At 48.7% G+C, this 72,089-nt stretch overlaps 2 protein-coding genes across 3 annotated transcripts in view; both read right to left on the bottom strand.

Moving 5' to 3' along the window:
• Positions 1-11,604, bottom strand: part of ZSWIM5 (zinc finger SWIM-type containing 5) — a gene marked incomplete in the record, with an annotated part of 122,381 nt that extends 110,777 nt beyond the window's left edge. Inside the window, 1 exon segment of the mRNA XM_073594005.1 lies at positions 11,131-11,604. Within this exon segment, the coding sequence (XP_073450106.1) occupies positions 11,131-11,530 (400 nt within the window).
• Positions 11,605-39,136: 27,532 nt separating this feature from the next.
• Positions 39,137-67,049, bottom strand: LOC141103924 (selenoprotein Pb-like). Of its 2 annotated transcripts, none has more exons than XM_073594002.1 (5): positions 66,891-67,049; positions 49,103-49,307; positions 42,835-43,047; positions 41,706-41,847; positions 39,137-39,609 (listed from the first exon to the last, which is right to left on the bottom strand). In XM_073594002.1, exons 2-5 carry the CDS (start codon positions 49,303-49,305, stop codon positions 39,352-39,354), a joined length of 816 nt encoding a protein of 271 aa, XP_073450103.1. In that variant the 5' UTR covers positions 49,306-49,307; positions 66,891-67,049; the 3' UTR covers positions 39,137-39,351. The 2 variants fall into 2 exon arrangements, with proteins under 2 accessions (XP_073450103.1, XP_073450104.1); XM_073594003.1 differs by having other exon boundaries at positions 39,137-39,606.
• Positions 67,050-72,089: the final 5,040 nt, after the last annotated feature.

The following is a 72,089-nucleotide window of genomic DNA, read 5'->3' as shown; positions in this document are numbered from 1 at the left end:
AGAGGACCTGTCACGCAGGATTGATATTGCAAGGGATGTTTACATGCAATATAAGTAATAAGAAAAAAAATTAAAGGGACAGTGTAAAAAAAAAAAAAAAAAAAAAAAAAAAGTTTAATAAAATAATTAGAAAACAAAATATATATATATATATATAGCGCCCTCACCCCCCCGTGTGCTCGCATGCAGAGTCACAAAAGTAAACGGTGTTCACACCACACATGTGAGGTATCGCCGTGAACGTTATAGTGAGAGCGATAATTCTAGCCCTAGACCTCCTCTAACTCTGAACTGGTAACCTGTAAAAATGTTTAAAGCGTCGCCTATGGAGATTTTTTTAAGTATTGTGTTTTGACGCGATTCCACAAGCATGTGCAATGTTAAAGCGTGACATGTCAGGTGTTTATTTTGCTCATCTTTTATATTCTAAAAAATAAAAATGGGTTATACAGTATTTTTTTTTTTGTTTTGCATTAAAATTAATTTAGGTTTTTTTTTTTTTTTTTTTTAATTGCGTTTGAAAAACCACTGCGCAAATACCGCCATTTTATCCTCTAGGGCAGGAATAGGCAACCTCGGCCCTCCAGCTGTGGTGAAACTACAAGTCCCATGAGACATTGCAAGACCCCCGACATTCACAGGCATGACTTCTAGAAGGAGAGGCATGATGGGATTTGTAGGTTCAAAACAGCTGGAGTGCCGAGGTTGCCTACCCCTGCTCTAGGGTTTCTGCTAAAAAAAAAAAAAAAAAATTATAATTTTTGGGGGATTTAAGTAATTTTCTAGCTTAAAATGTGGATTTCAACGTGTCAGAAGGCAGCCTGGTTTTCAAGTGGTTAATGTGAGAACAATCTGACCTCATTGGGTGGTTTTGCATCTGATCTATAAGCCGAGGGTGCCAGGGAGCGTCTATTCATGCCAGTCATATGACCTATTCATTTAGGAGGTCGTGGAACTCTGGTGAGCCTCCATACATTTTTGGTGAGGATTTATTACACTGCTGGAGGATGCATCGATTGATTTCTCAGTGAAGATCGGGATCATCACATGAGCTTTGAGTTGGACATTTTTTTCAAGTGGTTGTAAAGGCAGAAAGTGCGTTCTATGCAATAAGATAAAAAGCCTTCTGTGTGCAGCTCCCCCCTCATACTTACCTGAGCCCCCTCTAGATCCAGCGATGTTGCAGCACTGTCTTGTCTGCTCGGGACTCCCTCCTCATTGGCTGAGACCGCAGCACAGTGCCATAGGCTCCCTCTGCTGTCGATCAAAGTCAGTTAGCCAATGAGGAGAGAAAGCGAACGGGGCCTGGGCACGGCTCTGTGTCTGAATGGAGACTCAGCTCGGGTGCCCCCCAATGGCAAGCTGCTTTCTGTGGGGGGCACTTGGCAGGAGGGAGGGGCCAGGAGCACCAAAGATGGACCCAAAAGAGGACTGGGGCTGCTCGGTGCAAAACCATTACAGAGAGCTGGTAAGGTTAACATGTTTGATATGTTTAATTAGAAAAAAAAAAAAAAAAAAAAGAGAATTTACCATTACTTTAATTTTAAAGTAGAACTCTAGGCAAAACGTTTTTCATTTTGGATAGTGTAAGGGAGGGTTATAACCTCTGTCAGATTTTTTTTTTTTTTCGCCATCTGTGTCCCATTGGGGAGATTTCCATTCACTTCCTGTCCAATAGCCAAACAGGAAGGGAGAGGAAATCCCTGCAAATTAAGGGGATTCTTTTGGGACCCCCCAGAACTAGTGTCCCCATTAGAAGATTTCCCCTCTATTGCTTTTCTGGGGACAACCCGAAATTTGGAATTTTCTTTTACTTTCAATGATAATGGTAAACAGGAGAAATAGAGAGGGGAACTCTACTGATCAGGGTGCACAGACAGCAATAAAAACCCAACAGGGGGTCTAATCCTTCCCCCCCTCCATTCAAAGCTAAAAAAAAAAAAAAAAAAAAAAAAAGTTTTCCCCTTCAGTTCCACTTTAAATATCTTCTTTGGTATTTGGCTCATCTTTGCACTATAATTTGTTTAGTGTAACATCAGATATTTCTGCTCCGTCTCTCTGTCCACCACAATGAAGAAAGTTCACAAAGTGGCGGGGGGGGGGGGTGGATGGATGGGGGGGGGGCTGGATGGATGGGGGGGGTGGATGGATGGGAGGGGGGGGGCGAGGTGTGGGCCGCCCCAGGGAAAGGTTCCACAAAACAATTGCACTGTGGCCACCACTTGTTTGCACCAATCATTAGTCAAATTAAGGTCCTAATTACCTCCTTAGGCCCCTTGCCCAAATCACATAAAAGCCAACCATATGCAAACATGGAGGATCCAAGCGATAAGCTCAGATCTAAAGCGAAACAAACGGAGCCAAGCCCTGGAGACACAAGACTCGTCCTGCATCCTGTTAAGGTATTAACAAGCAAGCTTGCAATCTACAGCCTGGGGGGGGGGGATCACAGCTGTTCCTCCATCGCCTTTCCCCAATGGGGACAAGATGTCAGGAAAACGGAAGAAAAAGATTGATTGATGCGTCTCTGTAGTTTAATCGACTCCCGAAATCTATGACCTGTAAACCAATAGGAACCATGCATGGGGGGGGGGGGGGGGGACGATTCGCTGTGCACAAATGAGATACACGCACGATGCTTCTTTGGAAAGATAAACTAGAAGAGCAACAGCTGGCAGATTTTTTACTATCAGCTTCTGCAAATTAACAACGAGATGTGAAGATCTCTCCCGGTTCTTCCCCAGTATGCCGCCGTGTCAACAAAGGATCGGAGATTGTTGGCATTCGCTGCCCGAGTCTGGCAACGAGCAATTTTTAATGAGCTGTTCGTCTTATAGGATCAGCTGATGATTTGTACCTCTGAAGGCGTACAATCTGTCTTCAACAAAACTGAGATCTCATTGGTTGGACTAGAAGGTCTGTTTTCATGGATACTCCAATGGAGAGACCTCAGGCCTTGGCCAGTACAAGCAGGTCCTGCTCTCCCTACTGAAATCTTAGTTAAGAGAAGTCATTCTCAACCAGGGTCCCATGAAACCCCGGGGTTCCTCCATAGGTTGTAGGGGTTCCTCCATAGGTTGTAGGGGATCCTCCATAGGTTGTAGGGGATCCTCCATAGGTTGTAGGGGTTCCTCCATAGGTTGTAGGGGTTCCTTCAGCTGTGGCTAGTGGACCTCCCATCTGATGGGTCCTTCAAAGATCCAGGTCCATCACTACTTGACAGAGCCAGCTACACGACACTAATGGTCTTTAACCTCTTCAGGTCCGCCCAATAGCAGTTTTACTGATACAGGACGGCACCTGTGTGCCAGATCATTATATTTATATATATATATATATATATATATATATATATATATATATATATATATATATATATATATATATATATATATATATATATATATGTATACACTCCCCCCATGCTCCAGTGGTATAAGGGTCCCTAGCCACGTATTAGACAAGAGGATTGCAAGGGACAGTCCACTGCCAGAGTATAGGAAGGTCCCATCTGCGAGGATAAGGTAAGTACAAGTTCCTTTTGCAGCCCCAGACTAAATCTGGCTATACATGACACTGAACCCATCCCCCACCTCCCTGCTGCACTACTGTATTCTGACAGCAGGGGGGGAAATGCACAGGCGCTGGGGTGCTTTGGAGAGAAATCATGTGGATGTCCTGATCCCAGCACATCGCACTGTTTACTTTTTTTTTTTTTCAGGAACTTTATTGAAACTTCACAAGTGAAATTCTATTAAAGTAGAACTATAGGCAAAACTTTTTGTTTTTTCATTTTGGATGGAGTAAGGGAGGGTTATAACCCCTGTAAGGTAAATTTTTGCCATCTTTGTCCTAATGGGGAGATTTCCCTTTACTTCCTGTCCCATAACCAAACAGGAAGTGAGAGGAAATCCCTGCAAATTAGGGAATCCATTGGGGACCCTCCCCCCAGGTTACCAGAACCAGTGTCCCCATTCGAAGATTTTCTATTACTTTTCTGGGGACAACCCAAAATTTGAGACTTTCTTTTACTTTCACCGATAATGGTAACCAGGACATAGAAAGGGTGTGGGAGGGGGGGGGGGGGTCTCCCTAACGGGGACATAGATAGCAATAAAAACCTGACAGGGGGTCTCATCCCTCTTCACTCCATCCAACACACAAAAAAATGCCTTTTATTACATAGTAAGATCCATTCTCACCAGTGCATTGTGGGGCACAGCGCGCATCTTGATGCACCAAAAACGAGTTTTGTCTTTCAGCCCATCCCCCCCCCCTCCCGCCAATAATTGTTTCATTTCATTGCAATGGAACAAAAACAACAAGAAAAAAAACCTGCAAACACATTAACCTCATGAAATAAATCTAGGAATCTTTTATTCCCGAAATGATGTCCCCTCTCCTTAATTCCTGAGGCACTACAAGTCCCACCTCACCAATATTTACCATCTGGAGGAACGCAAGCTTTCCAATCGCCAGTTCACAACAAACCAGAACTTGCCGGGATTGTCCCAACAAGACAAATAACATTTTCCTTATTCTCTTATTTCCAGAAAACTGGATTTATCTGAGTGCCAATCAGCTTGTTCATCATCATGTGAAATAAGAGGGGGTGTGGTGTGGGGGGCGCTGTGATACGAGGCGACCAGCAGCCGGGATCCATCACCAGAAGAATAACACGGCTGAGATGAGATTTCTGCGGCCTCCCACCCCCAGGAAGAGAAGGGAATTGCCCTCTGACACGGCGGGCAGGACGGTGTGACAGGCTGGGGATTGTCTGGCCGGGGATTTCACCCTACAAAGCCTGACTCAATCCATTACTGATAAGAGGGAGGGGGGGGGGGGGGCTAGAAGTATAATCTGCACCCCCCACCCACCGTCTGGAGAATGTCACTTATTAACAAAGCTTCCTAGGAAACAAACATAATTACAAAAAAAAAAGAAAACCGGCTCACAAGACGATCCCGGCAACAGAAGAACCTTCCACACCCAGGATCCCCCCCCCCCCCCACAACAGGGCCACAGAATACCAACATTCATCTTCCAATAATGGGGTGCTACAGAACTGGGGATCCCCCCAAATACCACCACAAAGTAACATTCATCTTCCAATAACAGGGTGATACAGAACAGGGGATCCCCTCCTCCCCACCACAAAATAACATTCATCTTCCAATAACGGGGTGCTACAGAACTGGGGACCTCCCCCCAAACACCACCACAAAGTAACATTCATCTTCCAATAACGGGGTGCTACAGAACTGGGGATCCCCCCAAACACCACCACAAAATAACATTCATCTTCCAATAATGGGGTGCTACAGAACTGGGGATCCCCTCCTCCCCACCACAAAATAACATTCATCTTCCAATAACGGGGTGCTACAGAACTGGGGATCCCCCCAAACACCACCACAAAGTAACATTCATCTTCCAATAACGGGGTGCTACAGAACTGGGGATCCCCCCCCCAATACCACCACAAAATAACATTCATCTTCCAATAAGGGGGTTCTACAGAACTGGGGATCCCCTCCTCCCCACCACAAAATAACATTCATCTTCCAATAACGGGGTGCTACAGAACTGGGGATCCCCCCAAACACCACCACAAAATAACATTCATCTTCCAATAACGGGGTGATACAGAACAGGGGATCCCCTCCTCCCCACCACAAAATAACATTCATCTTCCAATAACGGGGTGCTACAGAACTGGGGACCTCCCCCCAAACACCACCACAAAGTAACATTCATCTTCCAATAACGGGGTGCTACAGAACTGGGGATCCCCCCAAACACCACCACAAAATAACATTCATCTTCCAATAATGGGGTGCTACAGAACTGGGGATCCCCTCCTCCCCACCACAAAATAACATTCATCTTCCAATAACGGGGTGCTACAGAACTGGGGATCCCCCCAAACACCACCACAAAGTAACATTCATCTTCCAATAACGGGGTGCTACAGAACTGGGGATCCCCCCCCCAATACCACCACAAAATAACATTCATCTTCCAATAAGGGGGTTCTACAGAACTGGGGATCCCCTCCTCCCCACCACAAAATAACATTCATCTTCCAATAACGGGGTGCTACAGAACTGGGGATCCCCCCAAACACCACCACAAAATAACATTCATCTTCCAATAACGGGGTGATACAGAACAGGGGATCCCCTCCTCCCCACCACAAAATAACATTCATCTTCCAATAATGGGGTGATACAGAACAGGGGATCCAGCAATGAAAAAAAGGGGGCAGATCCAGACAGAGTTCCCCGAGCCGGCCAATCACTCTTCAGTTTGCAGGATGTTCACAGAGATCCACTGCAGGGAATTCTCAGAATTTGTTACAACGTTATAAATACTTTTATAAAATGTAACAAAAGATTCTGAAGGCAGAAGAGATGAAAGGGCTCTGAGGGGCTTTCACAAGGGTCCCCACTGCGCTTCGGACGCAGCTCCGGTGCAGCGCGGCTCTCTGGGGCCCATAGACTTCTATTACATCTTTGCGGTTTTGGTGCGATTTCTGCACGCAGGGTTACATTGCTCTGCGGCCGAAGCTCCGCGGATCCGGGTGACGCTGCTCCAGGCTTCCCGGTGGCCGCGTTTTGTGAGGACACGGCAGCTCATTCATATCTACTGAATATGCAGGGAGAAGTCCCGGTGCCTCTTCCAAAATCGCAGCCGCAGAGAAACCGCATGGAGCTACGCAGGTTCCAGTGTGGGGGGGGGGGGCGCCATGAAGAATGAATAGCAACCCCGCACCTCTGCTATGCAGGAAAGCGTGCGACTACAGGAAGCCCTGGACCCATATATGTGACCCGAGCCAGGAGGTGGATCAGGTCCTAGGTGAACGCTGAGTACCCGCAGGAGGATTAAGAACACCCCAAGATGGACGGGACGGCCTACATGGGGGACGCATCCCTACACAGGGAACACGCGGCCCTCAAATGGGGTTGCACAGGTGTCCCATGCAGGCCGTCATGTTGGGGAGTTCTTGATAGTGAGCTCTTGTGTTCGAGTTCACTTTTCTTAAAGGGCAACTTCACTCTCCTGGAAAATAAAAAAAAGCATTAATACGTCTGCAGGAATTTAGCGTTCACCTAGGATCCAAGCCGCCTCCTGCCTAGGTTCCCTCTAGTACGACTTGCGACCTTTAAATCGCATGACAAGTCAAAACCCCATTTATTTCAATGGCACCCGCTCCAATCAATGCGACTCAAGATGCAGCATCCAAAAAAAGGTTCCTGAACTACCTTGACATAGGGATGCACCGACATATCGGACGCCGGAAATTATCGGGCGAAAATACGGTTATCAGCGTTTTGCCAATTAAAAAAAAAGGGCGCCGATAACAGCCGCCGAAAAACACGGTAAAAAGGTGTTGTAGCTGCAATTTTACCACGTTTACTGTGCGTTTTTCATAGGCCTGTGCCTCAAAAATCCCAAACACTCAACACAGGTGGGTTTTTAACTGACCAAATATGCAGCAAGCGCAATGGACGCGGAATGGACCCAGGTGAAGACATACGTGGAATTTACATTTTTTTTCACAGCAACCAATGATAGAATCTGCTACACAATTTAACATTCCTTGCCCCTGAGGGGATTATTGCCTTTTTCAGAACAAAAGTGGAGTTACCCTTTAAACTTGCTGATATGACTGAAGATGACTTGAGGTCGGGGGTTGGTACCATCAGACATATTACAGGTAATTATTGAACACCCACCATAGTCCCAAACTGATCACTAAATGCTTCCAGTCCTTACATGGCATCCTGAACTGACCCAATCATTACACACACACGGTTCTGAATTAATCCCAACAACATGGCATAATCCTGAACTGTCCCATCACCCATGGTCCAAAATTAGTCCTGGTCTTTGACCAGACTCTGCCCCCTCATATACAACTGTGAACCTATATAGTCAGCCATGCTTCTAAACCAGCACCATCAGTAATTTGTGACCATGAAGTAGACGTGTCGCTTGTAGGATCAAGTCCCATTACTATTCAAAGTTCAGGCCTAGTCCCACCACCAGTCCATAGCATCCTAATACCAGGCCTAGTCCCACCACCAGTCCATAGCATAATACCAGGCCTAGTCCCACCACCAGTCCATAGCATCCTAATACCAGGCCTAGTCCCACCACCAGTCCATAGCATAATACCAGGCCTAGTCCCACCACCAGTCCATAGCATAATACCAGACCTAGTCCCACCACCAGTCCATAGCATAATACCAGGCCTAGTCCCATCACCAGTCCATAGCATAATACCAGGCCTAGTCCCACCACCAGTCCATAGCATAATACCAGGCCTAGTCCCACCACCAGTCCATAGCATAATACCAGGCCTAGTCCCACCACCAGTCCATAGCATAATACCAGGCCTAGTCCCACCACCAGTCCATAGCATAATACCAGGCCTAGTCCCACCACCAGTCCATAGCATCATAATACCAGGCCTAGTCCCACCACCAGTCCATAGCATCATAATACCAGGCCTAGTCCCACCACCAGTCCATAGCATCATAATACCAGGCCTAGTCCCACCACCAGTCCATAGCATCATAATACCAGGCCTAGTCTACCCACCAGTCCATAGGATCCTAATACCAGGCCTAGTCTACCCACCAGTCCATAGCATCATAATACCAGACCTAGTCCCACCACCAGTCCATAGCATAATACCAGGCCTAGTCCCATCACCAGTCCATAGCATAATACCAGGCCTAGTCCCACCACCAGTCCATAGCATAATACCAGGCCTAGTCCCACCACCAGTCCATAGCATAATACCAGGCCTAGTCCCACCACCAGTCCATAGCATAATACCAGGCCTAGTCCCACCACCAGTCCATAGCATCATAATACCAGGCCTAGTCCCACCACCAGTCCATAGCATCATAATACCAGGCCTAGTCCCACCACCAGTCCATAGCATCATAATACCAGGCCTAGTCCCACCACCAGTCCATAGCATCATAATACCAGGCCTAGTCTACCCACCAGTCCATAGGATCCTAATACCAGGCCTAGTCTACCCACCAGTCCATAGCATCATAATACCAGGCCTAGTCTACCCACCAGTCCTTAGCATCATAATACCAGGCCTAGTCTACCCACCAGTCCTTAGCATCATAATACCAGGCCTAGTCTACCCACCAGTCCTTAGTACCATACTCTACCCACCAGTCCATAGCACCATAATACCAGGGCTAGTCTACCCACCAGTCCATTGTACCATACTCTACCCACCAGTCCATAACACCATAATACCAGGCCTAGTCCCACCACCATAGCATCATAATACCAGGCCTAATCTACCCACCAGTCCATAGCACCATAATACCAGGCCTAGTCCCACCACCAGTCTATAGCACCATAATACCAGGGCTAGTCTACCCATCAGTCCATTGTACCATACTCTACCCACCAGTCCATAGCATCATAACACCAGGCCTAGTCCCACCACCAGTCCATAGCACTATAATATTACCATCATTGGTCCATGAACTGGCCTTTTCACTCATCGCGACTTGAACCCATCACTCATCCTAGAAGTACTGAAGATATAACTGGCCCCATATCTTCTCAGTAGACTTGAACTGGTCCCATAACTTCCCAACGGCCCTAATCTGGTCCCATAACTTCTACATGGCCCTGAACTAGTCCCATAATTTCTCAACGGCCCTGAACTGGTCCCATAACTTCTGATTGGCCCTGAGCTGGTCCAGCACTCAATCACAATCAAGAAATGATTACAGTAATAATAATAAAGGACCCTTTCACTAGTTATTTGTACCGACCTGATCCCACAATTCAGCTATTAATGTAAAAAACCACAGTCCTCATCTAGTCCTTTCACTCAGCCTTGGTCATGAACTGATTTCATCCATAATATTGAATTAGTCACAAGAATGAATCCCATCACCCCTCCATGGCACCATATCACCACCAGCACTCCTCTACAGGTCCTCGGTTAGTCCCAATAGTAATATGTGAGCCATATCTGGTCCAACTCCTCATCCACAGCTCCGGATTAGTCAAATCAATCATCACATGTCTGGAGGAACCAGGTGATCAGTCATCCCCGACTCCAGCCTGGTCCCATCACTCATCCCTAGTCCCACACTGGTTACAGCGCTCTCTCATGGTCCAAGACCCCTGACAGTTCTTCAAGAACTTCCAACTGAGTCCAGTATCATCTATCTGCTTCATCACCCCAAGGAGAACGGTTCCATGACTCCTCCATGGTCCTGAACTGGTCCCATCACCGAGATCTTGCCAGTAACTATTTCAGCTAATATCCCGAAATAAACACCCCGCAATATAATCACCCACCCCCAACCCCAAATGAATAGTCCTACCAGTCTTCAACAGTCCATATCCAACCTTCTCACCCACCAACCTCAAATCAATCCCATTACACCCTCATAGTCCCCAATCAGTCCCCACACTGCCCTATAGGATGTTCTCAGGTGACACCATCAATGCTCACCTGGTCCTGTCACTCCTCGATCGGTCCTTAGCCAGGGCTGTCACCCCTTTATTAGTCTTCGCTCAGCTCCCCCACCCCTCATATCCACCCTCATGGTGTTCTCATCCAAGGTCAGTCCTCGAGTGGCACTGGGGGGCCTTTTATCAGTCCTTGGGTGGCAATGTCGCCCCGCTATTGGTCCTCAGGTGGCACTGTAGGCTCTCCACCAGTCGTTGCACTGTCACTCCTCTATCAGTCTATGGGGGGACTCTGGCCCCTCTCGCAGATGACCCTGTGGCCCCTCTTTTGGCCTTCAGGTAACATTGTTGGACCCTCTCTCACTGCACAGGTGACCCTGGGGACCCTCTTTAAGTGACCCTGGGGCCCCTCCCCCCTGTGGCCCCCTCTCTCCCCTCTGTCCCCCCCGGTGTGGCCCCCTCTCTCCCCTCTGTCCCCCCCCGGTGTGGCCCCCTGTCCCCCCTGTCGTGCCCCCTTCTCTCCCCCCGTCCCCGGTGTGGCCCCCCCCCCTGTCTCCCCGATGTGCCCCCCTGTCCCTCCGATGTGCCCCCCTGTCCCCCCCGTCCCCCCTGTCCCCCTGGTGTGGCCCCCCTGTCTCCCCCCCCCCGGTGATCACTCACCGACTTGGAGCACATTGTCCACACATTGGGCGTCCAGCAGGCGGATCCCCCGGCGGAAGGGAAGGTTGTCGGTGGCGGTAGGGGCCCCGGGCCCCGGGATGGAGGCGGGGGGTTCCGGGCTCTGGAAGGATGAATACATACAGATCTCTCTCTCGTTCCGGGGGAAGGACCAGTAGACGATGCGGCGCTGGACGGGCTCCGGGATCCGCTCGAAGCGTTCCTCCACCCGCTCGAAGGCCCATTTCTCCGCCACCGCCTTGGCCGCGCAGTCCAGCAGAGACTCGGGCTGGTGGAGGTGCTGAGGGCCCCGGGCTGGGGGGCCCCGAGGGGGCGGGGGGAGCCGGGAACACAACCGCTTCACCGGCGGAGGAGGAGGAAGAGATCGCTCAGCCTCCGCCATGTCCGCCGACTGACTGACTGACTGACTGGGCGCCGGGGCCGCGCCGCGCGGGCACGCCGCTCCGCACCACACCACCGCTCATTGGCTGCGAGGAGCGCACTGCGCGCCGCCTGCGGGACACCATTGGCCGGCCGACGGGAGCGAGCGCGGAGGGAGGGCGATGATTGGCTGAAAACAAGAAAGGCCAGGAAGGAGGGGAGGAGCCATGTGTGAGGGGAGGCCAGCTGTCACTGTGTACATTGTATAGACATTCCATATATAGATACAATGTATACATCCCATATATATATACTGTGTACATTGTATAGACATTCCATATATAGATACAATGTATACATCCCATATATATATACTGTGTACATTGTATAGACATTCCATATATAGATACAATGTATACATCCCTTCCTATATACAATGTATACATCCCTTCCTATATACAATGTATACATCCCATATAGATACAATGTATACATCCCATATAGATACAATGTATACATCCATCCCATATATATATACTGTGTACATTGTATAGACATTCCATATATATATATATATATATATATATACAATGTATACATCACATATATACTGTATATACAATGTATACATCCCATATAGATACAATGTATACATCCCATATAAATACAATGTATACATCCAATATAGATACAATGTATACATCTCATATAGATACAATGTATACATCCCTCCCTATATACAATGTATACATCCGATATATATACAATGTATACATCCCATATAGATACAATGTATACATCCCTCCCTATATACAATGTATACATCCCTCCCTATATACAATATATACATCCGATATATATACAATGTATACATCCCTTCCTATAGACAACGTATACATTCCATTTATATATATATATACTGTGTACAATGACACTTGTCTACAATGTAAAGTAGTGAGTGTACAGCTTGTATAACAGTGTAAATTTACTGTCCCCTCAAAATAACTCAACACACAGCCATTAATGTCTAAACCGCTGGCAACAAAAGTCAGTACACCCCTAAGTGAAAATCTCCAAATTGGGCCCAATTAGCCATTTTCCCTCCCCGGTGTCATGTGACTCATTAGTGTTACAAGGTCTCAGATGTGAATGGGGAGCAGGTGTGTTAAATTTGGTGTTATCGCTCTCACTCTCTCATACTGGTCACTGGAAGTACAACATGGCACCTCATGGCAAAGAACTGTCTGAGGATCTGAAAAAAGAATTGTTGCTCTACATAAAGATGGCCTAGGCTATAAGAAGATTGCCAAGTGTCAGAAACCATGAAATCATACCGAGACAGAAGTACAGTTAAATCACACTTGTTTAATAATACCCCCTCCTCAATGACCCCTCCCCCTTGGAGGACCACCAGGCTTGAGGGGAAAACGTCTATGGAAATCACGGAGGAGGACAGGGGCATGTACGTCCGAGGATGAGACCCAAGAGCGTTCCTCCAGACCGTACCCTTCCAATGTACCAGGTACTGTATGCGTCCACGGAACCTACGGGAATCAACAATGGACTGTACTGCATACTCCTCATGGTTCTCAACCTGTATAGGGTGAGGACGTGGCACAGAGGTGGTAAAGCGGTTGTAGACCAAAGGTTTTAATAAGGAGACATAAAATACATTTGAAATACACATATTAGAAGGAACGTCATTGGGGTTAAGCCACTGGGTTAATCCTGCGAAGAATACGGAAAGGCCCAATAAGCCGAGGTGCGAACTTCAGAGAGGAAACATGAAGTCGGAGGTTGCGAGTTGACAACCAGACTCTGTCCCCAACCTGGTAGGAAGTCACAGGCAGGCGTTTGCGGTCAGCATGGAGTCTGTACCTATCATTAGCATGACGCAAAGCCTCCTGGACTTGTGCCCAAGTGGAACAAAGACCAAGGAGATGCTCCTCTAGCGCAGGAATACTCTGCAGAACAAACGAGTCAGGCAACGTGGAAGGTTAGAAACCATAATTCACAATCAAACGGGGACAATCGGGAAGCAGAATTCAAGGCACTGTTGTGAGCAAACTCCGCCCATGGTAAGAGGTCTGACCAGTTGTTATGATGGTCAGAAATATAGCAACGTAGGAATTGCTCCAAGGACTGATTGGCTCCTTCTGCGGCCCTTTTAGACTGTGGGTGATACACAGAGGAGAAAGCAAGCTGAATTCCCAACTGTGCACAAAAGGCTCGCCAGAACCTGGACACAAACTGACTACCCCTGTCCAAGACAATTACCTTGGGTAGCCCATGTAAGCAAAAGATCTCCAGAGAAAAAATAGAAGCCAGTTCCTTAGAAGTAGGCAACTTCTTAAGTGGAATACAATGAGACATTTTCAAGAACCGGTCAACCACCATAAGGATAACTGTATTGCCCTAAGAGTTGGGTAACTCCACAATGAAACCCATAGACAGGTGGGTCCAGGGCCTCTCTCCATTGGGTATGGGTTGTAGGAGGCCCACTGGAAGATGTCGTGGAGTCTTACTCTGAGCACACACGGAACAGGCAGCTACAAAGGCAGTTACATCAACACATAGACTAGGCCACCAGAATGGTTGGGAAATGGCCCAAAAGAGTTGATTCTTCCCAGGGTGGCCAGCAGCCTTGGGAGAATGGTAAGTCTGGAGCACGGCAGTACGGAGACTCTCTGGGACAAAGCAACGGTCACAAGGTTTCTCAGGAGGAGCATCGACCTGAGCAGCAAGAATTTTGTCACCCAAAGGAGAAGTAAGACTGGTGCGAACCGTAGCCAGAATACAATATGGAGGAATCACAGAAACCGGAAGCGACTCTAACTTGGAAGTGGAGGAAAATTGTCGTGACAAGGCGTCAGCCCTTACATTCTTAGTACCGGGTAAGAATGAGACAATGTAATTGAAACTTGACAAGAAAAGAGCCCATCGCGCCCTTCTGGGAGAGAGGCGTTTAGCCTCAGACATGAATGTGAGATTCTTATGGTCAGTAAGAATGAGAACCGGCACAGTGGTACCTTCGAGGAGATGTCTCCATTCTTTCAGGGCTAAAATTATCACCAACAGCTCTCTGTCACCAATCTCGTAATTGCACTCCGCAGGTGACAATTTCTTGGAAGAGTAGCCACAAGAATGCATAGCACTCTCAGAGGTAGGATGTTGAGACAGAAGGGCGCCAACTCCAGTCTCAGAAGAATCAACCTCAAGGATAAAAGGTAACGTAGGATCAGGATGTGCCAACACAGGAGCAGAAACAAAGGCAGCCTTGAGACTCTCAAAGGCCTTAATGGACTCCGGAGACCAACTCTGTGGGTTACCGTTCTTTCTGGTCATATCGGTCAGGGGCTTGACCAGAGACGAGAAGTTACGAATAAACTTCCGATAATAGTTGGCAAAGCCCAGGAAACGCTGCAGAGGACGTAACCCCACAGGTCAGGGCCACTGTAGAACTGCCACAAGTTTCTCTGGGTCCATCGAAAAAACCAACAGTGGAAATCAGTGGCGGCCCATCCAATGGGGGGCGCCTGGGCGCCGCCCCCCTCCAGGCAGCAAGAAAAAAAAATTTTTTATTACTGGCCCTTTAAAAAAAAAAAAAAGGAAAAAAAAGGTCCTTAAGTGCACTGTGTTCGGACGCCGGACACAGTGCACTTATAGGAAGCGCCATGTCTATGCAATCACGAGATTGCAGACGTGGCGCTGCATTTGCGGGTGTTTAGCCCGCCTTGTAATAGATACTACAGGCGCCGGGCAGAAGCTACTCGGCACTTCAGATTTGATTGACATCTGCCCTGAGTCAGATGTCACTTCCTGCTTCTCTCTCTCATTGCGCCCGAGAGAGGAAACAGGAAGAATGCTGGTGCCCGTGTGAGGAGGAGGACACCGCAGGAGACCCAAGGTAAGTACCGCTGTTTGGAGAATGGGGGGGACAGAGGCTGTATTGGGGGGGACAGGCAGCATTTTGGAGGGGGATGGAGGCTGCATTTTGGGGGCAGATAGAGGCTGTATTTGGGGGGGGGGACAGAGGCTGTATTTGGGGGGGACAGAGGCTGTATTTGGGGGGGGACAGAGGCTGCATTTTGGGGGGGGCAGAGGCTGCATTTTGGGGGGGACAGTGGCTGCATTTGGGGGGGACAGAGGCTGCATTTTGGGGGGGCAGAGGCTGCATTTGGGGGGGGGACAGAGGCTGTATTTGGGGGGGGGGACAGAGGCTGTATTTAGGGGGGACAGAGGCTGTATTTGGGGGACAGAGGCTGCATTTTGGGGGGGGGGACAGAGGCTGCATTTTGGGGGGGGGACAGAGGCTGCATTTGGGGGGGGGGCAGAGGCTGCATTTGGGGAGGGGACAGAGGCTGCAGTTGGGGGGGCAGAGGCTGCATTTTGGGGGCACAGAGGCTGCATTTGGGGGGGACAGAGGCTGCATTTGGGGGGGTAGAGGCTGAATTTGGGGGGGACAGAGGCTGAAATTGGGGGGGACAGAGGCCGCACTTGGGGGGGACAGAGGCTGCATTTGTGGGGGCAAAGGCTGTATTGGGGGGCAGAGGCTGTATTGGGGGGCAGAGGCTGCATTTGGGGGGCAGAGGCTTCATTTTGGGGGGGAGACAGGCATGCTGCATTTGGGGGGGGACACAGGCATGCTGCATTTGGGGGGGACAGAGGCTGCATTTGGGGGGGACAGAGGCTGCATTTGGGGGGGGACAGAGGCTGCTTTAGGGGGGACAGAGGCTGCATTTAATGGGACACAGGCATGCTGCATTTGGGGGGGACAGAGGCTGCATTTGGGGGGGACAGAGGCTGCATTTGGGGGGGGACAGAGGCTGCTTTAGGGGGGACAGAGGCTGCATTTAATGGGACACAGGCATGCTGCATTTGGGGGGGACAGAGGCTGCATTTGGGAGAACAGAGGCTGCATTTAATGGGAACAGAGGCTGCATTTAATGGGACACAGGCATGCTGCATGTAATGGGACACAGGCATGCTGCATTTGGGGGGGGGGGGGCAGAGGCTGCATTTGGGGGGGACAGAGGCTGCATTTGGGGGGGGGACAGAGGCTGCATTTGGGGGGGACGGAGGCTGCATTTGGGGGGGGCAGAGGCTGCATTTGGGGGGGGACAGAGGCTTCATTTTGGGGGGGGGGGGACAGGCATGCTGCATCTGGGGGGGACACAGGCATGCTGCATTTGGGGGGGACAGAGGCTGCATTTGGGGGGGGGCAGAGGCTGCTTTAGGGGGGACAGAGGCTGCATTTAATAGGACACAGGCATGCTGCATGTAATGGGACCCAGGCATGCTGCATTTGGGGGGGGGACAGAGGCTGCATTTGGGGGGGGGGGCAGAGGCTGCATTTGGGGGGGAGACAGAGGCTGCATTTGGGGGGGGGACAGAGGCTGCATTTGGGGGGACAGAGGCTGCATTTTATGTGACAGAGGCTGCATTTGATGTGACACAGGCTGCATGTAAGGATGGACTCCGCTGGGGGCACCTGATGTAAGGACGGACTGCTGGGGACGCCTGATGGCATCTGGTTGTAGGCGACGTGGCTGATTCTGCATTATGGTGAGTTGAATGATTTAATTTTATATTACAATGTAATAATAGAAATAATGCGCTTCAATCATCCTGACACCATAACAATCATGGTACCGGGATGATTGAAGTGCTAACACCAGGTGTTTGGAGTATCTTTATCTGCTGATTGTTAAACTTTCTAGAATACACATTTCTATTGTTGTGTAGGATCTAGGCCTGCTGTCCCTCTCTCCCTCTCCCTCCATCCCTCGTTCATCTCATACGCTAACCACACCACCTTAGAGCCACGCCCACTATTTAGCTGAAACCACGCCCATTTTCACCAAGTGGGAGGGGTCAAAAAGGAAGGGCAGGGTCTGGCACCCCCCCATCCTAAAACTTCACCAGCCGCCACTGGTGGAAATGATATAACCCAGGAATTTAACCTGTTCACGATTGAACCCGCACTTCTCCAATTTACAATAGAGATTGTTCTCTCTTAGTTTCTGAAGCACATGACAGACATCTGTGTGGTGGCTCTCCAGGGACTTGGAAAATATGAGGATATCGTCGAGATAAACCACCACACATAACTGCAACAAATCTCGGAGGACATCATTAACAAATTCCTGGAAAACTGCCGGGGCATTACAAAGGCCAAAAGGCATTACGAGGTACTCATAATGGCCTGTTCTGGTATTAAACACAGTTTTCCACTCGTTGCCCTTTTTAAGCCTCACGAGATTGTATGTACCTCTCAAATCAAGCTTCGTCTCAGGTCTCAGTTCACCACTCTTCTTCTTCACGAAGAAGAAACCAGCACAGGCAGGAGACAAGGATTTGCGGATGAAACCTCGAGAAAGTGCGTCTGCAACATATTACTCCATGGCCTTATCCTCCATGACCGACAAAGGGTAAACCCGGCCACGGTTTACCCACCAGGCCACCAGGTTGAAGGTCAATTGTGTAATCATACGGCCGGCCGTTGTGGAGGCAAACTACCGACTTGACCTTTGTCAAAGACATCACTAAAATCACAGTACTCCTCTGGCAGGGAGGAGAGTGAAGAGGTACACAGGACCTTGGCTACCTTCTGGAAGCATGTCTTACTGCATTGTTGCGAGACCAGGAGAGAACCTCAGCACGGAGTCAATCAAAAGAGGAGTTGTGCCCCTGTAACCAAGGATAACCAATAACCAACGGAAACTTAGGTGAGGAAATAACTTGGAATTGGATTATCTCATGGTGAAGATCCCCTATGGCCATGGGCAAGGGAACCGTCTCATGAGTAACATAGGCAGGCTGTAGAGGTCTTCCGTCAAGAGCCTCAATGGCAAGTGGAGTGTCACGCAGCTGCAGAGGAATCAAGTGCTGCGATACAAAGGCAGAATCAATGAACAGGCCTGCAGCCCCAGAGTCGATCAGAGCCTGTATCTCGATGGACGACTCAGCCCAAGAAATGGTGACCGAAACCAGGGGCTTATCCTTATGGATAACTGGGGATGAAACAACGCCACCTAAGGTCTGTCCGTGACAGGACCTCAAGGTTCGGGCCTTCCTAGGACGGGTAGGACAAGACTTCAAAAAGTGACCTGCCTGGCCACAATAAAGGCACAATCTCTCCCTCCTCCTAAGGGTTCTCTCTTTCGCAGAGAGACGCTTGAATCCCAAGTGCATGGGTTCATCTTCACAGACCGACTCGGTACCAGGAGGCATGGGAGGTGAGGGAGGCACGGGTGGGACTGCAAAGCTTGGAAGCAAATGTACAGGAGGCTTCCGCAAGTGCTCCTTAAAAGAAAGTCTTTCTCTGAGTCTGGAGTCAATGAGAATGGCAAACGTGATCAAGCTCTCTAGCTCAGTGGGTATATCTCGGGCTGCTATCTCATCCTTGATGGTATCCCAGAGACCATGAGAAAAAGCAGCCACGAGGGCCTCATTGTTCCAAGCAACCTCTGCTGCCAGAGTACGGAATTCAATGGCATAGTAGACAACAGTTCTCGTACTCTGTTTGATGGACATGAGGCACTTGGCAGCAGAGGGGGAGCGTGCAGGAACGTCAAATACCCTTTTAAAGGAGGCCACAAACTCGGGGTAACACAAGACAACAGGTTTATGTGTCTCCCATAGAAGGTTTGCCCAGGCCAAGGCTCTCTCAGAAAGCAAAGATATCACGAAACCTATTTTGCTTCTGTCAGTGGTAAACGCCTGGGGCAGCATCTCAAAGCATAGCTCAACCTGGTTGAGAAACCCTCTGCATTGGACTGGATCGACCCCAAATCGTTGGGGAAGTGGAGGGGACCAGACATACCTATTATAGAGGTAATACTCGAGGCAGGTGCCTGCACAGAGACTGGAGCAGCAGCAGGGATGGCCTGCAATATAGGTTGTACCGGGGAGGCCATAGTGGGAGATTCCAGGTGAGCCGTGTGACTCAGGAGCGTTTGTAATGCCATGGCAAACTGATCCATGCGGTGATCCTGCTCATCCAATCTGGAAAAAATATTACCAACAAGTGGATTGACTGCATCTTCTGAATTCATGGCCTTCGCTTACTGTCAGAAACCATGAAATCAGACCGAGGCAGAAGTACAGTTAAATCACACTTGTTTAATAATAAAAGTAAGTAGAACAAATGTAGTCAAAACATAGCCAAAGTTCAGTAACCGGAATGGATAGTCAGCCAAGCCAGAAGTCAGGGAGCCAGAGGTGAGCGTAGTAAAACAGCAAGCAGGATCTGGAGCCAGAAGGCATGTCAGCCAAGCAACTCTTTTAACAGGAATGCAGGAGAGCGTCTTCTATGATGTTGACTAAGGCAAAGGCAGAGATCATCTGGACTGGATGGCTTAGGTAGGCAGGATTGACAAGCAGGATATCATCAACAGGTGAGTCATTGTGGAGAGATAGGAGCTGGCAATTATCCAACAGCTGAGCGGCCAGCTCAGAGAAGGAAGGGCTGAGCCCAGCCCTGACTCCAAGACTCTGAAACTGAGCTGCAGCACGGTGGCCAAGACCATACAGCGGTATAACAGGACAGGTTCCTCTCAGAACAGGCCTCGCCGTGGTCCACCAAAGAAGTTGAGGTCACGTGCTCAGCGTCATATCCAGAGGTTGTCTTTGGGAAATAGACGTATGAGTGCTGCCAGCATTGCTGCAGAGGTTGTAGGGGTGGGGGGTCAGCCTGTCAGTGCTCAGACCATACGCCGCACACTGCATCAAATTGGTCTGCATGGCTGTCATCCCAGAAGGAAGCCTCTTCTAAAGATGATGGACAAGAAAGACCGCAAACAGTTTGCTGAAGACAAGCAGACTAAGGACATGGATTACTGGAACCATGTCCTGTGGTCTGATGAGACCAAGATAAACGTATTTGGTTCAGATGGTGACAAGCGTGTGTGGGGGCAACCAGGTGAGGAGGACAAAGACAAGTGTGTCTTGTCTACAGTCAAGCATGGTGGTGGGAGTGTCATGGTCTGGGGCTGTATGAGCAGAATACATATTGGCCTAAATTTATGAAGAAATTTGATTTTTTACATTTTTTATTAGATGTTTTGTAGCAGAAAGTTAAAAAATGTATTTATTTTTTCAAAATTGTCGCTCTTTTTTTGTTTATAGCACAAAAAGTAAAAACCGCAGAGGTGAACAAATACTGCCAAAAAAAAGCTCTATTCGTGGGGAAAAAAAGGACATCAATTTTATTTGTGTACAGTGTCACATGACCGCACAATTGTCAGTTAAAGTACCGCAGTGCCGTATCGCACAAAATGGCCTGGTCATGAAGGGGGGGTAAATCTTCGGGAGGAGAACTGGTTAAGGTGGTTCCTCTTCGGAGTTGGACCAGTACTGCACCCTCATGCACTTTTTTTGTGTGCTGTGATTTCACAGTTCCCTTTTTATTACTCACAGGGCTTCAGCAAGCATCGCATCGCTCTGTGTGGCCGGAGGTGATGGGAGTCGGTGACCTCATAGCGAACTAGTTTTTGTTTGGAGTTCCCGGCCGTGCTATCGCCTCCATCTGCTCCTTTGCACGCCCGCAGAGACGCATGGCTGCCAGCACAGTGCAGAGAGACGAGCAAACAGGAAAAACTGGCCGTGTCAGCGGTGCAGATAAGTGGGAACGACTTCCTGCCGAACAAATAAAAATCTGATTGTGCGTCCCAATATCAGCTCTGATCCCTCAGGGTGCTGCTGACTGCCCCTGGCTGCAGCGACTTACCCCAGGGACCGCCCCCCTGTCCCCATCCCTTCCACCTGTCCCCCCCAGGTGAGATTATTGTCCATAGAAATGGGCAGCCCCCCCCCGGTGTAGAAGTTCTGATTGAACAATTCTGAACAATAATTGCCACTATATACACAAAGGAAGCCTGATTGCCTGACCAGTGTCACCAGTCATCCCAGTACAAGGCGCTCGCTGGGTCAGGACCTTCCCCTGGCTTTTGTCTCTTCTTTATCTTCATTTTCTGTATATGAAGAGGAGATCTGACCGCGGCCTTTTCCTGTAAGAGGCCATTGTGAGCGCTGAGCCAGGATTTGTGGGATTGCGGGATATCTGTGCGATTCGTTATCTCTGTGCGATTTGTATTAAATAATTGCCCCCCCAGGAGTAGAATAATGTTTTCACCTTTGTTATGTATCAGTGATGTTGATCTGCTGCCACTCCCTGGCTATAAACTTCAGCGGTGGCATTTTTCAGGGAGGTCTTCCCAGGCCATAGATGGGGGGGCAGCCTTGGAACTTGAGTTCATTTTACACAGAGCACAGGGATCAGGAGTAAATAATGCGCAGGGGTCAGGAGTAAATAACGCACAGAGCATAGGAGTCAGGAGTTAATTACACACAGAGTGCGGGGGTCAGGAGTAAGTAATGCACAGAGCGCAGGGGTCAGGAGTAAATAACACAACGAGTTAAAGGATCAGGAGAAAATAATGCGCAGAGCACAGGAGTAAGTAATGCACAGAGTGCAGGGGTCCGGAGTGTGTAATGCACAGAGTGCCAGGGGCAGGAGTGTGTAATGCACATGGGTCAGGAGTAAGTAATGCACAGACTGCAGGGGCCAGGAGTAGATGATGCACAGAGCACAGGGGTTAGGAGTAAATAACACACAGAGCACAGGGGTGCAGGGGTCAGGAGTATGTAATGTACAGAGTACAGGGGTCAGGAGTGTGTAATGTACAGAGTACAGGGGCCAGGAGTATGTAATGTACAGAGTACAGGGGCCAGGAGTGTGTAATGTACAGAGAACAGGGGCCAGGAGTGTGTAATGTACAGAGTACAGGGGTCATGAGTGTGTAATGTACAGAGTACAGGGGCCAGGAGTGTGTAATGTACAGAGTACAGGGGCCAGGAGTGTGTAATGTACAGAGTACAGGGGCCATGAGTGTGTAATGCATAGAGTGCAGGGGCCAGGAGTAGATGATGCACAGAGCACAGGGGTTAGGAGTAAATAACACACAGAGCACAGGGGTGCAGGGGTCAGGAGTGTGTAATGAATAGAGTACAGGGGCCAGGAGTATGTAATATACAGAGTACAGAGGTCAGGAGTATGTAATGTACAGAGTACAGGGGCCAGGAGTGTGTAATGTACAGAGTACAGGGGTCATGAGTGTGTAATGTACAGAGTACAGGGGCCAGGAGTGTGTAATGCACAGAGTGCAGGGGCCAGGAGTAGATGATGCACAGAGCACAGGGGTTAGGAGTAAATAACACACAGAGCACAGGGGTGCAGGGGTCAGGAGTGTGTAATGAATAGAGTACAGGGGCCAGGAGTATGTAAAGGAACAGAGTTCAGGGGCCAGGAGTGTGTAATGTACAGAGTACAGGGGTCATGAGTGTGTAATGTACAGAGTACAGGGGCCAGGAGTATGTAATGTACAGAGTACAGGGGCCAGGAGTGTGTAATGTACAGAGTACAGGGACCAGGAGTGTGTAATGCACAGAGTGCAGGGGCTAGGAGTAGATGATGCACAGAGCACAGGGGTTAGGAGTAAATAACACACAGAGCACAGGAGTGCAGGGGTCAGGAGTGTGTAATGAATAGAGTACAGGGGCCAGGAGTATGTAATGTACAGAGTACAGGGGCCAGGAGTGTGTAATGTACAGCGTACAGGGGCCAGGAGTATGTAACTTTCAGCATACAGGGGTCAGGAGTGTGTAATGTACAGTTTACAGGGGTCGGGATTGTGTAATATACAGAGTACAGGGGCCAGGAGTGTGTAATGTACAGAGTACAAGGGTCAGGAGTATGTAACGTACAGAGTACAGGGGTTAGGAGTGTGTAATGTATAGAGTACAGGGCTCAGGAGTGTGTAATGTACAGAGTACAGGGGTCAGGAGTATGTAACGTACAGAGTACAGGGGTCAGGAGTGTGTAATGTACAGAGTACAGGGGTCAGGAGTGTGTAATGTACAGAGTACAGGGATCAGGAGTGTGTAATGTACAGAGTACAGGGGTCAGGAGTGTGTAACGTACAGAGTACAGGGGCCAGGAGTTTGTAATGTACAGAGTACAGAGGTCAGGAGTGTGTAACGTACAGAGTACAGGGGTCAGGAGTGTGTAATGTACAGAATACAGGGGTCAGGAGTGTGTAATGTACAGAGTACAGGGGTCAGGAGTGTGTAATGTACAGAGTACAGGGGTCAGGAGTGTGTAATGTACAGAGTACAGGGGTCAGGAGTGTGTAATGTACAGAATACAGGGGTCAGGAGTGTGTAATGTACAGAGTACAGGGGTCAGGAGTGTGTAATGTACAGAATACAGGGGTCAGGAGTGTGTAATGTACAGAGTACAGGGGTCAGGAGTGTGTAATGTACAGAGTACAGGGGTCAGGAGTGTGTAATGTACAGAGTGGCGGGGTCAGGAGTGTGTAATGTACAGAGTGGCGGGGTCAGGAGTGTGTAATGTACAGAGTGGCGGGGTCAGGAGTGTGTAATGTACAGAGTGGCGGGGTCAGGAGTGTGTAATGTACAGAGTACAGGGGTCAGGAGTGTGTAATGTACAGAGTACAGGGGTCAGGAGTGTGTAATGTACAGAGTACAGGGGTCAGGAGTGTGTAATGTACAGAATACAGGGGTCAGGAGTGTGTAATGTACAGAGTACAGGGGTCAGGAGTGTGTAATGTACAGAGTACAGGGGTCAGGAGTGTGTAATGTACAGAGTACAGGGGTCAGGAGTGTGTAATGTACAGAGTACAGGGGTCAGGAGTGTGTAATGTACAGAGTACAGGGGTCAGGAGTGTGTAATGTACAGAGTACAGGGGTCATAAGTGTGTAATGTACAGAGTGGCGGGGTCAGGAGTGTGTAATGTACAGAGTGGCGGGGTCAGGAGTGTGTAATGTACAGAGTACAGGGGTCAGGAGTGTGTAATGTACAGAGTACAGGGGTCAGGAGTGTGTAATGTACAGAGTACAGGGGTCAGGAGTGTGTAATGTACAGAGTACAGGGGTCAGGAGTGTGTAATGTACAGAGTACAGGGGTCAGGAGTGTGTAATGTACAGAGTACAGGGGTCAGGAGAATGTAAGGTACAGGGTGCAGTACAGCTCCCCTCCCAATTACAGCCCCCCTTTCCAGTACAACTCTGTGACAACACAGGAGTACAATTGGAAGACAAGGGCAAAGAGTTGTCACCCTATAGCAGCAGTAAGGTAAGACCACCTGGGACTACTTTAAACCCTTCCTGATGAAAAGAAAACGAATGCAGCCACCACATCTAATAACTAGTGAGCTGCAATATAATACATTTTTGGGGGGTTTTAATACCAATTTGGGTCAAGTCTTTACTTCTTTAAATCTGAATCCCCTTTAAACTTCTTTCTATTGATGAAATGTGAGAGGTGAGAAGATGTTTGGTGAGTCCGGGGTCACCGCAGTCACACCTCTGATTGCGGCTTATCATCACCTTCCAGCTTGTCAGCTTCCAGCAAACATCTGCGGAGAGGCTTTTGTCCCCCTGTGTTTGGCTCTGGCAGTAATCTGCTTTCAGCAATGTCACTCCTTGTTTGAGGACCTGTCATTTCCAGGTGAGCAGACATCCTATTCACAGAACCCAGGAGACAGGGGGGGAGGGGCACAAGTCTTATTTATATGGTCATTGTTCTCTGGGAAACTTGGGCTGAGACAAGTCATTCCTGATTGCTATCAATCAATTGTATCAACTGATTGTAACATCTGCATTGTGATAGTTATTACAGGAGGAGAGCGCCCACTAGTGTCAGATTCCAAGAACTTCCTTCTCATTTATTAGACTCAGGCATAATCCAGGCTGCAGAGAGATCACACCGATCGTTCCAACGCACATTCTCTAGAGTCGTGTTTTCTCAATCAGGGTGCCGTGAGCGCCAGACTCGGTATGTCCCGGATCAGCATCATGAGTTGGCACCGTGCCAGCCACCATTTCCATAACAACCAATGAGGCTCTAGTGCCAGGATACACGGCTTCCATAGGAATGCCCCCCAAAGCTCGAACACACATGTGCGCGCATGTGTGTATACTGTATATACAGTGCCTTGAAAAAGTATTCATACCCCTTGAAATTTCCCACATCTTGTCATGTTGCAACCAAAAATGTAAATGTATTTTATTGGGATTTTATGTGATAGACCAACACAAAGTGTCACATAATTGTGAAGTGGAAGGAAAATGATAAATGATACAAATAAATATGTGAAAAGTGTGTGTGGGGGGGGGGGGCATTTGTATTCAGCCCCCTTTACTCTGATAACTACAATCTAGTGGAACCAATTGTCTTCAGAAGTCACCTAATTAGTAAATAGAGTCCACCTGTGTGTCATTTAATCTCAGTATAAATACAGCTGTTCTGTGAAGCCCTCAGAGATTTGTTAGAGAACCTTAGTGAACAAACAGCATCATGAAGGCCAAGGAACACACCAGACAGGTCAGGGATAAAGTTGTGGAGAAGTATAAAGCAGGGTTAGGTTATAAAAAAAATCTCCCAAGCTTTGAACATCTCACGGAGCTCTGTTCAATCCATCATCAGAAAATGGAAAGAGTATGGCACAACTGCAAACCTACCAAGACATGGCCGTCCACCTAAACTGACCGGTAAAAATAAACAAATGTAATAAAATATATAGTAAGAGCATTTTTTTTTAACCCCCCCCCCCCTCGCGCTCACGCACAGTGGTGAATAGGCCACACCTACATATGTAAAAGTGTTTAAACCACACATGTGATGTATTGCCGTGAACGTCAGCGTGAGAGCAATAATTTTAGCGCTAGACATCCTGTGTAACTCTAAACTGGTCACCCATAGAAAATTTTAAAGCATCGCCTATGGAGATATTTAAGTACGATAAGCAATTTTAAAGCGTGACATGTTCGGTATCAATTTACTTGGCGTAACATCATCTTTCACATTGTACAAAAAATTGGGTTATATATTGTTTTGTTCTTTTTTTTAATTCATTAAACTGTATTTATTTTTCCCCCAAAAAATTGTGTTTAAAAAGTCGCTGCGCAAATACTGTTTGACATAAAAAATTTCAGTGATCGCCATTTTATTCTCTAGGGTCTCTGCTTTAAAAAATATATCACGTTTTGGGTGTTCTAAGTAATTTTCTAGCAAAAAAAAGCCCAAGATTTTTAACATATATGAGCGAAGTGTCAGAATTGGCCCGGTAAGCAAGTGGTTAAACGCCCTTCAGGGGGGGGGGGGGGGGGTTCGCCTCCCTTGCAGGACACACTGCGGATAATTCTGATATTAGTATCAGGAATAGATGGTTAGCTCCTTTTGTTATTTCGGTATTTCCTGAGTGATAAGGAAGTGTTAGGAGGTCTTTTCTCTGTGCTGGGTGGAGGCAGCCATACTGCCGGTGACCTCTGACCTTCTAGTGAACATCCTGCAACCTCAGGCCTTATCCTGATCACATGCCGCACAATGATCCCCCGAGATAAACATGATGATGAAGGACTTTGATCTGCTATATAACCCCCCCCACCCCCCACCCCCACTGGGTCACAGCTGGGGGGGGGTCACATCAGGATGTCAGAGACCTGCAGACATAGAGATCATAGAGCTCACACTGGCACATTCTACGATCGAGGTGTTGTTCATTCTGAGGTCTGTGTGGAAAGTGAACGTATTTTGCAGATGTCTTCCAATGTATTGTAACTAGCAGATTTATCCAGAACTCCGATCGATGGAAGAATCTCTTGATACAATTTAAAGTGGAACTTCACCTAAAAGGGGACGTTCCGCTTGTTTGCACCCTCCCCACCCCCCTCTTAGGGTCGCCATCTTTTCTTCAAGTCAAACCCGAACACTTTAGCAGCGCATAGCAATATTTTCTTAACAGTATAATTTATAAATATATGTATTTTACAATTAAATAACATTTCTAATCATATGAAGTTAATCACAAGAGTCCCCCTTTATTACAGAGTCCACAGAGTTCCCTTTTTACGTCTGAACTCGCAGAGTTCCCTCTGGGGGGACTCTACAGACTCTGATGTAAGGGAGAACTCTGGGGACTCTGACATAAGGGATGCTCTGGAAACCCTGATTTAAGGGGGAACGCTGAGAACTCTGATGTATGGAGAGGACTCTGGTGTAAAGGGGAACTTCGATGTAAGGGGTGCTCTGAGAAGCCTGATTCCCCTTAGTGTACTCACTCAGGAGAGGCAGGAGAGAGAAGGGGGGAGACTTCAGTCACAGACAGGGATGGATGGTGAGCTCACTCACCCCTTGGCAGTCAGCACGTCTCATCTAGATGTATCTGAAGCGGCTGGACTTCAAATTTCCAGCCCCACTTTCCTTTTCTGAGGCACAGCGCTGGGGATTGGAGTGTGGGCAGACACGGGGGGGGGGGGGGGGTGTTTAAGAAAGAGGAGTAGATCGACCCCTCTCTCCTCTCCCATCTGAGGGGGGGGATTGTTAGCATTGGCTTTGGGCAGTGTAAATGAGTGTAACAGACACTCTCGGCTTACACAACTGCCTGCAGCCAGCTATAGTCCTGTCTGAATAATGTGTCCGGGTTTCAGGCAGTCTGAAACCGGACGCACGATTCCAAACCCGAACTGTCCGGGTGAACCCTACCCCCTCTTCCACTGCCACATTTGTCACATTTTGGGGGGGAGTAGTTATCTGGTTTTGACAGGTACCCACTCCTACTTTGGGTCAGATCGCCGCGGCTATTTGAGCAGAAGTTCAGATTCCCCCCTCCCCCTGCAGCCTCCTGGGAAACATGAGCCTCCCTTTATCGATGAGCCTCCCCCCACTTTCATCGATGACCCCCCCAGCCACCCCCTCACCTCCATCGATGAGCCTTCCCTCCCACACCTCCATCGATGAGCCTTCCCTCCCCCACCTCCATCAATGAGCCTTCCCTCCCCACCTCCATCGATGAGCCTTCCCTCCCCACCTCCATCAATGAGCCTTCCCTCCCCCACCTCCATCAATGAGCCTTCCCTCCCCACCTCCATCAATGAGCCTTCCCTCCCCCACCTCCATCAATGAGCCTTCCCTCCCCACCTCCATCAATGAGCCTTCTCTCCCAACCTCCATCAATGATCCTTCCCTCCCCACCTCCATCAATGAGCCTTCCCTCCCCCACCTCCATCAATGAGCCTTCCCTCCCCACCTCCATCAATGATCCTTCCCTCCCCACCTCCATCAATGATCCTTCCCTCCCCACCTCCATCAATGAGCCTTCCCTCCCCCACCTCCATCAATGAGCCTTCTCTCCCAACCTCCATCAATGATCCTTCCCTCCCCACCTCCATCAATGAGCCTTCCCTCCCCCACCTCCATCAATGAGCCTTCCCTCCCCACCTCCATCAATGATCCTTCCCTCCCCACCTCCATCAATGATCCTTCCCTCCCAACCTCCATCAATGAGATTTCCCTCCCCACCTCCATCAATGAGCCTTCCCTCCCCTGCCTCCATCAATGAGCCTACCCTCCCCACCTCCATCAATGAGCCTTCCCTCCCCTGCCTCCATCAATGAGCCTACCCTCCCCACCTCCATCAATGAGCCTTCCCTCCCCACCTCCATCAATGAGCCCCCTCCACCTCCTTCAATGAGCCTTCCCTCCCCACCTCCATCAATGAGCCTTCCCTCTCCATCTCCATCAACGAGCCTTCCCTCCCTCCCCTCCATCAATGAGCCTTCCCTCTCCCCCCTCCATCAATGAGCCTTCCCTCCCCCACCTCCATCAATGAGCCTTCTCTCCCCACCTCCATCAATGAGCCTTCCCTCCCCACCTCCATCAATGAGCCTTCCCTCTCCCACCTCCATCAATGAGCCTTCCCTCCCCCACCTCCATCAATGAGCCTTCTCTCCCCACCTCCATCAATGAGCCTTCCCTCCCCACCTCCATCAATGAGCCTTCCCTCCCCCACCTTCATCAATGAGCCCTCCCTCCCCACCTCCATCAATGATCCTTCCCTCCCCACCTCCATCAATGAGCCTTCCCTCCCCACCTCCATCAATGAGCCTTCCCTCCCCACCTCCATCATTCAGCCTTCTCCCCACCTCCATCAATGATCCTTCCCTCCCCCACCTCCATCAACGAGCCTTCCCTCCCCACCTCCATCAACGAGCCTTCCCTCCCCACCTCCATCAATGAGCCTTCCCTCCCCACCTCCAACAATAAGCCTTCCCTCCCCACCTCCATCAATGAGACTTCCCTCCCCACCTCCATCAATGAGCCTTCCCTCCCCACCTCCATCAATAAGCCTTCCCTCCCCACCTCCATCAATGAGCCTTCCCTCCCCCACCTCCATCAATGAGCCTTCCCTCCCCACCTCCATCAATGAGCCTTCCCTCCCCACCTCTATCAATGATCCTTCCCTCCCCTCCTCCTCCATCAATGATCCTTCCCTCCCCACCTCCATCAATGAGCCCCTCCCACACCTCCATCAACAAGCCTTCCCTCCCCACCTCCATCAATGAGCCTTTCCTCCCCACCTCCATCAATGAGCCTTCTCCCCCACCTCCATCAATGATCCTTCCCTCACCCCACCTCCATCAATGAGCCTTCCCTCCCCACCTCCATCAATGAGCCTTCCCTCCCCCCACCTCCATCAATGAGCCTTCCCTCCCCGCCTCCATCAACGAGCCTTCCCTCCCCACCTCCATCAACGATCCTTCCCTTCCCCACCACCATCAATGATCCTCTCCTCCCCCACCTCCATCAACGAGCCTTCCCTCCCCACCTCCATCAATGAGCCTTTCCTCCTCTACCTCCATCAACGAGCCTTCCCTCCCTACCTTCAGCAATGAGCCTTCCATCAACTCCATCAATGATCCTTCCCTCCCCACCTCCATCAATGAGCCTTCCTCCCCACCTCCATCAATGATCCTTCCCTCCCCACCTCCATCAATGAGCCTTCCCTCCTCACCTTCATCAATGAGTCGTCTCTCCCCACCTCCATCAATGAGCCTTTCCTCCCCACCTCCATCAATGAGCCTTCCCTCCCCACCTCCATCATTCAGCCTTCTCTCCCCACCTCCATCAATGAGCCTTCCCTCCCCACCTCCATCAATGAGCCTTCCCTCCCCCACCTCCATCAATAAGCCTTCCCTCCCCACCTCCATCAATGAGCCTTCCCTCCCCACCTCTATCAATAAACCTTCCCTTTCAACCTCCATCAATGAGCCTTCCCTCCCCACCTCTATCAATGAGCCCCCCGCCTCCATTAATAAGCCTCCCCTCCCCCACCTCTATCAATGAGCCTTGGCCGCCCGTGACCCTGTCACTGGTTTTCCTTCCTTGGCATACTTTTGGTTGAAAATCAAGTCAGAGGGGGGAGAAGTATGGGGATTATGGCGGTGCCAAGAGAAACAATATACACAACTTGACAGTTAAAATTGTATTTATTTAACAAAACTCATTAAAACTGAACACGAAAATCACATAGACAGGGTGTGCAGAAAAATCTAAAATCAATTCTGTAGCAAACTTATTTCACATGACTTGGCCTGATGATTGTGACGGCCAGTTCAGTGAGTAGGTATTGTGATGCCCGACATGTTTCGCCAGTATTGGCTTCTTCAAGGACAGTTGTTTGATACCTAGAGCGCTACAGTACTCTCTATGAAGAGAAATATAACAATCAATGGATGTTTTAGAGCAATTGATACATTAAGGTACAGAAAAAATGTATATATACATATGTTTGTGAGCTGTCCGAGTAGACTGCCCCCCACCACCCGAAATAGCCCCAAGAACCCACCCACACCGCAAGGTGCCAATAGCTGCCCCAACCAGGCTATCCAAGGATGGTAAGATACCTGTAAATCACCAGGGATGGATGCTACACGCCTCCGGAGCAGGGCCTCAAACAGAGATCACAATAAGTAGCTGCAGGGGACAATAAGAGGGACCTGACGGAATGTATGCCTAAAAAATATATATATACAAATTATGTACACATAACAGGGCCTAGTGACCGCACATCAATTAAAAACGAGAAACCTAATATTGGACTAACATAGTCTCTAATTTTTACTTACAAATAAACTATTCAAATTGAGTGACAGGACACCGGAGAACAGCCATTATTGGGAATTAGAGACTATGTTAATTGATGTGCGGTCACTAGGCCCCGTTATGTGTACATAATTTGTATATATATATTTTTTAGGCATACATTCCGTCAGGTCCCTCTTATTGTCCCCTGCAGCTACTTATTGTGATCTCTGTTTGAGGCCCTGCTCCGGAGGCGTGTAGCATCAATCCCTGGTGATTTACAGGTATCTTACCATCCTTGGATAGCCTGGTTGGGGCAGCTATTGGCACCTTGCGGTGTGGGTGGGTTCTTGGGGCTATTTCGGGTGGTGGGGGGCAGTCTACTCGGACAGCTCGCAAACATATGTATATATACATTTTTTCTGTACCTTAATGTATCAATTGCTCTAAAACATCCATTGATTGTTATATTTCTCTTCATAGAGAGTACTGTAGCGCTCTAGGTATCAAACAACTGTCCTTGAAGAAGCCAATACTGGCGAAACATGTCGGGCATCACAATACCTACTCATTGAACTGGCCGTCACAATCATCAGGCCAAGTCATGTGAAATAAGTTTGCTACAGAATTGATTTTAGATTTTTCTGCACACCCTGTCTATGTGATTTTCATGTTCAGTTTTAATGATTTTTGTTAAATAAATACAATTTTAACTTTCAAGTTGTGTATATTGTTTCTCTTGGCACCGCCATAATCCCCATACTTCTCCCCCCTCTGACTTGATTTTCAAATTACCGGGATGAGGTGTCGTATCACACCGAGGGCTGCCCAGCCAGACTAAATACTTTTGGTTGGTCCTGACCACTGTAGATAGCGTGAACATCCCACAAGAGATGCAGTTTTGGAGTGGTTCTGACCCAGTCATCTAGATATCACAATTTGGTCCTTGTCAAAGTCACCCAACCCTTAGACCCCTTTCACACTGGGGCCGCCCATGTGTTATCGTTAAATGCGCCGCTCATTTTAGCGGTGATTTACCACTGTTATAGAGGCACTTTTCAGCCACTAACGGAGTGCTTTTAACCCCAAAGAAGGGGTTAAAAACGCCCGTGTTGCGGTGCTTCCGAATTGCCTGCAATGGGCAGGCTCGTTTTGGGAGCGCAAACCGCCCCAAAGATGCTGCTTGCAGGACTTTTTCTAATGTCCAGCAAGCGCCCCGCCCCCGTGTGAAAGCGCCCCGCCCTGGTGTGAAAGCGCCATGGAAGGCAGTTTTCAGGCGCTTTACATATTCCTAGCACTAAAACGCCTGAAAACTGCCTCAGTGTGAAAGGGGTCTAACGCTTGCCCATTTTTTCTGCTTCAACTTCAGGGACAACATGTTCACTTACTGCCTAATATATCCCACCCACTTTCAGATGCCATTGTAATGAGATAATCAATTTTATTTACTTTACCTGTCAGTGGTCAGAATGAGGACATCTTGTGGCCATAAAGAAATATTACTATGTACTGAAGATAAATCTTAAAAGTCAGAATTGTGGATGGTGTGTGTTTCCATTCCCTCACCTGGAGGCAGTTATGGTTTATGTGTAAAGGGTTAACTGACCCCCAACGACAATCATTCTGTCCTCACATTTTGGGGGTACCCGGGACAGGGAGGCTGCCGTCACCACAGATAAAACTAAAATCACTTTTTTTCTATGTTGATCAATATTCTAAATAAATGTGTTTCAGTGGATAAAAAAGTATAAATATTACTCATTTATAATGACTCTGAAATGATGTGATTAATAAGAAGCATTGCAAATCTATTTACAAAACAAATAATGTTTTCATTGATTTTGTATGTTTTTTTAATGCAATGCAAAAAAATGGGAAAAAATGTATTAATGGTTAAAAAAGTGTAAATAAAACATCAGAAAACTACAAATAAGGGGAGAGGAAGGAAGAAGTTAATTGGTTAAAGGTTCATACGGGGTTAAATATGAACAAAACCTGTTCTTTGCCGGCACAGATCAACAATAGAGGGGGTTAAATATCACCGCCACTGACCACCAATTGGGGGGGGTTAAATATCACCGCCACTGACCACCAATGGGTGGGGGGTTAACTATCACTGCCACTGACCACCAATGGGGGGGTTAAATATCACCGCCACTGACCACCAATGGGGGGGTTAAATATCACCGCCACTGACCACCAATGGGGGTGGGGTTAAATATCACCGCCACTGACCACCAATGGGGGGGGTTAAATATCACCGCCACTGACCACCAATGGGGGTGGGGTTAAATATCACCGCCACTAACCACCAATGGGGGGGTTAAATATCACCGCCACTGACCACTAATGGGGGGGTTAAATATCACCGCCACTGACCACCAATGGGGGTGGGGTTAAATATCACCGCCACTGACCACCAATGGGGGGGGGTAAATATCACCGCCACTGACCACCAATGGGGGGGGTTAAATATCACCGTCACTGACCACCAATGGGGGGGGGGTTAAATATCACTGACCACCATAATTCAAGGCTGATGCAATCAGGGCTGATTAGGATTTAACCCCTAGTATATTGAGGGGCGGGAATTTAATGTGTGTGCTAGGAGTGGGGATTTGTGTCGGGAGGGGGAAGGGAGAAGATGATTTGTGCTAAGAGGGGCAATTTGAGGGGTTTGTGCTAGAAGAGGTGATATGGTAGAGAAAAGAGGGGATTTGTGTTATCATGGAGGATTGGGGGGTGGGGAGGGTTGTTCTAAGAGGGGGGGGGGGACATTTGTGCTAGTAGTGGGATTCGGAGTGGGGGGGTGAATGTGTACTCAGCGTGGAAATTTGAGGGGTGGAGGATTTGTGCTAGAAGGGGTGATTTTTTTTTTAGGGGGTGCATCTGTGCTGGGGAGATTTGGGGGATGGAGGGGGCAGAGATGTGTGCCGAGGGGGATTTCAGCAAGGGGACGGATTTGTACTGGGGGAGGGGGATTTCATGCTTAGGGGTAATGATGCAGATTAGTGCCCTATTTCTTTTTCTTGGGGGGGGGGATTTTTACTGACACATAATACTCATACATCTTGGGGGGGGGGGGTTTGTCATGTTCACCCTGGGCTGTGGGTGACATGTCCCAGCACAGTGGTCTAGTGGTTAGCACCCCTGCCTGGCAACACTAGCGCCCTCGGTTCAAATCCCAACCACAATCTGCATGGAGTTGGCACGTTCTCCCTGTGATTGCCTGGCTATCCTCTCACACACAAGGAGCATGCTGTTAGGTTATTTGAATCCTCTCAAACCCCAGCATGTAGGCGGGGCCTAGGCCCAAGGTACCCAATCAGGATGAGACCACACACACGGTCCTTAATTGTAGTAATTATTCTCAATATTTTGAATAGATGAGCAGTAATAAATAATGACGGATCTTGTAAGTACTGAGATAGACGTGGTGTATCTGGATGATGCAAAAGCATTTGACACAGTTCCCCATAAAGGTTTACTGTACAAAATAAGGTCCGTTAGCATCAGGGCCGTCTTTAATGCGGGGCAAAAGGGGCAGCTGCCCCGGGCCCTGTTGTTGTTGAGGGGCCCAAAGCAGCTGCCCCTTGAGCCCTTTTGGCATTGGTAGTCCAGGAACGGGAGCAAGGAGAAGCGAGAGCCCAGGAGGGAAAAGAGCCCCCTGACCACCAGAAGGTGAGGAGCGGCAGGCGCAACCCAGAGGCTGGATTCCTCCAACCTCCTCTCCAAGCTCCGACAGCGGCCCGGAGGACAGGCGGATTGGCGTCCCCCCCCCTGCCTGGGGACCAGCGGGATGGGGCATGCAGACAGGGACTTCTACCCTGCTCTCCAAGCTCCAACAGCTGGCCAGTTCGACTGTCCTATGGAAGGAGGTACCAGGCATCATACACAGACTGTGACAGGGGGTGCACAGAAGGGACTGCAGTCCGGGCTAAGACCCCCTCTCTCTCATCCTCTCCTCTCACCCATCTCTCATTCTCAATCCCCCCTCTCTCTCTAATCCCCAATCCCCTCCTTCACATCCCTAATTCCTCCCTCTCCCTCTCTCTCTCTGTCTCAAATTCAAATTCAAATTAGCTTTATTGGCAGGACCACATACATGTTAGCATTGCCAAAGCAAGCAGTTGAGTTTCTATAAGAAAAAGGAGGGGGTAATATAGAGGGGGATGGGCATAAGTCCGTGTAAAGGATTTTTAAGTCCTCGGTCTTTCATGTCCCTCTCAGTCGGTGACACGCTGTCACATATTGGGCAGATATTATCACCATTGGCTCCTCTTCTCCCAGTAGAAATTGGAGTTTCCTCTTCTCTTCTATAGAATTGAAGTCTAGGATGATAGAGAGTGTAGGGAGGGAACATGCAAATCCAATGGTGTAATTGGACCTGGAAAGATGGTTCGGCAGTGCCGGTGTCTGGACGCCCACCGAGACGTCAGCGGGGCCGAGCCGTCTGGAAGGGTTCTCCTGGTGAGGATGGGTGCTGCATCTGGGTCTGATCCAGAGGGTCGGGTCCCTGGCCTTCTGGCCTAGATTGGGGGGGCTCTAGCTCCGCACAGTTTTTCGGGAGGTAATGATTGCTCCCCTATAGCACCGGGGTGGAGCAGTTAGTACTTCCCGAATGTAATTAGGTAGGAGTGATGGGAGCGAGGTTTGAGCTTGTTGGGGTCCGGGCTCTCCCAAGCTTCCAGAACTTCAGGCCTTCCTGCCTGGGGTGGGGGCTGCTGTGGTCCGAGTCGTTGGCCAGGGTTGGTCACGAAAGCTTAAGGTGTATGTGCCCCTGGAGTGGCAGTCCAGGGTTGCCTGAAGATCACTGTGAGTGAGGGTCACTTCGATTTAAGGCACCGTGATCACTGCACCATTACACACTTTTTTTTGCACCTGCCTCCTGGGCCGGGCCTGTTGGCTAGGACCGGAGGAATTTTTTTTATTCCTGGCTGGAGGGCCTGGCCATTGTATTGCACAATGGCCACCTTTTCACTCTCCCTTACTTCCTTCTCCCCCACTTTCTTTTAATTTATGTGTTGTACACGTTTTGCACTGTGTGATTAGTAGGGTGTCGGTCCTCGGGCCTGCCCTGAAAGTCTTTGGAGGGGGCGGACATTGCCTTTTGGCTTGGTTCACCCTCTCTCATGGGGTCTCCCTTCGGGGGAGCCCCACCGAGTACTTGGGGGGGGGGTCTGTTTCGGCAGTCCCTCCAGAGAAAGGGGTCCATCTGGTTTCAGCTAGATGAACCAAGTGTAAGTACCCTTGTCCCTGTCTGGAGCCTAACGCCCCGGGGTATCAGAGCAAGGCCCTCTGATTTTAGAGGGCTTGTGTACCTGTTGCACTTTTTTGTGTTTCACTCTTTATGTGTGTGCACATTTTTTTGGCACTGGGTGAAGTTTTTCAATGTGTTTCACGCACCATGGACTTTAAAAAAAAAAAAATTGAAGTCCGGGATGAGAGTGGAGAGTCTCTGGAAGTGAGTGTCCCTCACTGATGAGTACTTTGGGCAATGTAGCAGGAAGTGGTCCTCATCCTCCAGGACCTCCTGGTCACATTGCTGGCACAGTCTACTCTCCCTGGGCTTGTAGGTCTGTCTGTGCCGTCCTGATTCGATGTCCAGGCTGTGGGGGCTCAGTCTGTACAAGCTCAGGGTCTGTCTGTCTTTGGGGTCTTGTAGCACCTCCAGGTACCGGGCCAGTTTGTAGTCTCTCACTCTCCTCTCATATCCCCCCTCTCTCTCTCTATCCCCAACCCCTCCTCTCTCTCTCTCTCTATCCCCAACCCCTCCTCTCTCTCTCATATCCCCAACCCCCCTCTCTCTCTCTCTCTCTCTCTCTCTCTCTCTCTCTCATATCCCCAACCCCCCTCTCTCTCTCTCATATTCCCAACCCCCCTCTCCCTCTCATATCCCCAACCCCCCCTCTCCCTCTCATATCCCCAACCCCCCTCTCTCTCTCTCTCTCTATCCCCAACCCCTCCTCTCTCTCTCATATCCCCAACCCCCCTCTCTCTCTCTCTCTCTCTATCCCCAACCCCTCCTCTCTCTCTCATATCCCCAACCCCCCTCTCTCTCTCATATCCCCAACCCCCCTCTCTCTCTCTATCCCCAACCCCCCTCTCTCTCTCATATTCCCAACCCTCCTCTCTCACCCCAACCTCTCTCTCTTCTCTCCTCTAATATCCCCAAGCCCCCCTCTCTCTCTCTCTCATATCCCCATACCCCCCTCTCTCATATCCCCAACCCCCCTCGCTCTCTCTCTCACCCCCAACCACTCTCTCTTCTCTCTCTCATATCCCCAACCCCCCCCTCTCTCTCTCACCCCCAACCACTCTCTCTCTCTCTCTCTCTCTCTCATATCCCCAACCCCCACTCTCTCTCTCCTCTCCCCAACCCCGTCTCTCTCTTCTTTCCCCAACCCCCCCTCTCTCATATCCCCACCCCTCCCTCTCTCTCTCCTTTCTCTCTCATATCCCCAACCCCCCTCTCTCTCTCTCCTCTCATATCCCCAACCCCCCCTCTCTCTCTCTCTCATATCCCCAACCCCCCCCTCTCTCTCTCTCTCATCTCTCATATTCCCAACCCCCTCTCTCTCTCTCATCTCTCATATCCCCAACCCCCCTCTCTCTCTCTCATCTCTCATATCCCCATACCCCCTCTCTCTCTCCTCTCTCATATCCCCAACCCCCCTCTCTCTCTCTCTCATATCGCCAACTCACTCTCTCTCTCTTCCCTCTCTCTCTCATATCCCCAACCCTCCTCTCTATTTCACCCTCCCCCTCTCTCTTAAAGACAAATCCAGGGAAAATCCACAGCTCAACTCAGGAACTCTATCTCTTACATCTCTCTCTCCCACACCCCTTTCTATCTCTCTCACCCCCTCTCTCTTTCGCCACCTTCTCTCTCTCACCACCCTAAATCACCCTCTCTTTCTCTCGAATCCCCCACTTACACTGATCACACCCTCCAATTTCCTCCTCCCCATGCCACTGATAACAATCCACCCCTCACCACCACCACTGCCCACACCCCCCTAGCCCCAGTAACCAATGGGTGAGCGGTAATGATGTGCAGTGACCTCTGGTTTTGGTTGCTAATCAGCAAGCAGAAATTATGTGCTGTAACCTCTAGCAACTAATTAGTGAGCAGTAATGTTATGCTTTAACCTCTGGCAACCAATCACAATTGATGCCTGATCTGCTGCACTAAACTGATTTGGAGTTTAGCTGCTATTTACTGTATGTTTCAAAGCAGGTGGAGAGCAAAATTGCATTGGGGGAGGGGGGGGGGGCAAAGAAAATGTTTGCCCATGGTCCAATCAATATTAAAGACGGCCCTGGATGTGGCTGGAGATTTTGGCGAGCTGAAGTTTTCGGCAGAACACCAGTGAGTGTAAAGTTCCCAGTCAAGATGGCCATCTAGGATCCCTGTAGGTTATAGCGTCCAATTGGACAGTTGTCTTTTCTGAGATCAGAAAAGATCTTTTTCTGACATCCACAAGGGGACTCCACGCCATCTGTAATAATGGCACAGTGCCACCTACAGGAAGGCGGGAAATCTGCACCTGCCTACATATAGGCATGCATGTGAGGTAAGGACTATAGATTGTAAGCTCCCCTCGGGGGAGGGACTGATGTGAATGTACAAGGTGTAAAATGTTGGTGGTATATAAATACCGGTAATAAATTAAAGGGACCTCACTGTCACAATGTTTTTTTATCAATAGAAAATATAATTATTTTTCCAATACAATATCACCAAAAGAAAGCCTTGTTTTCCTCCAATCTATGCATTCCTTCATAGTGACAGAGATATTGTGGAATCAATAGGCCCAGAGCAGAAACGCATACATTGCTCCAGAAGACGTAGACGGCTGAAGTGGTTCAATGGACCAACATGGAGATGCAAAGGATTATGGTCCGTGATTGTGGGTTGGATGATTAGACCTTTCACCCGCTTTTCCTTTGGATTTGATTGGGCGATGGGCTTTATTGTCAATATCTTCTTCCTGATTGGTTGGAAGGTGAGGCCTGTGCCCGCCGCCGGTCCCGGGGCCCTTGCTGTGCTGGTGGTGGTCACCGGATTTATCATCTTCCTTGCTTGTTAGTTTATCTTTTCCCAGCGCTTCCGTCTTCTCCTCTGTGCGATTTTTAGGGGAAACTTCATTCTGCTGGGAGAGACAAGAGAAGCGGAAAATGCCGTCAAATATGGCGCCAAGCTATAAATAATATATATAAAATGGGTTTCAGTGGCCAATGCTAAAGATATTGATAACGTTTTTCCCACTTTAAATTATTTAAAATTCTAACGTAAAGCGGTAATTAAACCAAAAATGTATTATATTGCATCTAATTCTTTTTTTCCCACAATGAATATTTATTAAAAGTAAAAGTATTACATTATATATGGTAATATATTACATTGTATATATTGTGTATACAAACACAAACAATAACACCGTATATAAGCACAAGATAATCGTGATAGTGATGATTAGAGTACATAAATTAAGTTTTGATTGTAAATAAAAATAAAAAATAAAAATATTAAGGTAAGAAAAAACGTATCAATCTGGGGTAAAATACATAACTAAAATCCACATGAAATCCAATATCATTGCAGCGAATTCTTATATGTGATAGCGGCATTTGTTTTCATTTTTAGGCTTTCTTTATTATTTATTTATTTAACCACCTCAGCTCCAGTTTTACCCCCTTTATGACCGGGGCATTTTTTTGCTGTTCAGCACGGCGCTACTTTAGCTGTTAATTGCACATTAATAAAACATTTATATTCTTTTTTTTTCATATAAATAGAGCTTTCTTTTGGTGGGATTTGGTCACCACTGGGGTTTTGTGCTTTTTTAAATATAAACGAAAAAAAATTTGAAAAGAAAATATATATATTTTTTTTTACTTTCTGCTATAAAACATATCCAATAAAATACAAAAAAAAAAATTCTTCATACTGTATATTTTGCCAAAAATGAATTCTGCTCCAAAAAAATCCCAATAAGTGTATATTGATAGGTTTGTGTGAAGGTTATAGCGTCTACAAACTATGATATACTGTACTGTATATACCAATATCTGTCCCTGGATTTCAGCGTTCTAATTAAAGTGTAAGTACATACCGGCACTCTTCCTACTTCAAATGCTGCCCCTCCTCCCATTACACCAGCGACTATGTAGCAGCGATATTGCTGCAGCTTCAGATTCCCTTTCTCACCTTCATTGGCGACTTGTAGCTGGATCCCGAGTTTCCTCCACACCCAACCACAATAGAGCTACATATGACTGGTGCACCGGGCTCCTTACCGGCTGCATTGGAGGTCATGCATAGGGACTGATGCAGCAATCTTATTACTCCAAATGCTGTAAAAGGAAAATTGCCCAGAGCTCCACATTTCTGGAAGGGCTGCAATGTAACCCTTCCCTGATTTGTATCTCAGCAATAGAAACATTGGATGCTGCAAAATCCCTTGTGTCCCGTGACCATAATGGATAACAGAGGGCAAAGGATGGTGCAAAGTCTTGCACGCCTGACGCGTTTCACTCAGGGATGGGCTTAATAGTAGAGGTGACCTCTACCAAAAAAACAGCCGACTTACTGCAGCTTCTAATGCACATGGTGAGAAGCTCACAGTGTGCAGTGAAATCAGAGTAAGGCATTTCAGTCCAGGGGAGGAGCCGATACACCTGTGCAAGACTGAAGGGGAGGAGCCGGTACATCTGTGCAAGACTGAAGAGAGAGGAGCCGGTACACCTGTGCAAGACTGAAGGGGAGGAGTCGCTACACCTGTGGAAGACTGAAGAAGAAGAGGAGCCAATACACTTGTGCAAGACTGAAGGGGGAGGTGTCGGTACACCTATGCAAGACTGAAGGGGAGGAGCCGGTACACTAGTGCAAGACTGAAGGGGAGGAGCCAGTACACCTGTGAAAGACTGAAGGGGAGGAGCCAGTACACCTGTGCAAGACTGAAGGGGAGGAGCCGCTACACCTGTGCAAGACTGAAGGGGGAGGACCCGGTACACTTGTGCAAGACTGAAGGGGAGGAGCCGGTACACCTGTGCAAGACTGAAGGGGAGGAGCCGGTACACTTGTGCAAGACTGAAGGGGGAGGAACCGGTATACCTGTGAAAATGCTGGTTTTTTTATGCAGTAGTAGCATTTTGTTTGAACATATTTCCAGTGATTGGTTGGCTGATATCATCCTCTGAAAAGCAATGATTTGCCCCACAGAGGGAGCGGCACGTTAGCGGTTACCTTGGCGTTCCAGGTGACATTGGTGTAGAAGCTGCAGTTCTGGCAATAGTCTTCATAGTAAGTGGTGTTAATGGCCGCCTCTACGAAAGGGAAGTGGAGATAACTGTAAGGCAGCCGGATATGAAAGGTGAGGCGTCCACATCTGGGGACAGAAGAGAAGAAATACATTTCTGGAACAAGACATGAGGAGGGATAAAGATCAAAGGGTGGAAGACCATGGGGTCTAGTTTAAAAAAAAATTGCTGGACGAATGCTGAGCCAATGACATTTGCTGAGCCATCGCAAAATTAAACCATATTTTACTTACTATGCTGATTTCCTAGGATTATCAGCTCCATCTAGTGGTCATAATGTGGTATTATCTTGATTGAGGTATTTTAGAAAAAAAAATGCATTATGGCCACTAGATGGAGCTGATCATCCTAGGAATTCAACCAATTAAAGAAGATCTATCATTATACTCTTCTTTATTCTTTACTGTTCTGTCCCCTATGGGACGAAATACATGTAGTAGCTTGTCTCACATTGCTAGCTTTTTGAGCACTTCCCATAGACAAGCAGTGGCCACAGTCTCTGATCATCTCCTGAATTATGTCTGCAGTCTCTGATCATCTCCTGAATTATGTCTGCAGTCTCTGATCATCTCCTGAATTATGTCTGCAGTCTCTGATCATCTCCTGTACTATGTCTGCAGTCTCTGATCATCTCCTGTACTATGTCTGCAGTCTCTGATCATCTCCTGTACTATGTCTGCAGTCTCTGATCATCTCCTGTACTATGTCTGCAGTCTCTGATCATCTCCTGTACTATGTCTGCAGTCTCTGATCATCTCCTGTACTATGTCTGCAGTCTCTGATCATCTCCTGTATTATGTCTGCAGTCTCTGATCATCTCCTGTACTATGTCTGCAGTCTCTGATCGTCTCCTGTACTATGTCTGCAGTCTCTGATCATCTCCTGTACTATGTCTGCAGTCTCTGATCATCTCCTGTATTATGTCCGCAGTCTCTGATCATCTCCTGTATTATGTCTGCAGTCTCTGATCATCTCCTGTATTATGTCCGCAGTCTCTGATCATATCCTGTGGCTCTGTGTATACCATGGCTGTGTGTCTTGCAGTCACCATTCACCTGTCGTAGATGAGGAAGTCGTCCTTATTTCCATTCAGAACCTCCCACACATCCTCCTGATTGGGTAGTTGCTCGTATACGGGGACCCCCGCTGGCGCCTGAGCTGCCAGTTTGGGGTACAGAAGCCGGGAGAGGGAGCTCTGGTCATTGACAATGATGTAGGTGATGTTGATCAGCCCCAGATTGGTCAGCTTGTCACGGAGCGGGCCCATGCTGAAAGAGACATTTAAATTGTTACAAATAGTCTTCTCATCTGCTATGATCAATGTTTGCAAATTCACGTTCTCTGATTGGATGAGGTGGAGAGGCACGGCAGTGACATCACAATCTCCATCTCATCCAATCAGAGAATGCCTTTCCATAAATTGAGAAACAGTAACTTTAAACTGATGACCTGTAAATGCTTTAAAAGCGTCTGTTATGGACAATGTCGGGTTCTGTAGCCTCTCTTTTTTTTTCTCCAATACTTTATTTTTGCAAGAAAAACATACGGCAAATGCAGAGTCCATACAATAGTGTAGGATTCTAAAAACTTAAAGAACAACAAGGAAAGGTCCAGTTCACATAAATCGGTACCCTCGTAATCTCATCAATTAAATAATGTTGCAGACTGAGAACGGCCAAATCTGAGGAGTCTCCGTATCCCGCATGTCAAATTTTCCACAGTAGAGACCATGTAATAAGGACTTCTAGGGAATTAGGGAAGACCCATAGAGGGTCCTAGCAGAAAATAGAAAGGAGAGGAAAACAAACACAACAAAAGAAAGAGAAAAAAAAAAAAAGGGTGGGGGAAGGGGGGGTGTAACGATATCACGTACGGGACATGGAAAGCTGTAGCTAGCCGCCATGTTGTGTGGAAGTAGCCATGACAGTTTGGCTAACCATGAAACATTACAGAGAAATCTGAACTCCCTCCTCCCTTGTCTTAGGAATACAAAGTTTTTTAAGTTCAACAGAAAAGGTTATCTCAACAGAGAAAACAGAACCAGGTTAGGTCAGTAGAAAAACAGCTTGTTGAAAGGGCGGAGGGTTCAGGCCTGTCGTAAAACTGTCACCCTCTCCATTCAGAGACCCAACAGGCCCCGGTTGTAAAATGTCTGAATACACCTCAGTGGGATAAGTATGAAATTTCAGCATGTTTCATAACTTCGGACTTAGTAATAGCACAGCCATAATATGGACATATTTAGTTTCCTCAGATAATATGGAACGTTTCAAGTCCAGACACCCCTATGTCAGGTCATATGGGAAACCCCTGGGACCACTTATTCCTCCTAAGCAGACTATACTTAATAGACATGGCATGTTTAGACTTGTTTTGAAGGAAATCTCACGCTGAATAATAATATGGATATTTGGAGTCTGTAAACACTATAGATGCAGATATATGAATATGTATTACAAAATCTACCTGGGACGTGGTCATGAGTGTAGACACCTCCCAGCAACCAACCCCTAAACAAGATGACCAGATGATTGGTCACTGGTCGCTGTCAACACCCCCTTTGATTTGACAGAAAAGAGGAGATGCCAAGACAATGGGCAGTTCTCCTTTTACCATCCAAGAAGAAACATCTGCCAAGTCGAGAACCGATTACCTAGCTCATCGATCGAACTCTGATCAACCCTCGGACATTAATTGCAAGTATTCTTTCTTCCCAATTCTACCTTATTGCTTTGTGGCTGTATATTGTCTTTATCTTTTTGAAACATCAACAACAACATTTTTCTATAAATGTTTTATTTGCATCAAGTTTTCATAATAAACCCTTATGTTGAAAAGTGTTAACCTCGTCTCTAAAGCTCTTAATGCAAGCTATAAACGAACCTGCCTCTTGAAGGGCGCTACTGTTGTAGAGTAAGACTCTGAGCAGACCTGTCTGTGGTGGCAGTGTGTGTGGTAGACGCTTATTCTAAAATTATAATTGGTATTGCTAAAATTACGAGTCTCTCCTGGCTCGGTCTTTTAAACGGGGGGTGGTGGCAGTTAAAGGGTTAATTGTGTAATTAGCTGAGTGACAATCACTCTCAGGCTGCTCGCACCTAGATTGTGGTCCCGCAAGCCGGAAAATCTTTGTGCTGGGCGCAGCTGAGAGTGGCATTGTTACGTAAGTGACAGCGTGGTGTGAGGTTGGCCGGTCCTTCGTTGCAAGTTAGCGAGGAGGGCAGGGATCTGACACCCGCGTTCGTCACAGGGGGCAGGTGAGGAGGAGGGTAGGGCAGGGATTAGGGTAAAGTTCCATCCGCCCGAACCTCATCCAGGCCAGAGGCTTCGCCATGTACGCTGGTATTTAGCAAGGGTTCATAAGACTAGTCCCGCATATTCCTCAGAGTATACAAATTTGTGCCAATAAAACCATCTTCTAGAAAATTTCTCCTTTAGGCCCTTTTCTGTGGCTACCAAATCTTCCATCGCATGAATGTCAGCGACCTTTTTCAGCCAGACGGCAATCGACGGAGGCTGTGTCTGCTTCCAGTACAGCGGAATGCAACCCTTCGCGGCTGTGATCAAGAGGGGCAGAATGGACCTCCTATATGCTCTACTTGGTATATTGTGGTGGTGCAAGAGGAAAAAAGCGGGATCTTTTGGTATGGTTCTATCAGTGAATTTTTGGACAATACGATGTACTTCATTCCAGTAGGGCTCCAAAAGCCGACAGGACCAGAAGATGTGGAGCAGAGAGCCAACCTCCTCCCCACATCTCCAGCATAGGTTCAAGCAATGGGGAAACATTCTATGGATCTTTGCCGGGCTACGATACCACCGGGTCAGAACCTTGAAACCCACCTCCTGGTGTTTGGCACAGATCGATATCTTGTAAGAGAACAGGAAGAGTCTATCTACCTGTTTCTCTGTTAGCTCCAGCCCCAGTTCTTTTTCCCAACTGGCGATATATGAAAGCTTGTGGCCCGCTGGTGGCGTTATCAGCAGTTGATAGGTTAGAGAAACCGCATGGGGAAGTGGGGACTGGTCTAGGCAGAGCAGTTCGAAAGTGGTCAGTTGTCTCTGAAACGACTCCGGAGGGGGAAGGGATCTAAGGAAGTGAGCCAGCTGTACTTTTTGCCAAAATGACAATCCCGCCAGATCTGCGTCAGCCATAATTTGTTGTTTAGTCATCCATTGGCCAGTGACAACAAAGTGTCGGGCTTGTGAACATACCATTATTTTCAGGTCTTGGAATTTGGGATATCGGAGTCCAGGAGTAAAAGCTGGATTTCCCACTATGGGCGTGAGCGGTGACGGTAAGGGCGCTACCGAAAAGTCTCGGAAAGCTTTCTGGCTGATCTTCCTGGTCTCCCCTATCGTGGGGTGATCCATTACCCGCTGGGGTAAATATGACTGGCACCATGGTAGAGATTCAAGTGGTATTCCCTACAAAATCTGCTTCACCTTAACCTACTGCTTGAGTTCACCGTGGCAACACCAGTCTAGAACCCGCGTCAGGTGACATGCCGTATGGTAGAAATTGGCATCTAGCAGGGCCATGCCACCCCTGAGCTTCGGTAGTCTATGGGTAGATTGTGCCAGACGGGGAGGTTTTTGTGACCATAGGAAGGTGACCAGAGTTCGGTTCACCATCCTAAGAAAAGATCTCGGGATCCGGATGGGGATCGCTTGAAAATGATACAGCAGACGAGGCATCACGTTTATTTTCACAATGTTGAAGGGCCCGAACCATCAGAACATACCGTTCTGCCAGGAATGTAGGTCTTATTTAAGTGCCGTCAGAAGAGAGGAAAAGTTCAGTGAGAAAGTCCACTCGCAGCAGTGTCGATGTGGAGGTAGGCATAGACACATTCAGTGCCTCTGACTTCTGATAGTTGACTCAGAAAAAAGACAACGCTTCATAAGTCTTCAGCTCTGAAAGTAAGTTTGGGATAGAGATCAGAGGGTTGGACAGGAAGAAGAGGAGGTCATCTGCAAATACTGCAATCTTTGGAGAAAGAGTGCTATCCAGATGGAGACCAGAGATGTCTGGATTGTTTTGTACGGTTCTCAGGAACAGCTCAAGGGTCAAGATGAAAATCAGGGGGGACAGGGGGCAACCCTGACGTGTGCCATTGGTTATCTCAAATGATTGTGAGAGGTGCCCATTCACCTTCACTCTGGCCGAGGGGCATGAGTACATGGCCTGAATCCAGTGCATCATCCTCTGCCCCAGGCCGAGGAAGTGTAGGGTCTCAACCAAAAAGGTAAAATCCACCTTGTCAAATGCCTTTTCGGCATCGGTTGAGAGAAGTATCAGGGGGATTTTACGCTTCTGTGCAGCGTATATCAGGTTGAGCGCTTTGGTCGTGTTGTCCCTAGCTTCTCTCGTTGGGACAAACCCCACTTGATCTGAGTGGATCAGTTGGGAAACACGCCCAATCAGGAGCATGGAAAGTATTTTGGTGAATATCTTCAGATCCACATTAAGTAAAGATATTGGTCGATAGTTTTGGCATTGTAGGGGATCCTTGCCCTCCTTCGGGATCACGGGTATATGAGCCCGGAGGGTGTCCTTCGGTGGGGTTCTGTAGCCTTTCATCGCTTCAAGAGCGTGCGCAATTCTAAGGGTGGGCATGTCTGGTATCTACTTACTCCATGCAACCTCAACCTTTGTGTTTTATCACAATATTGGGCATTATATTGTGCATGCACTAAGATAAGTTTGAGCGATTTTTGGGTTTCTTTTTGTAGTGAAAACATAAATTGAACAATAGCACAAGTATCAAAATATTTCATGGAAAAATCCCACTGTGCCAAAACTATACCAAAAGGTGGGATAAAAAGAAAAGTTTTATTTAAAAAAAAAATTACAATTTTATTAGTACATTTAAAATAAGCCACATTAAAATCATGTATTATCAGCTACCATCCAGTCAAAAGGAGTACATGTATAACTAAATATGTGAAAGAAGACAGATGGATCAACGTGTTTCGCTTGGAAAAAGAGCTTCTTCAGGATCCACTTTCTTGTCTTCAGTATAACAGATGGTAGCCAAAAATTGTTTGCTGGACAACAACGGTAATCTGCGTGTACAAGTTATTCAAATTCATACAAAACAGAACAGAATTTAAATCTCAGGAGCCTATAAGCAGAGGATTCTAAAGCGCCCCCCCACACCAAAGAAAAAAAAAACAGCACTAATCAACACAGTCACCTCAAAGCATCAATTCCGTCTGCAAGTTAAAATTCTCCCCAAACACAAACGCAAAAATTCTCAATTTTCACAGTTCAAATTCCCCTCCCAGCACATATTTTTGCCTCACAAATCACCCCTCCTAGCACACATCCTCTTTCCTTCCGAATCCTAGCTTAATTTTTCCCCAAAAATCCCCCCTCCTAGTGTAAACCCTCCCCCCAAATCCCCCCACCTAGCATAAATCCTCCCCCAAGTCCCCACTCCTAACTTCAATCCCCCCCCAAGTCCCCACTCCTAGTACAAATCCCCCTCCCAGTATAAATCTTTCCCCCAAGTCCCCACTTCTAGCTTCACCTTCCCCACAACCCTACAGGACAAATCCCCTTCCTAGTACAACCCCCCCCCCCAATGACCCTCCTAGTACAAATCCCCCCCCCCCAAATCATCCTTCTAGTACAAATCCCCCCCCCAAATCCCCCTCCTAGTACAAACCCCCCCAATCCCCCTCCTAGTACAAATCTCTCCCTCCCCCCCCCCAATCCCCCTCCTAGAAAGAATCCCCTCAAATTCCCCTCCTACTACAAATCTCCCCACCCAACCCCCCTCCAATACAAATTCCCCCTCCCAGGGCAAATCAACCCCCCCCCCAATTCCCCCTCCTAGCACAAATCCCCTCAAATTCCCAATCCTATCTCCATAACTTCCCCCTCCTAAATCCCCCTGCCAGTGCAAATCACCCCCCCCCCCAAATTCCCCCTCCTAGTACAAATCTCCCCCCCCCCCCAAAAAAAATTACCCTCCTAGCACAAATCTCCTCAAATTCCCTCTCCTAGCACAAATCTCCCCCCAACCCCCCTCCAAGTACAAATTCCCCCCTCCTGATAAACCACCCCCATCCCCCCCCCCCAGCACAATCCCCTCAAATTCCCACTCTTAGCACAAATCTCCCTCCTATCTCCATAACTTCCCCCTCCTAAATTCCCCTCCCAGTGCAAATCAACCCCCCCCCCCCCCAATCCACCCTCCTGGCACAGATCCCCCCAAACCCATCCTCTTAGCACAACCCCCTCCAAATTACCTTTCCCAGCACAAATCCCTACCACCCCCCCTCCCCTGCTCCTCTTATGAGAGAGTGACTTACTTTGCAGCCTGTACAAGGCAGAAGCCACAACTGGCCTGTAGGAGAGCAACCACAGTGACCTGTCCGTACGAGAGTAGCATGGGCACTTCACTCCCGATAGTCCATCGGGGAGCCGGCTTACAGATTGTCGTCTGACTATCTTCTGAGGAAACCAAACCTGAGAGACCCAGAAGGGTGATGAGAAAAAGAGACGATCCCTCCATCTCTGCAAAAAGAAAATGGGCTTCGGTCACCACAAAGAGAACATTGTCATTAGTCCTTCAGAGCATCAGAGGGGTTCCCACCATCCCTGTGCTGAGATCTCGGGTCTGTACACCCGCTGTGCCCATTATGAGGGGTTCTCACCATCCCTGTGCTGAGTTCTCTGGTCTGTACACCCGCTGTGCCCATTATGAGGGGTTCCCACCATCCCTGTGCTGAGTTCCCAGGTCTGTACACCCGCTGTGCCCATTATGAGGGGTTCCCACCATCCCTGTGCTGAGTTCCCGGGTCTGTACACCCGCTGTGCCCATTATGAGGAGTTCTCACCATCCCTGTGCTGAGTTCCCGGGTCTGTACACCCGCTGTGCCCATTATGAGGGGTGCCCACCATCCCTGTGCTGAGTTCCCGGGTCTGTACACCCGCTGTGCCCATTATGAGGAGTTCTCACCATCCCTGTGCTGAGTTCCCGGGTCTGTACACCCGCTGTGCCCATTATGAGGGGTGCCCACCATCCCTGTGCTGAGTTCCCGGGTCTGTACGCCCGCTGTGCCCATTATGAGGGGTTCTCACCATCCCTGTGCTGAGTTCCCAGGTCTGTACACCCGCTGTGCCCATTATGAGGGGTTCTCACCATCCCTGTGCTGAGTTCCCGGGTCTGACACCCGCTGTGCCCATTATGAGGGGTTCCCACCATCCCTGTGCTGAGTTCCCGGGTCTGTACACCCGCTGTGCCCATTATGAGGGGTTCCCATCATCCCTGTGCTGAGTTCCCGGGTCTGTACACCCGCTGTGCCCATTATGAGGGGTTCTCACCATCCCTGTGCTGAGTTCCCGGGTCTGTACGCCCGCTGTGCCCATTATGAGGGGTTCCCACCATCCCTGTGCTGAGTTTCCGGGTCTGTACACCCGCTGTGCCCATTATGAGGGGTTCCCACCATCCCTGTGCTGAGTTCCCGGGTCTGTACACCCGCTGTGCCCATTATGAGGGGTTAATTTTGTTTATTGAAAATCTTACAAACAACAACTTCTATACAATAAAACCATAATAAATAAATAAAACATATTTACAAAATAATTGAATATGATAATACAAAACAAGAACATAATAAATGGTACAAACCAAATTGCGCACAACACAATCCCTACAGGAGAGCCAGACTAAGGAACATCACCGTCACCATGCATGTAGCCTTTTATCAAAAATATATTTCATCTTGAAAATCTAGGGGAGTGAATCAAGAATAGAAAGAAAAGCCGCACACCCCGAGATCAACAGGCAGCAGCTACAGAGTCCTGATATTCCTCCACGCCCTTATCCAGACCTCCTGCTGCCACCTGCCTTTCTCAAGACCCCGAATCTTCCCAACCTCACCCAGAATGTCCTGCACCACCACTTCCACAGGGAGAATTTTACTCCGTAAGGATACCTGACACTGTGCACTCCACGTGAAATAACGGACTACTAGACTAACTAAAAAAAGTGTTTCCAAATCATAATCCCGATGAGTCTGGAATGCCCCATACACCCACTCTGTATAACTCATATGGGGGAGGAAGGGTATACTCAGAGCCCTCCCCACCCTCTTGTACACCTCTATATTAAAAGGGCATTGAAGTAGAAAGTGATCCATGGACTCCACCACTCCTCCACACTCCACTCTCAGGCAGCCCCGATCACTCATGGAAAGAAACTTCAAGTTGCCCTTCACATATAGTTTTCCATGAAAGGAAAGCCAAGCCTGATCCCTAAACTTCATTGGGATTCTCTCCAAATTAATCAATCGCAAAACCACCCCCAAAACCAGGCTTGGGCAATCCCTCAAGGCCAGTGGCTCGCAAAAAGCAGAGCTCATGATCCGCTTCTCAAGAAGTTTCCTTGGAAGAGATCTGACTTCTCCTGCTGTTACTTGCCACTGCCGAAGCATTTTCAAACACGGGGCAACATAAGCCGGGAGCTGCTCATGCTTGACCATCAGGCTTTTCACTGGCCCACAACTCTCCCAGTCTCGCAGAAAGGGCCTAAACCAGGACTGGAAAATACCAACCCACCCAGGCGGTCTCTCTGCCAACATGTTACCAAGATTGTACTTCACAAACATCAGAGAGAAAAAGACTACAGGGTTGACCATCCCTAGACCACCCTCCCGCCTAGGAAGGTAAGTCACATTCCTTTTGACAAGGTTTATTCTGTTCCTCCATAACAGCTGGAAGAAAAAACTATAGATCCTGGTATAGAGAGAAACTGGCAAAATGCAAACAAAACTGACATACAGAAAAATCGGAATCAGGTAAGTCTTGATCAGATCAACCTTTTCCCTCAAGGAAAGCTGCCAACCTTTCCAGCTTGCCACCTTGACATCGACATTCTCCAGCCTGTTCACCCAATTTGCATGACCATAGTCACCTGGGCCGAATTCAATGCCTAGAACTCAAATTTTTTGTTGGGGCTCCGGGAAGTCATCCGGGAGAACAAAGCTCTCACCTTCCAAGCCCATCCAGAAAGCTTCACACTTGTCCTGGTTGACCTTTGAACCTGATGCCTCTGCATACTGCCCTATCACTGAGACCACTTCCTGCGCCTCCGCAGTTCCAGAGATAAAAACAGAAACATCATCAGCATAGGCCACTACTTTCAAAGGAGGCTCACCAGCGATGCCCAAAGGTACCCCACACAAAGGTCCACTCTCTAGCCTTCTAATGAAGGGGTCGATTGCAAACACATATAGCAGAGGACTCAATGGACACCCCTGACGCACACCCGAGCCGACCGCAAAGGTCTGCCCGACCCAACCATTAACCAGAGGAAAGCTTTCAGCCCCTTTGTACAAAATCTTGAGCCAATCAATGAACCCCCCTCCAGGCCATATTTGTCAAGAAGGAGCCACAAGTACTCATGATTAACCCGATCAAAGGCCTTAGCCTGATCCAATGTCAGCAAAAATTTACCCCAACCAGCAGCCCTACAACGCTCCAAGGCCTCCCGGACAGCTAACACTGCTGAGAAAGTGCTTCTACCTTGGACCGAACAGTGCTGGTGGCGGGATAACAAACTGCCTGCAACTGGTGATAATCGCCAGAAGAAAATCTTTGCCAGTATTTTCCTATCGACATTAAGAAGGCTAATGGGGCGCCAATTCCCAATCATCGAAGGATCTTTACCCTTTGACAGAAGGATCACTGCAGATTGCCTCATGGAGGGAGGGAGAGAACCCTCATTCAAACAGCCATTAAAAACCTCCGCAAGGTAGGGAGCCAGGATCGTCTTAAAACATTTATAGAACTCGGCTGTCAGACCATCTGGCCCTGGCGTTTTCTTGATGGCTAGTTTATCAATAGCCTGGATTACCTCATCTGCAGTGATTTCATCTGTCAAATTCATCAAAGGAACATTACTTTCCAGTCCTGGTGTAGAGTCCAAAAAACCCAACATCCTTGTCCGATCAAGGTTCCTTCCTCCCAGGAGATCGGCATAGTATGACCTGACAACCTTCAGGATCCCTGACCTAGATTTCGTCAGAGAGCCGTACTGTCCCTCAGGCCATTGACCGTCTTAACTGCTATGCTCTGTTTACAGTTCTGGTAAGGGTCAGGCGAATGGTATTTCCCGTAATCCCTCTCCTGAACCAAAGAGGCATGCCAGTCATATTGATGCCTCCTAAGGAGGAGCTTCACCTCAGAGATCGCCCCAGAATCTCCTCCATTCGAAACAAGGCGGTCAAGTTTCCTCCGCAAACGCTGTTGATTTATTAACAAGATAAATCAATTGAAAGATAAGATACGTTTCTACTCTATAGTCTGATAGTCTGTAATAGTCTGATAATCTGAAAAGTCTCTGAGCCCCCTTAGCTTGCTCCTTGCCTATGAGATACCGCTGGACATCAAATAAGCTGTACGTAATTCCATCTCGATATAAAAAATTAATTGTTATATCAACCCTGTGATGAATACTCTGCAAACCCTCAATGTTAATATTTTGAAAAATGTTATGTCTTTTATATTCAGTTCTTTTAATATTTGTTAATATTGGTGTATAATTCTGTTGTACTTTTAGGTTACTGCAATATCTCTTTTGTATTCGTGCTACTTTGAGGCCCTGGCGAAGTGGGGTTTCCCGCAAAACACGTAGGCCACACTCTTTTCATTGCACCAGGATCAGCACGTCCTGCGCCCATTTAACAGTAACTGTATCTGCATAACTGTAATACATTTTTAACTAATAGATGTTGAATAAAGTTTAAATACATTTCTTTTAAATCTGTGGTATACATCTTTATTCAAACCCTACACAGGTACACACGAAGTCCCACCCTATCTTACCTCAACACTTGATTTTATATGGCAACATTAATGGTTGCCACTTTCAACAGAGTGGGAACTGCCATCAGGGTAAATGAGGCAGCTGTTTCTTAAGCAATGGGACGTCAGGCTGGGTAGCAGGCATTGGGATGTCAGGTTGGGTAGCAGGCACAGGGATGTCAGGCTGGGTAGCAGGCACTGAGACGTCAGGCTGGGTAGCAGGCACTGAGACGTTAGGGCTGGGTAGCAAGCACTGGGACGTTAGGGCTGGGTAGCAGGCACTGGGACGTCAGGCTGGGTAGCAGGCACTGGGACGTCAGGCTGGGTAGCAGGCACTGGGACGTCAGGCTGGGTAGCAGGCACTGGGACGTCAGGCTGGGTAGCAGGCACTGGGATGTCAGGCTGGGTAGTGGGCACTGGGACGTCAGGCTGGGTAGTGGGCACTGGGACGTCAGGCTGGGTAGCAGGCACTGGGACATCAGGCTGGGTAGCAGGCACTGGGACGTCAGGCTGGGTAGTGGGCACTGGGACGTCAGGCTGGGTAGCAGGCACTGGGACGTCAGGCTGGGTAGCAGGCACTGGGACATCAGGCTGGGTAGCAGGCACTGGGACGCCAGGCTGGGTAGCAGGCACTGGGACGCCAGGCTGGGTAGTAGGCACTGGGACGTCAGGCTGGGTAGCAGGCACTGGGACGTCAGGCTGGGTAGCAGGCACTGGGACGCCAGGCTGGGTAGCAGGCACTGGGACGCCAGGCTGGGTAGCAGGCACTGGGTTAGGTGGGTCATCAGAATTAGGTGGGTCATCAGGTTCAACTGGCGTGAAGGCAGACTGGGCAGGTTGGTCGGTGTGGAGGCAGACTGGGTTACTGGCAGGATTGTGTGGGTAGGAAAGAACTTTCGTTTCCTTCTTAGTTTAGCCACTGTAGCTTTGTAGGTAACTGCAGGGCTATAAGGAAAGGATGTAACTGGGCAAAAGGAAGACCAGGGAACAGTGGCTGGAGGAGGGTTTTGTGGGATTGTTACCGGTGGACGATTAGAGGCAGGTGGATTGAAAGCAGGATAGGTGCAGTGAGTAGAGACTGGGTAATAGTACTTGGTGGGAAGCTGTGTATACTGGGCTGTAGCTGAGGTTGCCATGGGCGACGGGGAGATAGATTCTTGGGAAGGCAGGTAACTAATGGCAGGGCTGGATTGTTGTGGCTTGGCTAAATACAGGAGGAGAACTGACCATGCCTGTAGTACAGGTTGAACAAAAGTTGGATCACATACAGCCTGTTCAATCAGAGATTGTACTGAACAAATGCAATCAGATAACACCTGCTGGGAACAAGAGGAATAATGTTCATCGAAAAAAGCTGGATCATCCTCTAACAACCATACCAGGGATTCAACTTGGCCACCATTGAAGGGAGGGGAGAAGTCATCACTTCCTTCGGGAATACATCACAGGGCCGGCTTTGCACATAACTGGATCAAAGGCTGAACATCTTCAAATAACATATGACCCTGATCCACTAGGAAATGAGCTGATCGGATCCTTTCCAGCAGCTGGTCACTGGTCCAATTTTTTAAAGTCTGGTGACAATATTCACCATCCTCTGCCGCCAGCAGAGAATAATAGACAATTTCCTTAAAATCCATCTTTAGCGAGCCCAGCAACCATGATGATTCCTCAATGCAGCCACGTCTGGTCAGGGAGGTCTTGGTGTACTGTCGGAGAATTAGTAGACCAGACTGTGTGGACTGCACAGAGAGAACCAGAAATGCATGTAAGATGAATAATAATGATATTTATTAAGATAGGTGATAAATAAGTAAATATAAACAGTGCACAACCAACCAAACAAACCCCACAAACAACAAATAATATATACAGCAGAGGGGCAATACCAGAATGTCAGACGTAAGCCAGGCCAGGGTCATACACAGCAAATAAGCAGGTGAACAAGGGATATTCCGGAAATATAAATGTTAGCCAGGCCAACGTCATACACGGGGAGATCAGTAGATGAGGGACAGGGAACCAACAGGACAGGGAGGGGATGGATCGGGCTGTAGGGTATGGTAAAGGTAACAGGAACGCAGGTGGAACTGGGTCAGATTCAGGATCAGGTAACAGGCAAGCAAGGTCAGGTTACAAGGAGAGAGATACCAAGGCAATGAGAGTACTCATCAGACGGGTATTTATGGGACTGCCAGTAATTGTCCTCATGTAACACCTGAGCGCAGGAAGTGTTGTCTGCTCAACACTGCCAGGATCCATCTGCTGGTGGACGCCAGTACTGCGGCCCAACGATGACAACACCAGAAGGGAAAAGCTCCCCTGACAGTTGCAAACTGCCAGGAGACACCTGCTGGTGGACCTCAGTACTGCACGCCAAATGATAGATCTTACCAGCGAACGGACCCTTTCCTGACAGATCATTACTGGCTGGCAACCCTTCTTGAGCCATGTTACAAGGGTAAGGTTGCAGAACTCATCCTGCCTTCACAAAGGGAGCAGAGAATGAAACATCTTCAGGAAGCCATGAAGAAAGGTTTGTGCAATGCGTTTCCAGACCCTGGGAGGTTACAATTTCCTGGTGCTGGACAACGTGTTGCTGAGGCTTCATTCACTCAGAGGAAGAACGGTGGAGAAGGTGGCCGGCTGACCGATGCCTTTAGACAATTTTTCAGTCCTCAGTGCCAAGGTCTGATCGGTTCAAGCAACCATCGCTAGCGTCTGAATTACATGGTGCAGGAATATCTAGTGCAAGAGCAGATTTGGAGACCTTTCCAACAGAACATCCACTGGGTTACTGGATCTTGAGGATGGATCACTGGCCAGAACTTGCTCAAAATGCAATTGAGCTACTGGCCTATCCTGCATCCAGCATTCTTTCTGACACACATTCAGTGCTGCTGGAGGGTTTGTAACGGATCATAGAGTGCGCCTGTCCACGGACTCCGTTGATAGGCTCACATTCATAAAAATGAATCAGTCTTGGATCAGCAGCAGCTATCAAGCACCTGATGCTGATGTAACCGGTTGATTTTTCCATGGATGTGGGATCCCTTGAAGACTGCCTATGCTGAGTGACTATCCTATTCCTCCTCAATCTTGATGATGCTAGCTTCCAACAATATTTTTGGTTTAGGGCACCACCACCACTGCCTAAGGCCCAATTTTTCTGCCCCTGTTTAAGAGGGGCATGTAATTACGATTTTTCACAGCAGGGCCGTACCTGTGGCCAACAAGAGTATCTGTGAGGGGTTATGCTGTGTACACACAAGCGAAATTTACGTCAGAAAAAACTTGGATGGTTTTTCAGACGGAATTCCGCTCAAGCTTGCCTTGCATACACACGGTCACACAAAAGTTCTCTGAACTTTCAACCGTCAAGAACGCGGTGACGTGCAACAATACGACGAGCCGAGAAAATTAAGTTCAATGCTTCGAGCATGTGTCGAATTGTTTCCAAGCATGCATGATTTTTTTACGCGTCCGAATTACATACAGGCGAATGCATTTTCGGATAGGAACTTTTTCCGCCCGAAAAATAGAGAACCTGCTCCCAATCTTTTGCTGGCTGGAATTCTGCCAGCAACAGTCCGATGGAGCGCACACACGGTCGGAATTTCTAAACAAAAGCTCACATCTGACTTTTGCTGGCAGAATTTCTGATTGTGTGTACGCGGCATTACAGTGTTGCGGCACCACCACCACCACCTAAGGCCCAATTTTTCTGCCCCTGTTTAACAGGGGCATGTAATTACAATTTTTGATATTATTATTATTATACAGGATTTATATAGTGCCAACAGTTTGCGCAGCGCTTTACAACATCGGGAAGACTGTTCAATTACAATACAAATACAGGAGGGATCAGAGGGTCCTGCTCATCAGAGCTTACAATCTAGAAGGGAGGGTCAAGTGGAACAAAGGGGAGTAGCTGTGGGGGGTGATCAGATGGACAAAATTAAAATACGGTTGTTAGGTGGGGGTAGGGTAGGCTTCTCTGAAGAGGAGGGTTTTCAGGGATCGGCTAAAAGCTAATAGAGTAGGAGATAAGTGGACAGATTGGGGTGGGGAGTTCCATAGGCTTGGAGAGGCTCTGGAAAAGTCCTGGAGACAAGCATAGGAGGAGGTGATGAGGGAGCTAGAGAGCAGGAGGTCCTGGGAGGAACGGAGAGGGCGATTAGGTTGGTATTTTGAGACGAGGTCAGTGATGTAGCTGGGGGCAGAGTTGTGGATGGCTTTGTAGGTAGTTGTTAGTATTTTGAATTGAATTGGTTGGGTGAGCGGAAGCCAGTGGAGGGATTGGCAGAGAGGAGTAGCAGAGACAGAGCGATTGGTAAGGTGGATGAGTTTGGCAGCAGCATTCATGATGGGTTGAAGGGGGGATAGAGTATGCAGAGGTATAATATAATATTTAACAGCAGGGCCCGTTCCTGCACCCACCAAGAGTAACTGTGAGGGGTTACAGTGTTGTGGCACCACCACCAAAGGCCCAATTTTTCTGCCTCTGTTTAACACGGACATGTAATTACAATTTTTGAAATAATATTTAACAGCAGGGCCTGTTTTATTTTTATTGATTGACTTTAAGCATTATTAAAATCACTGCTCCTGAAAAAACGTCCGTTTTTAAAACTTTTTTTTGGATTGATCCATGTCCCCTGGGGCAGGCCCCGGGTCCCCAAACACTTTTTATGGCAATAACTTGCATATAAGCCTTTAAAATGAGCACTTTTGATTTTTCATGTTTGTGTTCCATAGACTTTAATGGGGTTCGCACAAATTTTTTGCATGTTCCGCTGCGAACCGAACCGGGGGGGTGTTTGGCTCATCCTCAATAGTGATATAGGCCTATACGAGGCCCGGTCTACTGGGTCCTTACCAGGTTTTAGTATCAACACTATGTTGGACCTAGACATAGAGGGCAGTAGAACGTTTTGTTCTTTAGCTGCATTGAACACCCTTAGCAATCGGGGTAGCAATAGTTCTGAGTATTGCTTATAGATTTAAATGGGGAGACCATCTCCTCCCCGCCAGTGGCAGCTGGTGCTCAAATATTTCGGGGGGGGGGGGCGCAAACAAACTGAAAAAATGTTGAAAAAAAACCCATCAATTGCAGCCACTGTGCCATGAAACGCAGCCACTGTGCCATGAAACGCAGCCACTGTGCCCATCAAACACAGTCACTGTGCCCATCAAACGCAGCCACTGTGCTATCAAACGCAGCCACTGTGCCCATCAAATGCAGCGACTGTACCCATCAAAGGCAGCCACTGTGCCATCAAACGCAGCCACTGTGCCCATCAAATGCAGCCACTGTGCCCAAACGCAGCCACTGTGCCCATCAATTGCAGCCACTGTGCCCATCAAACGCAGCCACTGTGCCCATCAAACGCAGCCACTCTGCCATCAAACGCAGCCACTGTGCCCATCAATTGCAGCCACTGTGCCATCAAACGCAGCAACTGTGCCAAACGCTGCCACTGTGCCCATCAAAAGCTGCCACTGTGCCATCAAATGCAGCCACTGTGCCATCAAATGCAGCTACTGTGCCAAGCGCTTCCACTGTGCCCATCAAATGCTGCCAGTGTGCCCATCATATGCTGCCAGTGTGCACATGAAATGCTGCCAGTGTGCCCAACTGCCCATCATATGCTGCCAGTGTGTCCAAATGCTGCCAGTATGCCCAACTGCCCATCAAATGCTGCCAGTGTGCCCAACTGCCCATCATATACTGCCAGTGTGCCCATTAAATGCTGCCAGTGTGCCCCCCGCCTGCTCGCCGTCTGCCCGGCACTTACCCTGTGTCTGTGGGGCAGCGCGTGGAATGCCTCCTGATAAGCATCCAATAGCGGTGCCTGTCTTTTGAGCCAATCAGGTGACAGGTAACAGCCCGAGCACCTGATTGGCGGAGAGGCAGTTTAATGTTAGGAAAGAGAATAGTCATTCCCTTTCCTAACACAGCTGAGTGGACTGCGAGCGCCAAGCATGGCGCTGGCAGTTCACCTATTTTGCAGCCTTAGAGCCTTACTTACCAGCTCCGCTCAGGGCCGTGCGTTCCACTGAGCTTCTGACGTCACTTCCGGTTTCCCTCTAGCACAGGGAAACTGTAAGTAACGTCTTAACTCCAACAACAAAGCACGGAGAATCGAGTTCCCTACACTGAGACTCAGTGAGACATGGAAATGTTATCCCAGATAAGTAATTTGTCAATTCCTCTTGATCATACTCCGAGTCGGGGAGATATAATTCCTCCTAGAATTCCGCCAGTGCCTGTAGTATCAGATCCGGGGAGTGGACAAGGCGCCCTCTGTCGTTTTTTATTGCACCAATGACCGGGGATCTCTGTTCTGAGTTGGCAATTCTAGCAAGGTGGCGGCCCATTGTCTCTCCCTCCTCAAAGATGGCTGTTTTTAAGAAGAACCTCTTTTTTTCCCGCAGATGAGGCCAGCAAGTGCTCATATGCAGATTGAGCCGACTGCCAGGCCTCCCTGGCGGAATCAGTAGGGTCCTTCACATATTGCAGCTCTAGTGATTGTACTTGTGATTCCAATTCAGCTCTCAGTCCCTCAGAATGCTTTTTCAATTTAGTAACCTCTGCAATAAGAAGGCCCCTGAGGTACACCTTAAATGCCTCCAATTCAATAAGGATAGAGTCCGGATGATGTTGGACAGTAAAAATCTCCCTGATGCTCCTCTCCAGTTCCTCAGGAGAGGTAAATAACTTGAGCCAGAAGGTGTTAAACTTCTAAGGGGCTTTAGGTAATGCGGACAGTGGCACTTCAGTGAGGCATACCGCCATATTGGAGTGGTCTGAAACGCATCTGGGTTTATAAGAAATTTTTTGAAACCAAGGGGAGCATAGCTGAGTTGCCCACCACCAAATCAATCCTCGACAGGGATCCATGAGGCTTTGAAAAGCAGGAGAATTGTTTCCATGTCTCCACAGATCTATCCTTCCTACTTCCTGCTGTATTCTTGCCAGGGGGGTCTCCCTTTGCAAAGCAAGCACCCCCAGGCATGGATGTTTATCAAGTCTAGGGTTCAGCCAACAATTGAAATCCCCTATCAGCATTAGTGGGAGGTCCGGCTTTCCCTCCAGGAATTCTATGAAAAGCCGGAGTACCCAAGCATCAAACGGGGGGGGGGGGGGGGGTGTATGTATACACAGGCCAATATACATTCCAAGAGCCCAATGCGGCAAAAACACATACCTTCCGTCAGGGCCTAACTAGCGGCATATTCCTGGTAATCCAGGGACCTGTGTGTCACAACCAGCGGCGTCCGCGGGGGGGGGGGGGTCAGGGGGGGGGCGCTCGCCCCGAGTGGGTCCCCAAAAGCCCCGGGTCTCAGGCATGCACGGTTCTATTATTAGCCCGAGCCCGAGACCCGCCTAAGAGTGGGGACCGATCTGACCGGAGCACGGCCGAGTGACATAGCAGGTCCCGCCTTCTGGAGCCTGCAGCGCCTATGATGGACGATCCCACTGCTCCAATATGGGGACCGCGGGACATGTGAGGTCCATCATAGGCACTGCAGGCTCCAGAGAGCGGGAATTACAATGCGCCTGTGCCACTAACCTTGCTAGAAGGCATAAATTGGGATAAAATATTAGGAACAAAGAATACGGAGGAGAGATGGGTTTGCTTTAAGAGCATATTAAATAAGGGCATTAGCCAATGTATCCCATTGGGTAATAAATTTAAAAGAGCGAACAAAAGTCCTGGATGGCTTAACTCCAATGTAAAAATGCATATAAAAGCAAAAGAGAAGGCCTTCAAAAAATACAAGGTTGAGGGATCATCATCAGCATTCAGACTTTATAAAGAATGCAATAAGAAATGTAAGGGTGCAATTAGGACTGCTAAGATAGAACATGAAAGACACATAGCGGAGGAGAGCAAAAAGAATCCCAAGAAATTCTTTAAGTATGTAAACAGTAAAAAAGGGAGGACAGACCATATTGGCCCCATAAAGAATGAGGAAGGACATCTGGTTACAAAGGATGGGGAGATGGCAGAGGTATTGAATTTATTCTTCTCCTCAGTCTTCACGAGTGAATCGGGGGGCTTCAGTAATCAAAACTGCAGTGTTTATCCTCAGGACACAACACAGGAAGCACCTCCATGGTTAACAGAGGACGGAATTAACATTAGACTTGAGAAACTTAACATTAATAAATCACCGGGACCAGATGGCTTGCACCCGAGGGTACTTAGGGAACTCAGTCAAGTGATTGCCAGACCATTGCTCCTAATTTTTACAGACAGTCTACTGACTGGAATGGTACCAGCTGATTGGAGAAAAGCCAATGTAGCACCAATATTTAAAAAGGGCCCAAAATACATCCCTGGGAATTACAGACCAGTTAGCCTAGCATCAATAGTATGTAAACTCTTGGAGGGGATGATAAGGGACTATATACAAGATTTTAGTAATAAGAATGATATCATTAGCAGTAATCAGCATGGATTCATGAAGAATTGTTCTTGCCAAACCAATCTATTAACCTTCTATGAGGAGGTGAGTTGCCATCTAGATAAAGGAAGGCCCGTAGACGTGGAGTATCTGGATTTTGCAAAAGCATTTGACACAGTTCCCCATAAACGTTTACTGTACAAAATAAGGTGCGTTGGCATGGACCATAGGGTGAGTACATGGATTGAAAACTGGCTACAAGGGCATGTTCAGAGGGTGGTGATAAATGGGGAGTACTCAGAATGGTCAGGGGTGGGTAGTGGGGTCCCCCAGGGTTCTGTGCTGGGACCAATCCTATTTAATTTGTTCATAAACGACCTGGAGGATGGGATAAACAGTTCAATCTCTGTATTTGCAGACGATACTAAGCTAAGCAGGGCAATAACTTCTCCACAGGATGTGGAAATCTTGCAAAAAGATCTGAACAAATGAATAGGGGAGGGGCAACTACATGGCAAATGAGGTTCAATGTAGAAAAATGTAAAATAATGCATTTGGGTGGCAAACATCTGAATGCAATCTATACACTGGGGGGAGAACCTCTGGGGGAATCTAGGATGGAAAAGGACTTGGGGGTCCTAGTAGATGATAGGCTCAGCAATGACATGCAATGCCAAGCTGCTGCTAATAAAGCAAACAGAATATTGGCATTAAAAAGGGGATCAACTCCAGAGAAAAAACAATAATTCTCCCGCTCTACAAGACTCTGGTCCGGCCGCACCTGGAGTATGCTGTCCAGTTCTGGGCACCAGTCCTCAGGAAGGATGTACTGGAAATGGAGCGAGTACAAAGAAGGGCAACAAAGCTAATAAAAGGTCTGGAGGATCTTAGTTATGAGGAAAGGTTGTGAGCTCTGAACTTATTCTCTCTGGAGAAGAGACGCTTGAGAGGGGATATGATTTCAATATACAAATACCGGACTGGTGACCCCACAATATATAAATACCGGACTGGTGACCCCACAATATAGAAATACCGGACTGGTGACCCCACAATATACAAATACCGGACTGGTGACCCCACAATATACAAATACCGGACTGGTGACCCCACAATATATAAATACCGGACTGGTGACCCCACAATATATAAATACCGGACTGGTGACCCCACAATCGGGATAAAACTTTTTCGCAGAAGGGAGTTTAACAAGACTCGTGGCCACTCATTACAATTAGAAGAAAAGAGGTGTAACCTTAAACTACATAGAGGGTTCTTTACTGTAAGAGCGGCAAAGATGTGGGATTCCCTTCCACAGGCGGTGGTCTCAGCGGGGGGCATCGATAGCTTCAAGAAACTATTAGATAATCACCTGAATGACCACAACATACAGGGATATACAATGTAATACTAACATATAATCACACACATAGGTTGGACTTGATGGACTTGTGTCTTTTTTCAACCTCACCTACTATGTAACTATGTAACTGTCAGAAGATCCCCACTCGGTGGTCAGGTGGGCGGCTCTCCTCTCGTGTGTCATGGCTCTGGCTGTCTGGAGTGCCTGCTGTCTATTCTGCGGGCGCGCCGCACACTAGAGCTGAGCTGCAGGAGACAGGTCACGTCACCTGAAGTCAGGTAGGTCATTGTATCATGTCAGTGTGGTTTAGGTAGGTCAGTGTATATTAGGTAGGTGAGTGTAATGGTCAGTGTATGTCAGGTAGGTGAGTGTAATGGTTAGTGTGGGTCAGTGTATGTCAGGTAGGTGAGTGTAATGGTTAGTGTGGGTCAGTGTATGTCAGGTAGGTGAGTGTAATGGTCAGTGTATGTCAGGTAGGTGAGTGTAATGGTCAGTGTGGGTCAGTGTGCATCAGGTAGGTAAAACACACCCCCCGCCCCCGCTGCCTGCCATTCTAAGGGCATAGTTAGTGTCTGAGTAGGGCCTGTGAACTTCACAGTGAAGCAATAATCAGCAAGGACATAGTAGAAAATGTAGTAGCAACATAATAAAACAGCAGTTTGGCTAAAGGAGGGGACAGTAGTAGTCAGTCTATCATACATAAATACTTTGGACTGTAGGGTAATCTCCAGTTTGGAAAGCAACACGGCACAACGGTGCCAACAGGCGTAATTGCACTGGCATTGAGATATCGACCTTCCAGGTATATAGCAGTTGAGCCAGAAAAATCAGTTATAGACACAAGAAAAACAAACAGTCCAGAGCCACCAACCAGGCAGGTCTAAAACCACTAACGTAACCTAATAGTAGGCGGACGGATTGTTGTCTCGTTGCAAGAAGTAACAAATAGTATAGTCACAGTTGAGTTCCTGGCACTTGTAAAAATATAATGACCCCGGCAAAAAAACAGAAAGGGAAGAAAAACAATAGAGAGGTGCCCTATTGGACAGAAGGTGGTCATGTCCTACTGATTTTACCACCAAAAGAAGCTGCTGGATCAGTCCCCATCTACTGCAGCTCGGCGGTGGCCCAGGGCCTGTTCGTTGTAGTCTAGCCACGCAGACGCTTCTCTAGCTGAATCAAAGAACTGAACATGGCCCTTCGGCAATAACACGTAATTTAGCTGGGTAGAGCATGGCATAAGGTAACTGCAAGGACCGTAGACGTCTCTTCACATCCCCAAATTTAGCTTGGTTTCTCTGCACCTCAGCGGAGAAGTCTGGGTAGAATGATACTCTGACTCTGTTGTACTGAATATTGGCACGCTCCCGGGCACAGCGCAGTATTGCCTCTCTATCTCGGTAGTGAAGAAGACGGGCTAACATTGATCGGGGGGGAGCTCTCTGAGGGGGTGGTCAGGGACTCGATGGGCCCTTTCCACTGTAAAAAATGGTGAGAACTCCTCCCTGCCAAAGATGTCTATGAACCAATTCTCCACAAAAGTAGTAGGATCTTTACCCTTTGTTTTCTCCGGGAGCCCAATAATACGGATATTATTTCTACGTAAGCGGTTTTCTGTATCTTCTGCTCTGTTAGAGGTTTCTTGGGCCATACGGTGAGCTTTGCGGTCCTCACTTGCTATCGGTGGCAGCTTGTCCTCAATATAGCTTACTCTGCTCTCCACTGCTGTGGCTCTTTCCCGGACTTTCTGAAGATCTTGTCTTAGCAGTGACACCTCCTCACAAAGGCCCCCAAGCTGATCTTTCATGGTGTTTACCGAGGCTGTGTACATACGGACAGCCCGCAGGATCTCTGCGGGTTCCTCCAGTTCATCTGGTATATCCTCTGGAGGGGGGGAGAAGAGTAGCTGGGGGTGCTGTCTGTGTCCTCTCCTCATTCAGCCTGTGTATTGCGGCCTGTCCCCTCATCACCATCTCCATCTTCTCCCAAATTCTAACAAAACATGAATATGTTCTTCCTATACTTCTCCTTGATTGATACATTGTATAGATTCTCATTGGGTCCATCGCCGTCTATAGACAAGTATCTGTTTTCTATATTAGTTTGTTTCTCTGGTGATCGAATTTCTATTGTTAGCTGTATTTGAGAAACGATTGCTGTTTTATTTTTCCATTATCGTATCTTCTTAACTCAAATGTATTGAAATCATAATGTTTGATAAATACTTTAAACATTTGAGATAATTGTAACAAATGGCAAAATCTAGATGTGAATAATAGAAAAAAAAAAAAAAACCAAAGGTAAAAAGTCTCAGTGAGCTGTGTACAATATTGTGACGTACATGCGCATAGTTTATAGGGGTGCAGGAAATGCACACTAATACTCTGAATAAAGATCTTCAATATTTCTATATAATTCTGAATACATGTATATGAGATGAGGAGATTTCCCCGATGAAAGCTCGGTGGGCGGGGTATTGGTTTAGCGCGTCGCATTCGCATTTCATTGCTTCCCAAGTTGTTACCATTCATTTTACAGCAATGGAGGTCAAATCTCTTGGTATTGGCGACCTCAAGTGAGATCACCGGAGAGCCACATATAATAATTAGTAAATGTAAGATCAGAGACTGTGGACATAAGACAGGAGATGATCAGAGACTGCAGACATAGTAAAGGAGATGATCAGAGACTGCAGACATAATACAGGACATGATCAGAGACTGCAGACATAATACAGGAGATGATCAGAGACTGCAGACATAGTACAGGAGATGATCAGAGACTGCAGACATAATACAGGAGATGATCAGAGACTGCAGACATAATACAGGAGATGATCAGAGACTGCAGACATAGTACAGGAGATGATCAGAGACTGCAGACATAGTACAGGAGATGATCAGAGACTGCAGACATAGTACAGGAGATGATCAGAGACTGCAGACATAGTACAGGAGATGATCAGAGACTGCAGACATAGTACAGTAGATGATCAGAGACTGCAGACATGGTACAGGAGATGATCAGAGACTGCAGACATCAGGAGATGATCAGAGACTGCAGACATAGTACAGGAGATGATCAGAGACTGCAGACATAATACAGGAGATGATCAGAGACTGCAGGCATAGTACAGGAGATGATCAGAGACTGCAGACATAGTACAGGAGATGATCAGAGACTGCAGACATAGTACAGTAGATGATCAGAGACTGCAGACATGGTACAGGAGATGATCAGAGACTGCAGACATCAGGAGATGATCAGAGACTGCAGACATAGTACAGGAGATGATCAGAGACTGCATACATAATACAGGAGATGATCAGAGACTGCAGACATAGTACAGGAGATGATCAGAGACTGCGGACATAATACAGGAGATGGTCAGAGACTGCGGACATAATACAGGAGATGATCAGAGACTGCGGACATAATACAGGAGATGATCAGAGACTGCGGACATAGTACACATAGGATTTCTTGCACCTTCTCTATGTCCTCAGACTTACCCCGATGATTTATCTCGGCTCTATGAGGGTCGGTGGGTGTTGAAGGTGAATGAGAATCCGATGTGACGTTCCCTCCGGAGTGTCTTTGTACCTCCGGCTGCCCTCCCTCCCCCCACTCACCCTCCTGTGGTCCTCCCTCCAGCACATCCTCTGTACAAGGTCTACAGATGGAATGTTTTTGGGACTTTTCCCTCTGCTCCTCCCTGGGGGTGTGTATGTGGGGGGGAGGGGTGGATTGGGGTCCATTCAAATGTCTAATTGAAAGACAGACAAATATTTTTCATGTGACACGAATGGAATCACCTTCATAAATAGATCTCCTATCAGAATGAAGTATAATTATATTTTTCCCGGATTCCCCTTCCCCCATCAACATGCGAATGACATCATTACATAGAATCAATACTGTTTCCATTACACTCCTTATAATAGACCCAGTGATGTCATCACCGGCTCTCTGAGCTTCTCTATGCAATGCAGGCAGATCATGGCTGGTGGGAGGAGCCAGCAGGGGGCGGTACATATCTTCCTGATCCCAGCCCCCGGCCTCAGTACTCCTCTCAGTCCTGAAATGAATGCAGAATATTCTTGATTTGAATCGTTCCTTTTCCCTGTGAGCCCGGAGAGAACATTGATATCAGAGGAATTCATTCCACAATCTACACCAATAGTATCATTATTCACAAAGCTCCGCCTCTTATCATTAAAATGCCATCCCTGAGCTCCAATCAGTGACTGTGCCTAGGCTGAGATGATATCATCAGTCTGCTGCAGGCAGGAGGAGTCATTTCCTCAGTCTCCTCCCCCAGTGATCAGACTGTACATTGTAACTTTGTAGAAGGAGGAGGAGTCATTTCCTCAGTCTCCTCCCCCAGTGATCAGACTGTACATTGTAACTTTGTAGAAGGGGGAGGAGTCATTTCCTCAGTCTCCTCCCCCCAGTGATCAGACTGTACATTGTAACTTTGTAGAAGGGGGAGGAGTCATTTCCTCAGTCTCCTCCCCCAGTGATCAGACTGTACATTGTAACTTTGTAGAAGGAGGAGGAGTCATTTCCTCAGTCTCCTCCCCCCAGTGATCAGACTGTACATTGTAACTTTGTAGAAGGGGGAGGAGTCATTTCCTCAGTCTCCTCCCCCCCAGTGATCAGACTGTACATTGTAACTTTGTAGAAGGGGGAGGAGTCATTTCCTCAGTCTCCTCCCCCCAGTGATCAGACTGTACATTGTAACTTTGTAGAAGGGGGAGGAGTCATTTCCTCAGTCTCCTCCCCCAGTGATCAGACTGTACATTGTAACTTTGTAGAAGGAGGAGGAGTCATTTCCTCAGTCTCCTCCCCCCAGTGATCAGACTGTACATTGTAACTTTGTAGAAGGGGGAGGAGTCATTTCCTCAGTCTCCTCCCCCCCAGTGATCAGACTGTACATTGTAACTTTGTAGAAGGGGGAGGAGTCATTTCCTCAGTCTCCTCCCCCCAGTGATCAGACTGTACATTGTAACTTTGTAGAAGGGGGAGGAGTCATTTCCTCAGTCTCCTCCCCCAGTGATCAGACTGTACATTGTAACTTTGTAGAAGGGGGAGGAGTCATTTCCTCAGTCTCCTCCCCCAGTGATCAGACTGTACATTGTAACTTTGTAGAAGGGGGAGGAGTCATTTCCTCAGTCTCCTCCCCCAGTGATCAGACTGTACATTGTAACTTTGTAGAAGGAGGAGGAGTCATTTCCTCAGTCTCCCCTCCCCCAGTGATCAGACTGTACATTGTAACTTTGTAGAAGGAGGAGGAGTCATTTCCGGGATCTCACACGGATTTGTACAATAATCATCACACATATAATAACATGGAGAACAGGAATAATATGGCGCCGGGTCGGCTGTAATTTGTGATATTTATAATGAAAGCGGAATATTAAATCTGACATTTTACTCTTCTCAGCACAGAACAGTTGGAGGCGGAGTTTCCCTGACAGTGGGCGGGGCCTGTGGGACCCCTGAGCAGTGCAGATGATTAACCAGCGGCCGGTGAATTTTGGACGCCGTGGTGACAAATATTTGCGGAGGTTATCGCTGATCTTTGCTCTGCTGACGTCTCTCCGCTCTCCACAATGCAATGAAAAAATAGCAAGACCCCCCTCCCCCCCAAATGAACCCGCCTCACCTCCGATGAGAGAATTTCATCAAATAGAGCCGCTGTGCATGGCGACCAATCAGATTCCATCTTTTATTGTCAAGCTGAACTGAACACGCTGGAGATGGAAGCTGATTGGTCGCCATGCACAGCGGCTCCAGATTCTGTCAGTTTTAGTAAATTCCTCCCGAATTCTTTTCACTTTTCGTGATTCTTCTTCATAAAAATATTTATATTTCCTCTATAAGGACCGTAAGATCACCACCCCTCCCTGTCCAATAAATGTCTATATAGGCATAGGACACGCCCCCTTCTGAACCCCAGAGACACGTCCCCTTCCGGACCCCAGAGACACACCCCCTTCCAGACCCCAGAGACACGCCCCCTTCCGGACCCCAGAGACACACCCCCTTCCTGACCCCAGAGACACGCCCCATTCTGGACCCCAGAGACACGCCCCCTTCCGAACCCCAGAGACACACCCCCTTCCTGACCCCAGAGACACGCCCCATTCTGGACCCCAGAGACACAGCCCCTTCCTGACCCCAGAGACACGCCCCATTCTGGACCCCAGAGACACGCCCCCTTCCGAACCCCAGAGACACACCCCCTTCCAGACCCCAGAGACACGCCCCCTTCCGGACCCCAGAGACACACCCCCTTCCAGACCCCAGAGACACGCCCCCTTCCGGACCCCAGAGACACACCCCCTTCCTGACCCCAGAGACACGCCCCATTCTGGACCCCAGAGACACACCCCCTTCCAGACCCCAGAGACACGCCCCCTTCCAGACCCCAGAGACACAACCCCTTCCGGAACCCAGAGGCATGCCCCCTTCCGGACCCCAGAGACACACCCCCTTCCAGACCCCAGAGACACGCCCCCTTCCGGACCCCAGAGACACTCCCCCTTCCGGACCCCAGAGACACGCCCCCTTCCGGACCCCAGAGACACGACCCCTTCCGGACCCCAGAGACACGACCCCTTCCGGACCCCAGAGACACGCCCCCTTCCGGACCCCAGAGACACACTCCCTTCTGGACCCCAGAGACACGCCCCCTTCCGAACCCCAGAGACACGCCCCCTTCCGGATCCCAGAGACACGCCCCATTCTGGACCCCAGAGACACGCCCCCTTCCAAACCCCAGAGACACTCCCCCTTCCGGACCCCAGAGACACGCCCCCTTCCGGACCCCAGAGACACGACCCCTTCCGGACCCCAGAGACACGACCCCTTCCGGACCCCAGAGACACGCCCCCTTCCGGACCCCAGAGACACACTCCCTTCTGGACCCCAGAGACACGCCCCCTTCCGAATACCAGAGACACGCCCCCTTCCGAATACCAGAGACACGCCCCCTTCCGGACCCCAGGGACACGACCCCTTCTGGACCCCAGAGACACGCCCCCTTCCGGACCCCAGAGACACGCCCCCTTCCGAACCCCAGAGACACGCCCCCTTCCGGACCCTAGAGACACGACCCCTTCCGAACCCCAGAGACACGCCCCCTTCCGGACCCTAGAGACACACCCCCTTCTGAATACCAGAGACATATCCCCTTCCGGACCCCAGAGACACACCCACTTCCGGACCCCAGAGACACGACCCCTTCTGGACCCCAGAGACACGCCCCCTTCCGGATCCCAGAGACACGCCCCCTTCCGGACCCCAGAGACACACCCCCTTCCGGAACCCAGAGGCACGCCCCCCTTCCGAACCCCAGAGACACGCCCCCTTCCGGATCCCAGAGACACGCCCCATTCTGGACCCCAGAGACACGCCCCCTTCCGAACCCCAGAGACACTCCCCCTTCCGGACCCTAGAGACACGCCCCTTCCGGACCCCAGAGACACGCCCCCTTCCGAACCCCAGAGACACGCCCCCTTCCGGACCCTAGAGAAACGCCCTTTCCGGACCCCAGAGACACGACCCCTTCCGGACCCCAGAGACACGACCCCTTCCGGACCCCAGAGACACGACCCCTTCCGGACCCCAGAGACACGACCCCCTTCCGGACCCCAGAGACACGCCCCCTTCCGGACCCCAGAGACACACTCCCTTCTGGACCCCAGAGACATGCCCCCTTCCGAATACCAGAGACACGCCCCCTTCCGGACCCCAGGGACACGACCCCTTCTGGACCCCAGAGACACGCCCCCTTCCGGACCCCAGAGACACGACCTCTTCCGGACCCCAGGGACACGACCCCTTCTGGACCCCAGAGACACGCCCCCTTCCGGACCCCAGAGACACGCCCCCTTCCGGACCCCAGAGACACGACCTCTTCCGGACCCCAGGGACACACCCCCTTCCGGACCCCAGAGACACGACCCCTTCCGGACCCCAGAGACACGCCCCCTTCCGGACCCCAGAGACACGCCCCCTTCCGGATCCCAGAGACACGCCCCCTTCCGGACCCCAGAGACACGACCCCTTCCGGACCCCAGAGATACGCCCCCTTCCAGACCCCAGAGACACGACCCCTTCTGGACCCCAGAGACACGCCCCCTTCTGGATCCCAGAGACACGCCCCCTTCCGGACCCCAGAGACACGCCCCCTTCTGGATCCCAGAGACACGCCCCCTTCCGGACCCCAGGGACACACCCCCTTCCGGACCCCAGGGACACACCCCCTTCTGGACCCCAGAGACACGCCCTCTTCTGGAGCCCAGAGACACGCCCCCTTCCGGACCCCAGAGACACAATGCACCCCAAATCAATGAAATCCTCATTACCCATAATAACAATATCCCTCAATCCAGAGGTTTAGATCAGTCTATGATTTTTTGTAGTTACAAAGTCGCGGTGTATGTACATTCATTCTGTGCGAATGAGGGCAAAAACTAATGTTATTAGACGATTTCCCTCCAGGTCGAATGTTATTCATTCATGAAGAGCCGAGTGATTCATGGAAATACTGCATTAGGGCCACTAGGTGGCGCTGGTGATCATAAGAAATAAACAATTATCTGATCTAACCACTTGCTGACCCAGACGTTCTCTGACACTCAGTAAAAGGTTTACATTTGATGGAAGAATATAAATTCTTTATAATATAATATTTCTTGATT

The sequence above is a fragment of the Aquarana catesbeiana genome, linkage group LG07, assembly GCF_042186555.1.
Source record: "Aquarana catesbeiana isolate 2022-GZ linkage group LG07, ASM4218655v1, whole genome shotgun sequence".
In the NCBI taxonomy this organism is placed as follows: Eukaryota; Metazoa; Chordata; class Amphibia; order Anura; family Ranidae; genus Aquarana; species Aquarana catesbeiana.
This window is presented reverse-complemented; position numbering and strand designations above follow the sequence as displayed.

Excerpts from the sequence above, each read along its gene's own strand:
- LOC141103924 (XM_073594002.1), bottom strand. The coding sequence starts at position 49,305 with ATGGAGGGATCGTCTCTTTTTCTCATCACCCTTCTGGGTCTCTCAGGT. Across the intron at positions 41,848-42,834 it reads GACTTCCTCATCTACGACAG|ATGTGGACGCCTCACCTTTC; the intron begins GTGAATGGTGAC and ends TTCTGTCCCCAG. Across the intron at positions 39,610-41,705 it reads ATGTCACCTGGAACGCCAAG|CAGAATGAAGTTTCCCCTAA; the intron begins GTAACCGCTAAC and ends TGTCTCTCCCAG.